Source organism: Arachis ipaensis, chromosome B6 (assembly GCF_059453495.1).
Source record: "Arachis ipaensis isolate K30076 ecotype BB chromosome B6, ASM5945349v1, whole genome shotgun sequence".
Lineage (NCBI taxonomy): Eukaryota > Viridiplantae > Streptophyta > Magnoliopsida > Fabales > Fabaceae > Arachis > Arachis ipaensis.
Genome location: NC_142441.1, coordinates 106,238,635 through 106,310,723, shown reverse-complemented (window position 1 = coordinate 106,310,723; position 72,089 = coordinate 106,238,635). Strand labels below are relative to the sequence as shown.

Genomic DNA, 72,089 nt, shown 5'->3' with positions numbered 1-72,089 from the left:
TTGCCTTGCAGCTATTTATTTATTTTAATTACCATTTAATTTACCCGCCATTAAGTTACTTATTCCTTATTCTTGAAACCCCAATTTACAATCTTCATAACCAATAATAAGAACATACTTCCCTGCAGTTCCTTGAGAAGACGACCCGAGGTTTAAATACTTGGTTATCAATTTTAAGAGGTTTGTTACTTGTGACAACCAAAACCTTTGTAAGAAAGGTTGATTGCTTGGTTTAGTAACTATACTTGCAACGAGTATTTACCATAACTTCTAAACCATCAATCTTCCGCTCTTTCAAAATGGCGCCTGATGAGCGGATAATTTATACGCTTTTTGGCACTGTTTTTAGTATGTTTCTAGTAGGATCTAGTTACTTTTAGGGATGTTTTCATTAGTTTTTATGTTAAATTCACATTTCTGGACTTTACTATGAATTTGTGTGTTTTTCTGTGATTTCAGGTATTTTCTGGCTGAAATTGAGGAACTTGAGCAAAAATCAGATTCAGAGGTTGAAGAAGGACTGCTGATGTTGTTGGATTCTGACCTTCCTGCACTCAAAGAGAATTTTCTGGAGCTACAGAACCCGAAATGGCGCGCTTCCAATTGCGTTCGAACGTAGACATCCAGGGCTTTCCAGAAATATATAATAGTCCATACTTTGGCCAAGAATAGATGACGCAAACTGGCGTTCAACGCCAGCTTTCTGCCCAAATTTGGCGTCCAGCGCCAGAAAAGGAGCCAAAACCAGAGTTGAACGCCCAAACTGGCACAAAAGCTGGCGTTCAACTCCAAGAAGGACCTCTACACGTGCAACACTAAAGCTCAGCCCAAACACACGCCAAGTGGGCCCCGGAAGTGGATTTATGCATCAATTACTTACTCATGTAAACCCTAGTAGCTAGTTTATTATAAATAGGACCTTTTACTATTATCTTTGGATTATCTTTTGATCCTTTGATCATCTGGGAACGTATTGTTCTTACACCATGGGGGCTGGCCACACGGCCATGCCTGGACCTTCACTTATATATTTTCATACGGTAGAGTTTCTACACTCCATAGATTAAGGTGTGGAGCTCTGCTGTTCCTCAAAGATTAATGCAAAGTACTACTGTTTTCTATTCAATTCATCTTATTTCGCTTCTAAGATATCCATTCGCACCCAAGAACGTGATGAAGGTGATGATTATGTGTGACGCTCATCACCATTCTCCCCTATGAACACGTGCCTGACAAACACTTCCGTTCTACATGAAATAAGCTAGAATGAATATCTTTTAGATCTCTTAACCGGAATCTTCGTGGCGTAAGCTAGAATGATGGCGGCATTCAAGAGAATCCGGAAAGTCTAAACCTTGTCTGTGGTATTCCGAGTAGGATTCAATGATTGAATGACTGTGACGAGCTTCAAACCCGCGATTGTTGGGCGTTAGTGACAGACGCAAAAGGAGGGTGAATCCTATTCCAGCATGATCGAGAACCGACAGATGATTAGCCGTGCTGTGACAGAGCATGTGAGCATATTTTTCACTGAGAGGAGGGGATGTAGCCACTAACAACGGTGATGCCCTTGCATAAAGCCAGCCATGGAAAGGAGTAAGATTGATTGGATGAAGATAGCAGGAAAGCAGAGGTTTAGAGGAATGAGAAGCATCTCTATTCGCTTATCTGAAATTCTCACCAGTGATTTACATAAGTATTTCTATCCCTATTCTATTATTTATTATTCGAAAACATCATTATCAATTTATATCTGCCTGACTGAGATTTGCAAGGTGACCATAGCTTGCTTCATACCAACAATCTCCGTGGGATTCGACCCTTACTCACGTAAGGTATTACTTGGACGACCCAGTGCACTTGCTGGTTAGTTGTATCGAAGTTGTGAACCATGGTATTGGCACCATGTTCTTGGCGCCATTGCCAGGAAAAGAAAGAGCCATGAATTTTACATGATCAAAGTGTAATCGCGATTGCGCGTACCAAGTTGCTCACGTTGCCAGGGATTGTTTGAGCCTGGACATCACAATTTCGTGCACCAAGTTTTTGGCGCCGTTTCCGGGGATTGTTCGTGTTTGGACAACTGACGGTTCATCTTGTTGCTCAGATTAGGTAATTTTCTTTTTGTTTTCTTTTCAAAAATTTTTCAAAAATATTTCTAAAATTTTCTCATCTGTTTTCGAAAAAAAAAATTAAATAAAATATATTTTTATTCAAAATTTTTAAGAATGAATTCTAGTGTTTCATGAAGCATGTTGAAGCCTGGCTGGCTGTAAAGCCATGTCTAAATTCTTGGACTGAGGCTTCCAAACCATCAGCATAGAGGCAAGTTACTTTGATAAGTAATGAGCAGTATATTCTCTTATGTTGCATGCTGAAGCTTGGCTGGCCATTGGCCATGTCTAGTGTTTTGGACTGGAGCTTTCATTGAAAGCTTAGCTGGCTAGTAAGCCATGTCTAATTCCTGGACTGAAGCTTTAGACTAAGAATGCAAGATTCCTGAAATTCATGTTAAAAATTTTGGAATCCTTATTTTTTCTTTTTCATATAATTTTCGAAAAAAAAATCCAAAAAAATTAGAAAATCATAAAAATCAAAAACATTTTTTGTGTTTTTTGAGTCATGTGTCATGTTATAAGTTTGGTGTCAATTGCATGTGCATCTTGCATTTTTCGAAAATTTCATGCATTCATAGTGTTCTTCATGATCTTCAAGTTGTTCTTGGTAAGTCTTCTTGTTTGATCTTGATGATTTTTTGTTTTGTGTTGTATGGTGTTTTTCATATGCATTCTTGAATTCTTAGTGTCTAAGCATTAAAGAATTCTAAGTTTAGTGTCTTGCATATTTTCTTTGCATTAAAAGTTTTTCAAAATATGTTCTTGATGTTCATCATGATCTTCATAGTGTTCTTGGTGTTCATCTTGACATTCATAGCATTCTTGCATGCATTCATTGTTTTGATCTAAAAATTTCATGCATTACATAATTTTTAGTGTTTTTCTCTCTCATCATAAAAATTCAAAAATAAAAAAAAAATATCTTTCCCTCTTTTCTCTCATCAAATTCGAAAATTTGAGTTGACTTTTTCAAAAATTTTTAAAATCAAGTTGTTTCTTATGAGTCAAATCAAATTTTCAATTTGAAAATCTCATCTTTTTCAAAATCTTTTTCAAAAATCAAATCTTTTTCAAAATTCTTAGTTATTTTCGAAAATTTAAAAAATATTTTTCAAAAATCCTTTTCTTATTTTTATACCAAATTTTCGAAAATAACAATAATCAATTAATGTTTTGATTCAAAAAAATTTCAAGTTTGTTACTTGCTTGTTAAGAAAGATTCAAACTTTAAGTTCTAGAATCATATCTTGTGATTTCTTGTGAATCAAGTCATTAATTGTGATTTTAAAAATCAAATCTTTTTCAAAAACTAATTTCTAAAATATCTTCTTATCTTACCTTTTTCAAAAAGTTGGTTTCAAAATATCTTTTCTAACCTCCTAACTTCTTATCTTTTCAAAATTTGTTTCAACTAACTAACTAACTTTTTGTTTGTTTCTTAACTTTTTCAAAACTACCTAACTAACTCTCTCTCTCTAATTTTCGAAAATATCTTCCCTCTTTTTCAAAAATTTCTTTTTAATTAACTAATTATTCTTATTTTTATTTTTGATTTTAAAAATTTTCGAAAAATACTAACATTTTTCAAAAACCATTTTCAAAAATCACTAACTCTTTTTCAAAAATTATTTTCGAAAATTCCTTCTCTCTCATCTTATTCTATTTAGTTATTCATCTACTAACATCTCATCTCACATCTCAACCCTCCTCACAGTTGTGTTTCTTCCATTATATTACATTCTTTGTCTCCCCCTCTTCTTCTACTCACACAGAGATCCCTATACTGTGGTATAAAAGATCTCTATTATTATTATTATTTTTCTGTGCCCTCTTCTTTGTCATATGAGCAGGAGCAAGGATAAGAACATTCTTGTGGAAGCAGATCTAGAACCTGAAAGGACTCTGAAGAGAAAATTAAGAGAATCTAAAATACAACAATCCAGAGATAACCTTTCAGAAATTTTCGAACAGGAAGAGGAGATGGCAGCCGAAAATAATAATAATGTAAGGAAGATGCTTGGTGACTTTACTGCACCTAATTCCAATTTACATGGAAGAAGCATCTCCATTCCTGCCATTGGAGCAAATAACTTTGAGCTGAAACCTCAATTAGTTTCTCTGATGCAGCAGAACTGCAAGGTTCATGGACTTCCATCTGAAGATCCTTTTCAGTTCTTAACTGAATTCTTGCAGATATGTGATACTGTTAAGACTAATGGAGTAGATCCTGAAGTCTACAGGCTCATGCTTTTCCCTTTTGCTGTAAGAGACAGAGCTAGATTATGGTTGGATTCTCAACCCAAAGACAGCCTGAACTCTTGGGATAAGCTGGTCACGGCTTTCTTAGCCAAGTACTTTCCTCCTCAAAAGCTGAGCAAGCTTAGAGCTGATGTTCAAACCTTCAGACAGAAAGAAGGTGAATCCCTCTATGAAGCTTGGGAAAGATACAAACAGTTGACCAAAAAGTGTCCTTCTAACATGCTTTCAGAATGGACCATCCTGGATATATTCTATGATGGTTTATCTGAGCTATCAAAGATGTCACTGGACACTTCTGCAGGTGGATCCATTCACCTAAAGAAAACGCCTGCAGAAGCTCAAGAACTCATTGACATGGTTGCAAATAACCAGTTCATGTACACTTCTGAAAGGAATCCTGTGAATAATGGGACGCCTATGAAGAAGGGAGTTCTTGAAGTTGATACTCTGAATGCCATATTAGCTCAGAACAAAATATTGACTCAGCAAGTCAATATGATTTCTCAGAGTCTGAATGGAATGCAAGCTGCATCCAACAGTACTCAAGAGGCTTCTTATGAAGAAGAAGCTTATGATCTTGAAAACCCTGCAATAGCAGAGGTGAATTACTTAGGTGAACCTTATGGAAACACCTATAACTCATCATGGAGAAATCATCCAAATTTCTCATGGAAGGATCAAAAGCCTCAACAAGGCTTTAATAATGGTGGAAGAAACAAGTTTAACAATAATAAACCTTTTCCATCATCCACTCAGCAACAGACAGAGAACTCTGAACAAAATACTTCTAATTTAACAAACTTAGTCTCTGATATATCCAAGGCCACTGTAAGTTTCATGAATGAAACAAGGTCTTCCATTAGAAATCTGGAAGCACAAGTGGGCCAGCTGAGTAAAAGGATCACTGAAATCCCTCCTAGTACTCTCCCAAGCAATACAGAAGAGAATCCAAAAGGAGAGTGCAAGGCCATTGACATAAGCACCATGGCCGAACCTACAAGGGGAGTGGAGGACATGAATCCCAAGGAGGAAGACCTCCTGGGACGTCCAGTGACCAATAAGGAGCTTCCCTCTGAGGAACCAAAGGAATCTGAGACTCATCTAGAGACCATAGAGATTCCATTGAACCTCCTTATGCCCTTCATGAGCTCTGATGAGTATTCCTCTTCTGAAGAGAATGAGGATGTTACTGAAGAGCAAACAGCCAAGTTTCTTGGTGCAATCATGAAGCTAAATGCCAAATTATTTGGCATTGATACTTGGGAAGTTGAACCTCCCTTGTTCATCACTGAACTAAGTGATCTGGATCAACTGACATTGCCTCAGAAGAGACAGGATCCTAGAAAGTTCATAATACCCTGCACCATAGGCACCATGATCTTTAAGGCTCTGTGTGACCTTGGTTCAGGAATAAACCTCATGCCCCTCTCTGTAATAGAGAAACTGGGAATCTATGGGGTGCAAGCTGCTAAAATCTCATTAGAGATGGCAGACAGTTCAAGAAAAAAGGCTTATGGACAAGTAGAGGACGTGTTAGTAAAGGTTGAAGGCCTTTACATCCCTGCTGATTTCATAGTCCTGGATACTGGAAAGGAAGAGGATGAATCCATCATCCTAGGAAGACCTTTCCTGGCCACAGCAAGAGCTGTGATTGATGTTGACAGAGGTGAACTAGTCCTTCAATGGAATGAGGACTCCCTTGTATTTAAAACTCAAGGATCTCCCTCTGCAACCATGGAGAGGAAGCATGAAAAGCTTCTCTCAAAGCAGAGTCAACCAGAGCCCCCACAGTCAAACTCTAAGTTTGGTGTTGGGAGGCCACAACCAAACTCTAAGTTTGGTGTTGAACTCCCATATCCAAACTCTAAGTTTGGTGTTGGAGAGTTTCAACAATGCTCTGAACATCTGTGAGGCTCCATGAGAGCTCACTGTCAAGCTATTGACATTAAAGAAGCGCTTGTTGGGAGGCAACCCAATTTTTATTTATCTAACTATATTTTTCTTAGTTATATGTCTTTGTAGGTTCATGATCATGTGGAGTCACAAAATAAATATAAAAAAATTGAAAACGGAATAAAAAACAGCAGAAGAAAAATCACACCCTGGAGGAGCATCTGTCTGGCGTTCAACGCCAGAACAGAGTATGGTTCTGGCGTTGAACGCCCAAAATGGGCAGCTTCTGGGCGCTGAACGCCAGAACAGGCATGGTTCTGGCGTTCAACACTAGAAATGGCACACAAATGGGCATTGAACGTCCAGAGTTGTGTGCAAGGGCATTTTACATGCCTAAATTGGTGCAGGGATGTAAATGCCTTGACACCTCAGGATCTGTGGACCCCACAGGATCCCCACCTACCTCCACTCACTTCTTCTCACCCCTCTTTCATACAATCCTATAAACACTCTTCCCCAAAACCCTTCACCTATCACCATCATCTCTCTTTCCATTCATGATCATCCTTTCTGTTTTCCATTTACCACTCACATCCATACACCCACTACCTTCAAAATTCAACATCTCTCTCCCACCCAATGCCACCCATATGGCCGAATACACACTCCCATCCATCTCCTCCATATCTTCTTCGTATTCTTCTATTCTTTCTTCTTTTGCTCGAGGGCGAGCAACATTCTAAGTTTGGTGTGGTAAAAGCATAGCTTTTTTGTTTTTTCCATAACCATTGATGGCACCTAAGGTTAGAGAAACCTCTAGAAAGAGGAAAGGGAAGACAAAAGCTTCCATCAAGGGTCTATAGCTCAGTGGTAGAACACTTGACTGCAAATCAAGAGATCCCTGAGATACCTCAGGGGATACATTTTCTTCCACACAATCATTGGAAGCAACTAAGGGTGGAACATCAAGAGCACTCCATCATCCTTCATGAAATCAGAGAAGATCTAAAAGCAATGAAGGAGGAGTAACAAAGACAAGGAAGAGACATAGAAGAGCTCAAGGACATCATTGGTTCCTCAAGAAGGAAACGCCACCATCACTAAGGTGGATTCATTCCTTGTTCTTGTTTCTTCTGTTTTTCGTTTCTATGTTATGTGCTTATCTGTGTTTGTGTCTTCATTACATGATCATTAGTAGTTAGTAACTGTGTCTTAAAGTTATAAATTTCCTATGAATCCATCACCTCTCTTAAATGAAAAATGTTTTAATTCAAAAGAACAAGAAGTACATGAGTTTCGAATTTATCCTTGAACTTAGTTTAATTATATTGATGTGGTGACAATGCTTCTTATTTTCTGAATGAATGCTTGAACAGTGCATATGTCTTTTGAAATTGTTGTTTAAGAATGTTAAATATGTTGGCTCTTGAAAGAATGATGACTAGGAAATATGTTATTTGATAATCTGAAAAATCATAAAAATGATTCTTGAAGCAAGAAAAAGCAGCAAATAAACAAAGCTTGCAGAAAAAAAAATATAGGCGAAAAAAAAATAGAAAGAAAAAGCAAGCAGAAAAAGCCAAAAGCTCTTAAAACCAAGAGGCAAGAGCAAAAAGCCAATAACCCTTAAAACCAAAAGGCAAGGGCAAATAAAAAGGATCCCAAGGCTTTGAGCATTAGTGGATAGGAGGGCCTAAAAGGAATAAAATCCTGGTCTAAGCGGCTAAACCAAGCTGTCCTTAACCATGTGCTTGTGGCGTGAAGGTGTCAAGTGAAAACTTGAGACTGAGCGGTTAAAGTCAAGGTCCAAAGCAAAAAAAAGAGTGTGCTTAAGAACCCTGGACACCTCTAATTGGGGACTCTAGCAAAGCTGAGTCATAATCTGAAAAGGTTTACCCAATTATGTGTCTGTGGCATTTATGTATCCGGTGGTAATACTGGAAAACAAAGTGCTTAGGGCCACGACCAAGACTCATAAAGAAGCTGTGATCAAGAATCATCATACTGAACTAGGAGAATCAATAACACTATCTGAACTCTGAGTTCCTATAGATGCCAATCATTCTGAACCTCAATGGATAGAGTGAGATGCCAAAACTATTCAAGAGGCAAAAAGCTATAAGTCCCGCTCATTTGATTGGAGCTATGTTTCATTGATAGTTTGGAATTTATAGTATATTCTCTTCTTTTTATCCTATTTGATTTTCAGTTGCTTGGGGACAAGCAACAATTTAAGTTTGGTGTTGTGATGAGCGGATAATTTATACGCTTTTTGACATTGTTTTTAGTATGTTTTTAGTAGTATCTAGTTACTTTTAGGGATGTTTTCATTAGTTTTTATGTTAAATTCATATTTCTGGACTTTACTATGAGTTTGTGTGTTTTTCTGTGATTTCAGGTATTTTCTGGCTGAAATTGAGGGACTTGAGCAAAAATCAGATTCAGAGGTTGAAGAAGGACTGCTGATGCTGTTGGATTCTGACCTCCCTGCACTCAAAGTGGATTTTCTGGAGCTAAAAAACTTGAAATGGCGCGCTTCCAGTTGCGTTGGAAATTAGACATCTAGGGCTTTCCAGAAATGTATAATAGTTCATACTTTGGCCAAGAATAGACAACGTAAACTGGCGTTCAACGCCAGCTTTCTGCCCAAATCTGGCGTCCAGCGCCAGAAAATGAGCCAAAACCAGAGTTGAACGCCCAAACTGGCACAAAAGCTGGCGTTCAACTCCAAGAAGGACCACTACACGTGCAACACTCAAGCTCAGCCCAAGCACACACCAAGTGGGCCCCGGAAGTGGATTTATGCATCAATTACTTACTTCTGTAAACCCTAGTAGCTAGTTTATTCTAAATAGGACCTTTTACTATTATCTTTGGAATATCTTTTGATCCTTTGATCATCTGGGAACGCATTGTTCTTAGACCATGGAGGCTGGCCACACGGCCATGCCTGGACCTTCACTTATGTATTTTCATACGGTAGAGTTTCTACACTCCATAGATTAAGGTGTGGAGCTCTGCTGTTCCTCAAAGATTAATGCAAAGTACTACTGTTTTCTATTCAATTCATCTTATTTCGCTTCTAAGATATCCATTCACACCCAAGAACGTGATGAAGGTGATGATTATGTGTGACGCTCATCACCATTCTCCCCTATGAACACGTGCCTGACAAACACTTCCGTTCTACATGAAATAAGCTAGAATGAATATCTCTTAGATCTCTTAACCGGAATCTTCGTGGCGTAAGCTAGAATGATGGCGGCATTCAAGAGAATCCGGAAAGTCTAAACTTTGTCTGTGGTATTCCGAGTAGGATTCAATGATTGAATGACTGTGACGAGCTTCAAACTCGCGATTGTTGGGCGTTAGTGACAGACGCAAAAGGAGGGTGAATCCTATTCCAGCATGATCGAGAACCGACAGATGATTAGCCGTGCTGTGACAGAGCATGTGAGCATATTTTTCACTGAGAGGAGGGGATGTAGCCACTGACAACGGTGATGCCCTTGCATAAAGCCAGCCATGGAAAGGAGTAAGATTGATTGGATGAAGATAGCAGGAAAGCGAGGTTTAGAGGAATGAGAAGCATCTCTATTCGCTTATCTGAAATTCTCACCAGTGATTTACATAAGTATTTCTATCCCTATTCTATTATTTATTATTCGAAAATATCATTATCAATTTATATCTGCCTGACTGAGATTTGCAAGGTGACCATAGCTTGCTTCATACCAACAATCTCCGTGGGATTCGACCCTTACTCACGTAAGGTATTACTTGGACGACCCAGTGCACTTGCTGGTTAGTTGTATCGAAGTTGTGAACCATGGTATTGGCACCATGTTCTTGGCGCCATTGCCAGGGAAAGAAAGAGCCATGAATTTTACATGATCAAAGTATAATCGCGATTGCGCGTACCAAGTTGCTCACGTTGCCAGGGATTGTTTGAGCCTGGACATCACAATTTCGTGCACCAGCGCCGTTGCCGGGGAACTGCTAACGTGTGCCTTATTATTGGTTATTGTAAATATTTTTCTTTTGCTTGCTTATTTATTTTTGTTTTTCTTTTTTATTTTTATTTGCTACCATGAATTCTCACCCCCCCTCGCTTTGAGTTTGGTTCTAATTTTGTTGAAGGAAATAGAAGTTACAGCAGGAATATGGGATCGCATCAAGGTCACACCAATCAAGGATGGATGGAGCCAAGAGGATCTAATCACCCCTTTAGGCAACAACACCCTCCAAGATATCATGGACAAAGACCATTCTACAATACATATCCAGCTGATAGATATGGTGGACAACCTTGTAACTACCGACAAGCCCCACCCCGCGCCTGTAGACCATCCTCTCAACATAACCCCGAACCACCACAGTCACAAGCTTCTCTTCACCATTCGCCACCACATGATCCCTATTTACCCCAGTTCCAATCCAGTCATTCCCAAGCACCACCACTTTCCTATGTATCATGTCCAAATCCATCACCCCGAGAATCAGAGGTTCGCCTCAAGGAAACAGTAAATAAGCTTCAAGCAACCATTCGACAACTGGAGCAAGCAGTAATTTAATTAGCTTCTAGACGCTCAAACATTCAAGGACCAACCACAACCCCATGTGGACAATCTAATGAAGAGCGCAGCATGAAGGAGATATTAGAAACTCTAGTGGACAAGACAAAGCATGAATTCGTACTCGAACAAGTAAAAGAAGCTGTCATTGTACAAGAAGAAGAGTTGGTTGAAGATCTAGGAGACGCAGAACCTCCATGGGAATCCAGAGCTGAGGAGAAATCCGTCAAGGACATTATAGTTAATGCTAAGGAGGATAGCGCACAATCCCCAAGGCAATTCGTTTATGAAGAATCAGACGGAATAATCCAAGAAGTAAATTCTCTTGATGATGATAGTCACAAGTCAAGTTCTCTTAGTAATGAACTTGCATCTGCAAGTGAGTTCTCTGAGATCGACGAATCTTCCCCAAATGAATATGAGGATGATGCAGAGGTAGATTTCTCTCAACCTCCAATCTATGACTCAAGTGATGAGGAAGACATAGAAGACTTTGACCAGGGTGATGATGTATTTGAAGATCCTTGCAAAGAAGTGGAGGAATTCACAGAAGAGCACAAGGGAGAAGAACTTACAGAACCACCAGAAACACCTACCCCAAGGCCATTACCACCTAATACAAGCTTCAAGTGGGTACAATCCTTAACTTTTAACTTTACTTATTCACTTAAATATGGTTTACTTGAAACAGATGGCCATCTTAGAGCTCTCTGTGGCTTTAAGAGTAAGAGGGAAATGGCCCGTGCTCAGAGCTGGTGCACAAGGTTCAATAAGGTTCCACGCTTCAACTCGAAGTGCATGGATTGGTTTCAAAATCAATCGAATGGATCTCGGAAAACGTTTGGTTACCATGGTGAGAATTTACTTTTTAAACCGCCCGGATGGAAACATGGAGATCAAGACGGAGGCGGATTTAAATACAAGGCTTGGGATCCTGGAATCTATTCTGACATTCGTCACCCCGGGAGCCTGAAAATCTGTTTGAAGCTGCTCAGAAGCTTTACATGCCTAGTTTGGGACCCCGGAGGCTATTGGCATTCCAAGCAATGGTGGAGATTTCTGGATGAATTTAAACACAAGCCACCATAACAGGAAGCACTTCAAATGTCCAACTTAAGGACTTTAACTAAAAGTGCTAGGTGGGAGACAACCCACCATGGTATGATCGTTTCTTTTGTAATTTTAATTTTATTTAGTATTGTTTGTTTTTGAGTTTTATTTTATTTTATTATTAAACCTGGAATCATGCATAGCATTCACATTAAGCATTGCATTCTGCATTCAATTCACAAAAAAAAGGGGTGCGCGATGCGACCGCATGCCCCATGCGATCGTGTCAAATGGCGAACTACACTTCCCACGCAACCGCGTCATTCGCGCAGCCGCGTGACCTAGAGATTGGCGTAAAGATCCAACGTCCAGAAAGTTGGGCTGGAATCGTGCGGCCATTGTGCGTCTAGCACAAAATGGCCCACGCGATCGCATGCCCCATGCGATCGCGTCGCATGGATTGCACAAATCCCAAAAAGGAGACAGAGAGTTGCGCTGGAACGACGCTGGATTCGTGCGTTTAGCACAATTTTTAGCGACACGATCGCATGCCCCATGCGATCGCGTCATCCCTTCTTTTACCCCCTCCATGCGATCGCGCGCCCCACGCGATTGCGTCACCCCCATTTTCACCCCAACCACGCGACCGCGTCCACGCGGCCGCGTGGATTCAAATTTATAATCCCCCCAGCCACGCGAACCCTACATTCGCGCAGCCCCCCTGAAACCTTCTCCTCCCTCTCTTCTTCTCCGATCACAACAACCTTCCCAACCACCATCTCCGACCACCGCCGTCCCCCGTCAACCACCCAGACCCCACCGCTGCACCACCCCTCCCCCATTCTTCTCTTCTTTCTTCTTTCTTCCCTTCCCCCCCCTCTCCGCCACTGCCCACCACCCACCGCCGCCGTCCGTACCCACCGCGCCCCACCAGCACCACCAACCCCTTTCCCAACTCCCTTCCCCTCTTACCCCATTAACCACCCCCTCTTCTCCCTTCCCTGTCTCTGAACCGCAACCCCACCGCAGCACCACCGCTAGCTGCCATGCTGAACGCCACTTCCACCACCCCCCAGCCACCTCTCTACCCCAACCTCCTTCTTACGCCTACCAGGTTTCGCAACACGCAATCCCTTTTATCCGTTCGTAGTTTATTCTTATTTTTCCATTTAGTTCATGTTAGGATAGTTAGATATGCATGTTGTAGTGGATTTTAGGTTGTTAGGTAGCCTAGGATGTGGTTAGTGGATTTAGGTCTGTTTATTTGCACTTTTCTTGTTTCTGTTTTATCAAATCTGCAATTCTGTTGTTGCTGTGTTCATGTTCATATGCTGTACTTTCCTGCATTTGCTGCTCTTTACATTGAACTTTCATGTTTATATTCCGTATATGTAATTGCAAGCTTTAATTCGGATTCATATGAACTGCTTGATTGCTGTTTATTTTCCGGGAAAGTCCTATTTTAGCCGGAATACTGCCCAAATTTCTGTAAAATATTTCTGTTCATGTCTTGGTTTTGGCATTTTCAACTGTGCTTTCCTATAATTTCACCAAACCAATTCATGAATGCTTAGGCACACATTCTTATTTTCTTTGATCTCCTGGTTCATAAATCGCAATTTTGATGTTTGATTCCTATTTTTGCTTTCTTTATCTCTATTTGAATCATCATCAAACTGTTTTACTTGTTTGAATATGAGTTACCTATAGCTTCTACCTGTGATTACTTGTTACTTGGACTATTTTCATTATGCTTCTTACTTTAACCCATTTTTCACTAACTCACTAATTTTAACTCTAACCAACCTAACCTTTTCAAAACTTCTTTTTTTTTGTTTTTCTTTCACTTTCTTTTAACATTCTAACCGAGGCATGATGTTAATTTTTCTATTTAACTTGCATTCAATTACATTTTGGATTGTGATTTCTTCTTTTCAGACTTTTCACTCCTATACAAATCCTAAATGCACATTTTACTTAACTCATATTCATTATCCTATTGCTCCTTTGCCACTTTGTGTTTTCTTTGATTATTTGCCTATTTGCCTTCCTATTTTTATTATATCCTGATTTTTTGTTTTTCAGGATGTCAGATTCCCAGAGAAAAGGAAAAGGCAAGGCCACTTCTGGCAAAAGGAAAAGAGGAGAAGCCTCCGTGTCTATCATCGACCTCATGCATGATGCCTCCTCACGAGAGAAAGCCTTTACCCCGCAGGAGAAGGCCGACCAGCTACTTCCCGCCAATGACTCAGTAAAGTTTGCAAACAGATACTGTGAGCTGAAGTATCCGGTGTTTGCAAACTCTAGGAACGTATACCTGGAGCGGACTTTGAAGATCCCAGAAGAACTCCAGCAATACACCTCTGATCAGATCAAACAAAGAGGCTGGTTCTTTCTGGAGAGACCTCTGACTGAGGTTAGTGCTTCTTGGGTTAGGGAATTCTACTGCAACTACTTCAAAACTTCCCTAGATGCAGTGAACCTCAGAGGGAAGCAGATTCTGGTTACTGAGGAGGCAATAGAAGAGGTTCTGAAACTTCTGCCTAAGACTGATCAGACAGATGGCTATCAGAAAGCTGAGGAGGATATGCGCTATATGCGATTTAACTGGGATGCAGTCAAGGCCCGGATTGCCCTTGACCCGTCAGTTCCTTGGATCATGGGTCAGAACACCACCATGCCGAAAGGGATCAAGCGGATTTACCTGAACGATGAGGCTCGGCTATGGCATTAGATATTCAGCAACTACATTATGCCGAGTACTCACGAGACTGAGATACCAGCCGCTATGATCACCCTCCTTTGGTGTGTGATGGAGGGCAAGGACCTGTACCTGCCACGCTTTATCCGGCACTATATGGCCAGGGTCAACGTCCGAGGAACTCTTCCCTTTCCCTATCTGGTTACACAGCTGGGCCATCGAGCTGACGTGCCATGGGAGGATGCTGATGAGAGGCCACCTGCTGCGGAATGCAAGAAGATTATCGCGCACAGCAGGAACTTTCTGGCCTTGGGCTACAGACTCCATTCCTGACTGCCACCGCTAATGATACAGCTACACCATCTGCCGGTCCCTCTTCCTCCACTGCTGCACCACCTACCCCTGCCACCACCACTGCACCTCCACCTGCCACAGAGCCTGTCTATCATCTAGTGCACCGCTTGTTTTGATGACTTGACCAGATGGAGCGTCGCAACAAGCGACGCTATGAGCACCTGAAGCTGATGATACGATCCGGCGACATCCCCTCCGAGCCTGACACACCATCCGAGGCATCTGAGGAGGAGGCGGATGCGCCTGAGGCAGAGACCCATCCCCAGAGAGAGGCCGAGCAGGCTGCACCATAGGCAGAGGTCCCACATCAGATCCAGGCTGTAGATCCTGAGATCCCCATTCAGACAGCCCCTCCTCTCTAGCAGCCGGACATTCAGCCAGCTACCACAGAGACCCCAGCTACCATCCCTTCCAGTGATGACACCCCTTCACACCCGGCCGAGTGAGCATCGGGGACGATGCTACATTTTAAGTGTAGGGAGGTCGCCATCTCTGGCGTATTATTTTGGTGAACCACTACAGACTCTTTTTCTTTTATTTTGGATATTTTTCTGTATTTTTCTCTTTTTTTATTTTTTTATTTTCTTAGTACTTATACATTGCTACTTTCATGTATTTTTACTCTATTTCTGCATTTTGCATTCTTTTTTTAAGTTCATATTTTAGCCACTTAGTTGCAATTCTAACTTATTAGTTATAGAAATTGTGGATTGATTAGTATAGTTTACCCTTTTTAGCATAAGATAACTCAGAATAGATTGAAAAGAAAAAGGAAGTAAACTAGAGACTTTAACAGAATCAAAACAACCCACACCTTGTATATATAGCATTACATGTTAGTTAACAACACTTCATCAAGAAGAAACACTAGAACTTTAAAGCCATTCAATATAAGTTTTACATTGAGAATAATGAGAATTTTTAACTAAACCTGCATGACATACATAAGTGATAAATGATTTTTAAGCTAGAGAACACATAGCCTGTGAGTTTTGAGCTTAATTGTATGGTTACATTCAAACCATAATTTTTTATTCCTGTGTGTTCCGCCCTTCTTTTATATTCTGATGTTCTTTACTTTGCTTTAATCTATATGTCCAATTATAGAATATAGAATATAGAATATAGATACATATCAAAAGAGTGATTGAGGCCATTATTTGATTTTAGCTCACTTATCCCAAAATAGCCTATCTTTTACATCACCCTTGTTAGCCCCCTTGAACCTTTAAATTCCTTTTTTATTCTATTAGCCACATCACTAGCCTTAAGCTGAAAAACAAATAAAATCCCAAGTTGAATCCTTGGTTAGCTTAAGATAGAAAATTATGAATAGTTTAAAATGTGGGAAACCTATTGGGAACATGGATGATAAAAATAAAAGGTAGAAAAGTTGAAAGGAATAAAATAACTCAAAATAAGAAATTTTGGGAAGCATGCTCATGAAAAAAAAATCAAATTAATTAAATTACCATGTGCATTTAAAAAAAAAAGTTATTTTTCAGTATTTAATAAAGGGGATACAAAAGAATTCCCCAAATGCAAAATAAAAGCAATGCACATGGAATAAGAACAAAAGTTGAAACATGAGCATGTAACATCAAGTGGAAAAATATGGAAAAATAGGTAAAGAAGTTTTGTTTTACTAAGTATGTAAGTTAGGTGAGATCTTAGTCTAATTAAGGATTCACTTATTAGCTCACTTAGCCTTATACATATATCATTACCTTTACCTTGGCCCCATTACAACCTTAATTAAAGACCTCATGATTTTTGGTATGACTGTATTCTATAATTGTTGATTGGTTAGATGAAGAACAAAGTTATAAAAAGGAAGAATAAAAAGAGGAATAGAGTGATTAACCCAATAAACACTGAGTGACTAGAGAGTAAACACAAATCCAGTGAGGGTTCAATAGCTAATTAACATTTATCTCTGTTTGAATTATCTAATTGTCTTGCAAGTTCATAAAATGCTTTTTCTCCCATCTCAATTGTATAAGTGCTTATTGATTATCTAAGGCTTGGCTATATATACATATATGACTCTTTGAGAATGTGAATTAATTTAACTACCTATAAGCTTTATATATGAGTGAATAAATTAGAATTGCATGATGCATTTAGGTAGTTGCATTTAGATTAGATTGCATTGCATGACATTCTATCAATTTAACCTTACTTATTACCTTGGATTTAGCATGAGGACATGCTATTGTTTAAGTGTGGGGAGGTGGATAAACTCATATTTTGTGATGTATTTTGTGCTTAGTTTGAGTGATTTATTCAATCCTTCATCTACTTATTCATATTAATTACATGGTTTTACTTTCCCTTCCTTATTATGTGATGTATGTGAAAAACATGTTTCCTATGCTTTAAAATTAATTATTTTAATTACCTTTATTTCCATTCGATGCTGTGATTAGTGTGTTGAGTAGTTTCAGATCTTCTAAGGCAGAATGACTTAAAGGATGAAAAAGGAAACATACAAAAATGGAAGGAAAGTGCAGAACGGAGTTTTGCAGAACTGGCACCCACGCGATCGCATGAATGACGCAATCGCGTGCCAAGAGCGAAGAAGCAGCGACACGGCCGCATGACTGACGCGACTGCGCGACTTGAGCAAATCACATACGACGCGGCCGCATGACTTACGTGACCGCGTGACAAGAAAAGCTCCGAATGACGCGACAGCGTGACCCACGCGGACGCGTGACAGAGGCCACGCACCAGAAATTGCAAAAAATGCTTCCAGCGATTTTTGAAGCCCTTTTTGGCCCAATCCAAGTCCAGAAGGCATAGACCAGAGGTTATAAAGTGTGGGAATGCATCCATTCAGAGAGAGCTCGCCAATTTAGTTATTTCCCATGTTTTAGATCTAGTTTTGAGAGAGGTTCTCTCCTCTCTCTCTCTCTCGTAGGATTTAGTACTTCTCTTAGTTTTAGGAGTAACTCTCAATCCCAGGTTCTTTATTTTTATTTATTCTTTCAATTTAGTTTATGAACTCTTCATGTTAGATTATAATTTCCCTTATTAATGTTATTTGAGGTAATTCAATTCATGATTGCTTTCTTTAATTTATGTTATTGTTGCTTTACATCTGAAGGCATTTTTATTCCAGCAAATTTCCTTTTTCTTCTTTTGGTCTTGGTTAAGAAAGCAGTAACTTAGGAGTTATCTTATCTCAACATAATCGATAACTGTTATCTTTGCTAATTGAATTGAGCTTCAATAATCGCAACCTTTTCTCAGGAAATAAATAGGATTCGAAGATCAAACTAATTAGTCCCTTGACTTTCCTTTACTTTAGTAAAGGTTGACTAAGTGGAATTAAGATTCAACTTTCATTGTTATTGATAAGAATAACTAAATCTGGACTTCCAATTTCTCATACCTTGCCAAAAGTTTTCCTTGCAGCTATTTATTTATTTTAATTGCCATTTAATTTAGGTTTAATTACTCTGCAGGTCCCTATAGTTTCACCGAATTTTCAATTAGGTCCCTATACTTTTTTTTTCCATTGGGTCCCTGTACCTTATTTTTTTTTCAATTAAGTCCCTATTAACGTTTGACGTTAAAAAAAACGTTAGTGAGCTGTGAAATGACTTATTTACCCCTGTCTTCTCCCTATAAACACTCTCGTTGCAATATTTGAGGTTTCTCTTCTTCTCCCTTTTCCATTTTCAGTTTTCATATTCTCCAACTTTATAGCTCATAGTCAAGGAACCTCATTCATTCTCTCTTCGGGAAGCTGTGTGATGAGCGGATAATTTATACGCTTTTTGGCATTGTTTTTAGTATGTTTTTAGTAGGATCTAGTTACTTTTAGGGATGTTTTCATTAGTTTTTATGTTAAATTCACATTTCTGGACTTTACTATGAGTTTATGTGTTTTTCTGTGATTTCAGGTATTTTCTAGCTGAAATTGAGGGACTTGAGCAGAAATCAGATTCAGAGGTTGAAGAAGGACTGCTGATGCTGTTAGATTCTGACCTCCCTGCACTCAAAGTGGATTTTCTGGAGCTACAGAATTCGAAATGGCGTGCTTCCAATTGCGTTGGAACGTAGACATCCAGGGCTTTCCATCAATGTATAATAGTCCATACTTTGGCCAAGAATAGACGACGTAAACTGGCGTTCAACGCCAGCTCTCTGACCAAATCTGGCGTCCAGCGCCAGAAAAGGATCCAAAACCAGAGTTGAACGCCCAAACTGGCACAAATACTGGCGTTCAACTCCACAAATGGCCTCTGCACGTGCAACACTTAGGCTCAGCCCAAACACACACCAAGTGGGCCCCGGAAGTAGATTTATTCATCAATTACTTACTCATGTAAACCCTAGTGACTAGTTTATTATAGATAGGACCTCTTACTATTGTATTAGACGTCTTTTAGACCATCTTTGGATTATCTTATGATCCTTTGATCATGTTTTAGGGGGCTGGCCATCTCGGCCATGCCTGGACCTTCACTTATGTATTTTCATACGGTAGAGTTTCTACACTCCATAGATTAAGGTGTGGAGCTCTGCTGTTCCTCAAAGATTAATGCAAAGTACTACTGTTTTCTATTCAATTCTTCTTATTTCGCTTCTAAGATATCCATTCGCACCCAAGAACGTGATGAAGGTGATGATTATGTGTGACGCTCATCATCCTTCCCCCTTATGAACGCGTGCCTAACAAACACTTCTGTTCTACATGAATTAAGCTAGAATGAGTATCTCTTAGATCTCCTAACCAGAATCTTCGTGGCGTAAGCTAGAATGATGGCGGCATTCAAGAGAATCCGGAAAGTCTAAACCTTGTCTGTGGTATTCCGAGTAGGATTCAATGATTGAATGACTGTGACGAGCTTCAAACTCGCGATTGTTGGGCGTTAGTGACAGACGCAAAAGGAGGGTGAATCCTATTCCAGCATGATTGGGAACCGACAGATGAATAGCCGTGCCGTGACAGGGTGCGTGAGCATATTATTCACTGAGAGGAGGGGATGTAGCCACTGACAACGGTGATGCCCTTGCATAAAGCCAGCCATGGAAAGGAGTAAGACTGATTGGATGAAGATAGCAGGAAAGCAGAGGTTCAGAGGAACGAAAAGCATCTCCATTCGCTTATCTGAAATTCCTACCAATGATTTACATAAGTATCTCTATCCCTATTTTATTATATAATATTCGAAAACACCATTATCACTTTATATCTGCCTGACTGAGATTTACATGGTGACCATAGCTTGCTTCATACCAACAATCTCCGTGGGATTCGACCCTTACTCACGTAAGGTATTACTTGGACGACCCAGTGCACTTGCTGGTTAGTTGTATCGAAGTTGTGACAATTATGTATTGAGATCAGAGCACCAAGTTGCTCACGTTGTCGGGGATTGTTTGAGCCTGGACATCACAATTTCGTGCACCAAGTTTTTGGCGCCGTTGCCGGGGATTGTTCGAGTTTGGACAACTGACGGTTCATCTTGTTGCTCAGATCGAGTAACTTTCTTTTCGTTTTCTTTTCAAAAATTTTTCAAAAATATTTCAAAACTTTTCTCATCTGTTTTCGAAAAAAAAATGTTTTCAAAATTTTATTCAGAATTTTTAAGAATGAATTCTAGTGTTTCATGAAGCACGTGAAGCCTGGCTGGTTGTAAAGCCATGTCTAAATTTTTTTGGACTGAGGCAGCAATTTGTTATCAAGAGCAAATTAGTTGTTGCTCATCCACCTGCTGCTGATCCATGATCACCTGCTGAAGCTTGGCTGGCCATTGGCCATGTCTAGTGTTTTGGACTGGAGCTTTCTTTGAAAGCTTGGCTGGCTAGTGAGCCATGTCTAATTCCTGGACTGAAGCTTTAGACTAACATGGCAAGATTCCTGGAATTCATATTAAAAATTTTTGGAATCCTTATTTTTCCTTTTAATATGCGAAAAATATAAAATAAAAATCCAAAAAAATTAGAAAATCATAAAAATAAAAAATATTTTGTGTTTCTTGTTTGAGTCTTGAGTCATATCATAAGTTTGGTGTCAATTGCATGTGCATCTTGCATATTTCGAAAATTCATGCATTCATAGTGTTCTTCATGATCTTCAAGTTGTTCTTGGTAAGTCTTCTTGTTTGATCTTGATGATTTTTTGTTTTGTGTCTTTTCATGTTTATCATATGCATTCTTGAATTCTTAGTGTCTAAGCATTAAAGAATTCTAAGTTTGGTGTCTTGCATGTTTTCTTTGCATTAAAAATTTTTCAAAAATATGTTCTTGATGTTCATCATGTTCTTCATAGTGTTCTTGGTGTTCATCTTGACATTCATAGCATTCATGCATGCATTCATTATTTTGATCTAAAAATTTCATGCATTGCATCCTTTTAGTGTTTTTCTCTTGCATCATAAAAATTCAAAAATCAAAAAAATATCTTTCCCTTTTTCTCTCATCAAATTCAAAAATTTGGATTGACTTTTTCAAAAATTTTTAAAATCAAATTGTTTCTTATGAGTCAAATCAAATTTTCAATTTGAAAATCTTATCTTTTTCAAAATCTTTTTCAAAAATCAAATCTTTTTCAAAATTCTTAGTTATTTTCGAAAATTTCAAAAATATTTTTCAAAAAATCTTTTTCTTATTTTTAGACCAAATTTTTGAAAATAACATAATCAATTAATGTTTTGATTCAAAAATTTGAAGTTTGTTACTTGCTTGTTAAGAAAGATTCAAACTTTAAGTTCTAGAATCATATCTTGTGATTTCTTATGAATCAAGTCATTAATTGTGATTTTAAAAATCAAATCTTTTTCAAAACTAATTTTATCATATCTTTTCAAAAATATCTTCTTATCTTATCTTTTTCTTAAAAATATCTTTTCAAATATCTTTTCTAACTTCCTAACTTCTTATCTTTTCAAAATTTGTTTCAACTAACTAACTAACTTTTTGTTTGTTTCTTAACTTTTTCAAAACCACCTAACTAACTCTCTCTCTCTCATTTTCGAAAATATCTTCCCTCTTTTTCAAAAAAATTTCTCTTTAATTAACTAATTATTTTTATTTTTTTATTTTTAATTTCAAAAATTTTCGAAAAAAATACTAACATTTTTCAAAAACCAATTTTCAAAAATCACTAACTCCTTTTCAAAAATAATTTTTGAAAATTCCCTCCTTCTCTCTCATCCTATTCTATTTATTCATTCATATCCTAACATCTCATCTCACCTCTCTTCCATCCTCACAGTTGTATTTCTTCCATTATATTACATTCTTTGTCTCCCCATCTTCTTCCACTCACACAGGAATCCCTATACTGTGGTATAAAGGATCTCCATTATTATTATTATTTTTCTGTGCCCTCTTCTTTGTCATATGAGCAGGAGCAAGGATAAGAACATTCTTGTGGAAGCAGATCCAGAACCTGAAAGGACTCTGAAGAAAAAATTAAGAGAAGCTAAATTACAACAATCCAGAGATAATCTTTCAGAAATTTTCGAACAGGAGAAGGAGATGGCAGCCGAAAATAATAATAATGCAAGGAAGATGCTTGGTGACTTTATTGCACCTAATTCCAATTTACATGGAAGAAGCATCTCCATTCCTGCCATTGGAGCAAACAACTTTGAGCTTAAACCTCAATTAGTTTCTCTAATGCAGTAGAACTGCAAGTTTCCTGGACTTCCATATGAAGATCCTTTTCAGTTCTTAACTGAATTCTTGCAGATATGTGATACTGTTAAGACTAATGGAGTAGATCCTGAAGTCTACAGGCTCATGCTTTTCCCCTTTGCTGTAAGAGACAGAGCTAGATTATGGTTGGACTCTCAACCTAAAGATAGCCTGAACTCGTGGGATAAGCTGGTCACGACTTTCTTAGCCAAGTACTTTCCTCCTCAAAAGCTGAGCAAGCTTAGAGCTGATGTTCAAACCTTCAGACAGAAAGAAGGTGAATCCCTCTATGAAGCTTGGGAAAGATACAAACAGTTGACCAAAAAGTGTCCTTCTGACATGCTTTCAGAATGGACCATCCTGGATATATTCTATGATGGTTTATCTGAGCTATCAAAGATGTCACTGGACACTTCTGCAGGTGGATCCATTCACCTAAAGAAAACGCCTGCAGAAGCTCAAGAACTCATTGACATGGTTGCTAATAACCAGTTCATGTACACTTCTGAAAGGAATCCTGTGAGTAATGGGACGCCTATGAAGAAGGGAGTTCTTGAGGTTGATACTCTAAATGCCATATTGGATCAGAACAAAATATTGACTCAGCAAGTCAATATGATTTCTCAGAGTCTGCATGGAATGCAAGCTGCATCCAACAGTACTCAAGAGGCATCTTCTGAAGAAGAAGCCTATGATCCTGAGAACCCTGCAATAGCAGAGGTAAATTACTTAGGTGAACCTTATGGAAACACCTATAACTCAACATGGAGAAATCATCCAAATTTCTCATGGAAGGATCAAAAGCCCCAACAAGGCTTTAATAATGGTGGAAGAAACAGGTTTAGCAATAGCAAGCCTTTTCCATCATCAACTCAGCAACAGACAGAGAACTCTGAACAAAATACTTCTAATTTAGCAAATTTAGTCTCTGATCTGTCCAAGGCCACTGTAAGTTTCATGAATAAAACAAGGTCTTCCATTAGAAATCTGGAAGCACAAGTGGGCCAGCTGAGTAAAAGGATCACTGAAATCCCTCCTAGTACTCTCCCAAGCAATACAGAAGAGAACCCAAAAGGAGAGTGCAAGGCCATTGACATAAGCGCCATGGCCGAACCTGTGAGGAGAGGAGAGGACGTGAATCCCAAGGAGGAAGACCCCCTGGGACATCCAGTGGTCAATAAGGAGCTTCCCTCTGAGGAACCAAAGAAATCTGAGACTCATCTAGAGACCATAGAGATTCCATTGAACCTCCTTATGCCCTTCATGAGCTCTGATGAGTATTCCTCTTCTGAAGAGAATGAGGATGTCACTAAAGAGCAAACTGCCAAGTTTCTTGGTGCAATCATGAAGCTGAATGCCAAATTATTTGGCATTGATACTTGGGAAGTTGAACCTCCCTTGTTCATCAATGAACTAAGTGATCTGGATCAACTGACATTGCCTCAGAAGAGACAGGATCCTGGAAAGTTCATAATACCCTGTACCATAGGCACCATGATCTTTAAGGCTCTGTGTGACCTTGGTTCAGGAATAAACCTCATGCCCCTCTCTGTAATAGAGAAACTGGGAATCTTTGGGGTGCAAGCTGCTAAAATCTCACTAGAGATGGCAGATAGCTCAAGAAAACAGGCTTATGGACAAGTAGAAGATGTATTAGTAAAGGTTGAGGGCCTTTACATACCTACTGATTTCATAGTCCTGGATACTGGAAAGGAAGAGGATGAATCCATCATCCTGGGAAGACCTTTCCTGGCCACAGCAAGAGCTGTAATTGATGTTGACAGAGGTGAAATATTCCTTCAATGGAATGAGGACTCTCTTGTGTTTAAAACTCAAGGATCTCCCTCTGCAACCATGGAGAGGAAGCAGAAAAAGCTTCTCTCCAAGCAGAGTCAACCAGAGCCCCCACAGTCAAACTCTAAGTTTGGTGTTGGGAGGCCACAACCAAACTCTAAGTTTGGTGTTGAACTCCCATATCCAAACTCTAAGTTTGGTGTTGGAGAGTCTCAACAAAGCTCTGCACATCTGTGAGGCTCCATGAGAGCCCACTGTCAAGCTATTGACATTAAAGAAGCGCTTGTTGGGAGGCAACCCAATTTTTATTTATCTAACTATGTTTTTCTTAGTTATATGTCTTTATAGGTTCATGATCATGTGGAGTCACAAAATAAATAAAAAATTGAAAACGGAATCAAAAACAGCAGAAGAAAAATCACACCCTAGAGGAGCATCTGTCTGGCGCTGAACGCCCAGAATGGGCAGCATCCTGGCGCTGAACGCCCAGAACAAGCATGGTTCTGGCGTTCAACGCCAGAAATGGCAGCAAATGGGCATTGAACGCCCAAAATGGGCACCAACCTGGCGCTGAACGCCCAGAGTTGGGTACAAAGGCATTTTTACATGCCTAATGGGTGCAGGGATGTAAATCCTTGAACACCTCAGGATCTGTGGACCCCACAGGATCCACTCAGGATCTGTGGACCCCACAGGATCCACTCAGGATCTGTGGATCCCACAGGATCCACTCAGGATCTGTGGACCCCACAGGATCCACTCAGGATCTGTGGATCCCACAGGATCCACTCAGGATCTGTGGACCCCACAGGATCCCCACCTACCTCCACTCACTTCTTCTCACCACTCTCTTTCACACAACCCCATAAACACTCTTCCCTAAAAGCCCTTCACCAATCACCTCAATCTCTCTTCCCCATTAAACCTTCACCACTCACATCCATCCACTCTTCCCCATAAACCTACCTCATAAACTCCACCTACCTTCAAAAATTCAAAACCAATTTCCCACCCAAACCTACCCATATGGCCGAACCTTAACCCCCCTCCCTTCCCTATATAAAGACCTCCATTCTTCATCAAATTCACACAACACACCCCTCTACACTCCTCTTGGCCGAAACCACATCTCTCTCTCCCTCTCCATATTTCTTCTTCTTCTTCTTCTATTCTTTTGTTTATTGCTCGAGGGCGAGCAATATTCTAAGTTTGGTGTGGTAAAAGCATAGCTTTTTTGTTTTTCCATTACCATTGATGGCCCCCAAGACCGGAGAATCCTCTAGAAGAGGGAAAGGGAAAACAAAAGCTTCCACATCCGAGTCATGGGAGATGGAAAGGTTCATCTCCAAAGCCCATCAAGACCACTTCTATGATGTTGTGGCCAAGAAGAAGGTGATCCCTGAGGTCCCTTTTAAACTCAAAAGAAATGAGTATTCGGAGATCCGACATGAAATTCAAAGAAGAGGTTGGGAAGTTCTAACAAATCCCATCCAACAAGTCAGCATCCTAATGGTTCAAGAGTTCTATGCCAATGCATGGATCACCAAGAACCATGATCAAAGTAAGAACCCGGATCCAAAGAACTATGTTACAATGGTTCGGGGGAAATACTTAGATTTTAGTCCGGAGAATGTGAGGTTGGCGTTCAACTTGCCATACATGGAAGAGAACGCACGCCCCTACACAAGGAGAGTCAACTTTGATCAAAGGTTGGACCAAGTCCTTATGGACATATGTGTAGAAGGAGCTCAATGGAAGGTTGACTCCAAAGGCAACCCGGTTCAACTAAGAAGATTGGACCTCAAGCCTGTAGCTAGAGGATGGTTGGAGTTTATTCAATGCTCAATCATTCCCACTAGCAACCGGTCTGAAGTTACTATAGACCGGGCCATCATGATCCATAGCATCATGATTGGAGAAGAGGTGGAAGTTCATGAGATTATACCTCAAGAACTCTACAAGGTGGCTGACAAGTCCTCCACCATGGCAAGGTTAGCCTTTCCTCACCTCATCTGCCACCTATGCAATTCGGCTGGGATTGACATAGAGGGAGATATCCTCATCAAAGAGGACAAGCCCATCACTAAGAAAAAGATGGAGCAAGCAAGAGAGCCCAGTCATGGAGCTCAAGAGGCGCAAGAAGCTCATTTCCATGAGATCCCTGAGATGCCTCAAATGCACTTTCCTCCACAAAATTATTGGGAGCAAATCAACACCTCCCTGGGAAAATTAAGTTCCAATATGGAACAACTAAGGGTGGAACATCAAGAGCACTCCATCATGCTCCATGAAATAAGAGAAGATCAAAAAGCAATGAGGGAGGAGCAACAAAGACAAGGAAGAGACATAGAAGAGCTCAAGGACATCATTGGTTCTTCAAGAAGGAAACGCCACCATCACTAAGGTGGATTCATTCCTTGTTCTTATTTCTTCTGTTTTTCGTTCTCTATGTTATGTGCTTATCTATGTTTTGTGTCTTCATTACATGATCATTAGTAGTTAGTAACTATGTCTTAAAGTTATGAATGTCCTATGAATCCATCACCTCTCTTAAATGAAAAATGTTTTAATTCAAAAGAACAAGAAGTACCTGAGTTTCAAATTTATCCTTGAACTTAGTTTAATTATATTGATGTGGTGACAATGCTTCTTGTTTTCTGAATGTATGCTTGAACAGTGCATATGTCTTTTGAAGTTGTGGTTTAAGAATGTTAAATATGTTGGCTCTTGAAAGAATGATGACTAGGAGACATGTTATTTGATAATCTGAAAATTCATAAAAATGATTCTTGAAGCAAGAAAAAGCAGCAAAGAACAAAGCTTGCAGAAGAAAAAAAAAAGAAAAAAAAAGGGGGCGAAAAAAAAATAGAAAGAAAAAGAAAAAGCAAGGAGAAAAAGCCAATAACCCTTAAAACCAAAAGGTAAGGGCAAATAAAAAGGATCCCAAGGCTTTGAGCATCAGTGGATAGGAGGGCCTAAAGGAATAAAATCCTGGTCTAAGCGGCTAAACCAAGCTGTCCCTAACCATGTGCTTGTGGCGTGTAGGTGTCAAGTGAAAACTTGAGACTGAGCGGTTAAAGTCAAGGTCCAAAGCAAAAGAAGAGTGTTCTTAAGAACCCTGGACACCTCTAATTGGGGACTTTAGCAAAGCTGAGTCACAATCTGAAAAGGTTCACCCAATTATGTGTCTGTGGCATTTATGTATCCGGTGGTAATACTGGAAAACAAAGTGCTTAGGGCCACGGCCAAGACTCATAAAATAGCTGTGTTCAAGAATCATCATACTGAACTAGGAGAATCAATAACACTATTCGAAATCTGAAGTTCCTATAGATGCCAATCATTCTGAACCTCAATGAATAAAGTGAGATGCCAAAACTATTCAAGAGGCAAAAAGCTATAAGTCTCGCTCATATGATTGAAGCTCTGTTTCATTGATAGTTTGGAATTTATAGTATATTCTCTTCTTTTTATCCTATTTGATTTTCAGTTGCTTGGGGACAAGCAACAGTTTAAGTTTGGTGTTGTGATGAGCGGATAATTTATACGCTTTTTGGCATTGTTTTTAGTATGTTTTTAGTAGGATCTAGTTACTTTTAGGGATGTTTTCATTAGTTTTTATGTTAAATTCACATTTCTGGACTTTACTATGAGTTTGTGTGTTTTTCTGTGACTTCAGGTATTTTCTGGCTGAAATTGAGGGACTTGAGCAGAAATCAGATTCAGAGGTTGAAGAAGGACTGCTGATGCTGTTGGATTCTGACCTCCCTGCACTCAAAGTGGATTTTCTGGAGCTACAAAACTCGAAATGGTGTGCTTCCAATTGCGTTGGAAAGTAGACATCCAGGGATTTCCAGCAATGTATAATAGTCCATACTTTGGCCAAGAATAGACGACGTAAACTGGCGTTCAACGCCATCTCTCTGACCAAATCTGGCGTCCAGCGCCAGAAAAGGATCCAAAACCAGAGTTGAACGCCCAAACTGGCACAAATACTGGCGTTCAACTCCACAAATGGCCTCTGCATGTGCAACACTTAGGCTCAGCCCAAACACACACCAAGTGGGCCCCGGAAGTGGATTTATTCATCAATTACTTACTCATGTAAACCCTAGTGACTAGTTTATTATAGATAGGACCTCTTACTATTGTATTAGACGTCTTTTAGACCATCTTTGGATTATCTTATGATCCTTTGATCATGTTTTAGGGGGCTGGCCATCTCGGCCATGTCTGGACCTTCACTTATGTATTTTCATACGGTAGAGTTTCTACACTCCATAGATTAAGGTGTGGAGCTCTGCTGTTCCTCAAAGATTAATGCAAAGTACTACTGTTTTCTATTCAATTCTTCTTATTTCGCTTCTAAGATATCCATTCGCACCCAAGAACGTGATGAAGGTGATGATTATGTGTGACGCTCATCATCCTTCCCCCTTATGAACGCGTGCCTGACAAACACTTCTGTTCTACATGAATTAAGCTAGAATGAGTATCTCTTAGATCTCCTAACCAGAATCTTCGTGGCGTAAGCTAGAATGATGGCGGCATTCAAGAGAATCCGGAAAGTCTAAACCTTGTCTGTGGTATTCCGAGTAGGATTCAATGATTGAATGACTGTGATGAGCTTCAAACTCGCGATTGTTGGGCGTTAGTGACAGACGCAAAAGGAGGGTGAATCCTATTCCAGCATGATCGGGAACCGACAGATGAATAGCCGTGCCGTGACAGGGTGCATGAGCATATTATTCACTGAGAGGAGGGGATGTAGCCACTGACAACGGTGATGCCCTTGCATAAAGCCAGCCATGGAAAGGAGTAAGACTGATTGGATGAAGATAGCAGGAAAGCAGAGGTTCAGAGGAACGAAAAGCATCTCCATTCGCTTATCTGAAATTCCTACCAATGATTTACATAAGTATCTCTATCCCTATTCTATTATTTATTATTCGAAAACACCATTATCACTTTATATCTGCCTGACTGAGATTTACAAGGTGACAATAGCTTGCTTCATACCAACAATCTCCGTGGGATTCGACCCTTACTCACGTAAGGTATTACTTGGACGACCCAGTGCACTTGCTGGTTAGTTGTATCGAAGTTGTGACAATTATGTATTGAGATCAGAGCACCAAGTTGCTCACGTTGCCGGGGATTGTTTGAGCCTGAACATCACAATTTCGTGCACCACTGTGTTTCCAGGAGCTCGTACTCGAAGGAAAGAAGACACATGTGTTTCTGTGGAGAGGCAGTAACCGTCCGCCGTTCTTCAGCCATTTCTGACCATGGTAGGAGGTATGTTACTTGTGGGAAGATACCAAAATACAACTTTTTTGAGTGGATTGATGATTTTGATTGGATTGAGGTTGATGACGGTGCAAAGAATGGGTGGCCAAAGGAAAAGGAAAGGCGGGTTCACTGTTTGTGTGGTGACACTCTGAGTCTTCAAATTTCAGGAACAACAAAGAATCCTAATAGAAGATTTATTTCTTGCCCTAACAGAAGATGCAAATTTTTTGAGTGGGTTGATGAAGTTGGTGCAAGAAGTAATGTGTCTGCTGCTGCTGTTGGAGTTGTTGGAACACAAAATTCTGCTAAGTTGGAAGTTGAAATGTAGAAATTGGATGCACAAGAAAGAAAGATAGAGAGGCTAAACGTGGAGATGGAGAGAGTAATTGTTGAAGCCAAAGAAATAGATGCTTGTGTTGGTAGATTATGTGATGAGTTGAATATTCTCCAAGAACAAGTTGGGAGGTTGGATGACAACAACTTGCAGCAAGAAGTGGCCAGAAAATATGCCACATATATTTTCATTAAGTGATCCTGTAAACCATACTTACACAAAATATCAAACATAAGTGGTCATATAATATGCCACATATAGCTAAGCCAAAATAAAGATCCAAGAAGTGCAACAACTAAAAGTGGTCCAACCTGATTACAAAATATCAAAATAGTGGTCCTATCCACCTAATAAACAGTGGCCACATAGACACAATTCATCACAAGATAAACTATTTAACACCAAACCCAACAACCCTAACTATAAATATAAAGAGACTTCAGTCATCACTTAGGTCTATATGTAGACTAGGTGCTCCTTTTTGCTTCATCACTCCTAACTTCAGCCGCCCACTTCTCCTCACACCAAACACCTTTGTCTTTGGTAAAGGTTGAGAAGATGCTTTAGGTGCTTGGTGAAATTTTGCACTTGCCACAGCTAGGAGAGGCTGGGAGGCTGGCCCTTCAAGAGGTAAGGCTTGTTGTGAGGTGGCTGTGGTTGGAGCCACTGCACCGGTGGATGTGTTTGGAGCCTGAGAAACTGTAGTTGCAAGTATGGGAGGTGGTTGAGTGGAGGCAGCAATAGCAGGTGTGGCGGGTAGCTGTTGGGAAGATGCAGGTGTGGTGGGGAGTGGTTGTGAAGATGCAGCTCTACCCCTTCCTCTACCCCTTCCCCTGTCCCTTCCTCTTCCCCTGCCTACCCCTGTTTGCCTTATTCGCTCAGATCTGCGGATATTCACACCGGATCTGTTGTCGGCAGTAGGATCAGTGTCAACAGCAGCTGCAGGATTAGCAGCAGCAGCAGCAGTAGGCACAGTGTCAGCAGCATTCGGATCTTCTCCGTTGGCGGCAGCAGCAACACCAGGTTCTGAAATCAGGTAAACAGCAGATTGCAACATGAATATTCAGCTCTTTTTTCAATGACTTTATAATCCATTTACAATTTATTTATAACACAGCATAATCAATTGATAATCATCTTATAGTCTATTTATAAGGAAGTATAATCTGTTTGCAATCCAAATCAATTCACAACAATTTATAACACAGCATAATAAATTTTTATACACCTCAAATACCCTATAATTTCGAATTTAAAACAGTAAAACAACAGTTTGTAGGTTCAGATTTGCATGATACCTGACACTATTGGATTGGGACAATGCCTTCTATTATGTCCATATTGGCCGCAGTTGCTACATGTAACAGATGAACCCGTCCTCCTTAGCTTTGTCTGAGAACGGTTCTCATCAGGTTCTCTGATCCTCACCATCCGTGGTCTTCCTGGCTTCACCCTAAAGATGGGAGGTATGATGGTGTCACACTCAACCTTCGGCCACATATTTTCTCCATTGATTGGAGAAACTAAGTTACCATAAGTTGCAATATAGGCTGCTGGGCTATAGAAGTTGTTGCAATAATCTTCTGGACTGTCCCCTTTCTCGAATATAGCACAACAAGCATGCGGGCAGGGCATTCCACATAACCCCCAAAATCTGCAGCTACACGTTCCAGCCAACAAGTCAACCACAAACCTCTCAACAATCATCCGGTTCTTATGAGAAACTTTGTATTTCAGTCCTCCAGCCCATCTTGCTTGCCACTCCATAGCTCGCATAGCAATGACATCAAGCCTCTTTTTGGGTTTAGGCATGATTGTACCCTCATATTTTTCGGCCTTCTTCTTTTTTTTAGCAAACCGAGACATCCAGTAACACCGAATCCACTCGAACATAGTAAGTATGGGCTTGTCTCTTGCCTCCAATATCCTACCATTGAAAGCTTCAGATATGTTATTCATCAACATGTCGCTCTTAGCAAGAAACGTGAAATGGCTCTTGCACCAGAGCTTTGGATCCAATGATGATAACTTTTCATAGCATTGACGGTTGATGTTCATTAGTTGAGTCATCCTCCTCTCCCATTCCTCGACATATGTAGCTTTAGCTATTGATAGAATAAGATCCCGCAAAACAGTCCCACCTCCATATGCTTTCTTGCAATTCGCATACAGATGTCTCAAGCATAGTCGATGCTCTAACGCCGGCATCATCTCTTGAAAAACTTGCATCAAACCCTGCAGCACAGCATATATAAATATATAATTCAGATTCATATAGCTGCATCATATCATATATAATAACTTTTTATAGAGCTGCAACATAGCATATATAATTCACTTATAAAACGCAGCAATATATGAGCTAAATTTCAATTTTCAGCAGCTGCAACATATCATATTAAAAGTAAATAAATTAATAAATAAATTAAAAAAGGTAAATTCTTATATCACTGTTTTTGTTTTTCCCCATAATAATAACTTTTCAAATTTAGTCATAATCAAATGATGAATCGATCCAAAAGAGATGAGACTTGTGCATCTATGATTTAAGGGTCCACCATGATTACTGACAGAACATTTCAATAATCTCAAAAATCAAATAAAGAAACTTGATAAGAAAAGTGACATGCATTATTCTAGTGCCTAATGAGGTCTACACTATAGATATATTTTAATAGCAATATTTATTGTGTGGCCAATGATAATTTTTGAAAAATAAAAAACTGTTCTAATAAGTCATCCACTTGCAACTTGCAAGACCAAAATCCAAACCAAAAGCCACTTGTTAACACTATACAATCATGTTGGGGTCAAAGAAGATTTCCATTCTGGCTATAGATATGAATATTCTTCTGTGTTTCATTCTTTCATTAACTACTACTATTACTACATCTTTCATTAAAGAAGTAACCATACCACAACTATTAGACTATACACTTCATTTGTGGTTCAATTTTGTTAGCATTCATTCTATACACACAATTCTCTAAAAATAATAATATGAAAAGGCATCAATTCTCTAGCAATATACTATAGCATTCTGCATAGTTTAGTCTTGATGACAGTAAATTATTTGATTCAATTACAACACTAATTCTCATTTGATTGAACATAACAAAGAAGTAATGAGACCTCTTTCTTAGTTCATCACAATTAGTTAGTGGAACAACAATGCTAAAATATAAACCATGGGGAGGGGGCAAATAAGATAAAATTTTCAAGATATGACCCAATATAAATAGATTTCAAGAACATAAATCATACACATGCTACATTGCAGCTTTTATAAGCCTATTAAAAACTGCAGCTACATTTTCACTAAGATGATAAAACAAGAGACAATTTTACAAGAGAGATCGCCATAGTAAAAGTTCAATCTTACAAGATAAGTGCTACATATTTACTAAATTACTTGGTTTATGAGCTCCTGAAGTTCTAATGGATTGCTTAACCATTTACACAGCATGTTAATATAGATTTAAATAGCAAATGCTAACCTTTTGTTGGTCGGACATGAATACCCACTTCCTTCTACTGACATCTCCAATATCATCCAATAACATGTTTATAAACCAACTCCAACTGTCTCTAGTCTTAGCCTCTACAGTAGCAACAGCAATTGGAAAATAGTTATCGTTTGGATCTCTTCCGACAGCCACCAACAGTTGTTGACCATGATCACCCTTCAAGTGGCAGCCATCTACTCCTATGATAGGCCTGCAACCAGCCAAAAAGCCTTGCTTGACAGAATTTAGACACATGTACATCCTCATAAACCTTGGCTGGTGTGTAATTGAAGGCCTGTCAACCAAAATCTGAGTAGTAGACCCGGAATTTGTCCTCATAATCTCTGCACAGTAATCTCTGAGCTTGCCATATTGTAGAATAGCCCTGCCATATATTTCTTCCCTCGCCTTTCTCCTCGCCCAATAAGCCTTTGTGACTGAAATATTAGCCATGTATTTATCCTGAATGGTCTGAATTACTGTTGCAATCTTCATCTCCTCCCCCCTACTAATATTGGTAACAATCTTCTGAGACACCCAACTACTTGATGCAAGCCTACCGCTGTAATCTCGTCCACAAGTGTGCTTTCCGTTAAGGGTCTTCAGCCGAAAGCAATCGGAACCACCAACTTTAGATGCAAATGCCATCCACCTACACTTCCCTTTCTTTCCTCTATAGCCCACTCTACATCTAACCTTATCACTCTTGATATACCTAATATCCCTTCCATTCAACAGAGCATGCTCCTTAATAGCATCCTTAAACTGACTAAGTGACTTGAACTCCAATCCCACCTTAAACACATATTCCCTACTCATCTCAGCCTCATTGTATTTAGGATATCTTCTCTTCTTAATCATATCATCCGAATCTCCCTCATAGCTATCAATATCTTCAGTTTCATAACCCTCGGAAATCTCTCCAACCTCAACATCATCCCTAACGGCGGCATCATTCACAGCAGCATCAACACCACTAGTTTGAGCATTGTTATGTTCATTTAAAGGGCCATCAAATCCCCCAAAAGCATTTCCAACTCCACCATCATTTCCATCTTCAACGTCAAATCCAAAATGATCCTCGTGGTCTCCATCGTCTGCACTGTCATCAAATCTATCCTCCTCACTAGACGCTTCTGATTCACATTCAACCTCTACTTCTATGAAACCACTCTCATTGTACTCAGCTTCAGTTGGCACATAGTCCTTATCATTCGAACATATCTCAACACCGTTACCTTCCCTACAGCCATCAACAACATACACCGAGCAATGCTTAACAGTTTGTGACACTAATAACCTACCCATTCTCATGGCATCTCCATCACTCATCAACTCTCTGAGACCCGAGCTCAATTGATAGCCTGGTTCACAGTACCAGATCCTGGCATTCCCTTTGTACCCTAACTTTTGCAACTCACTAACTATTTCTTGCAAACTCCATTCATCGAGCTCATAATGCATATCTTCCAACACCTTTCCCCCCAAATATTCTAGCCCGTTCCCTAAATCATGAAACTTGCCACCATGGTGTATGTCTATGGTAAAATCTGAGTCCCCCATCCCTACAGGTATTAAAAATAGAAACATAATCCATTTAAAGCAACATCGGCACAACCACAATAATCAACATTCAAGAATAAACAAAATTCATCATCCAATGCCATAGTAGCTCCATTCAATCACATAATTTGAAAAAAAGGTTGAGACTTTCATAAGCTGAAACCATCAGCATACATTACACTTTCACAAATCTCCCATTGAAAGCAAAATCTATTTAATAAAAATAGAAGTAGAATCCATTTAAAGCACCACCATCACAGCAACAATAGTCAAACAATGCCATATTTTTTTTTGAAAAAAATTAACATAAATATCAACTTTTAACACTGAAAAAATTTGGGTTTTTTCTTTGTCACTTACTTGCAGAAACTTTGACTGCAGGGAGATGGAGTAGAGGCGTGGTCGGAGGCTCGGCAACGTGCGGCACGGTGACTCCAGGCGAGGGCCTTCACCGCGACGGAAGGAAGATGCCTTGGTCGGACAAATCGTGGAGAAGACCTCAGAGAAGAACAACGAACAAGGGCCTAGCGTAGAGAGAAGGCAACGGAGGGGACTCCAACAACTGTCTATTGCAGTCGATGGCAGACACACACGCCGTTGACGGAGGCAAGAGACGGAGAAGACAGGAGAAACTTAGGGTTTCTTTTTTTCTTAGGAATGAAATGTGAGTGGTTATTTGGGTATTAGGAAAAAATTCAGATTACTTCACCAAGCCTCTACAGCTAATTTTCAAGAATATTCCTTTTTTATGAAGAATATTCTGTTATCTCAAACGGTACACTGACGACAGGGACTTAATTGAAAAAAAAAGGTACAGGGACCCAATTGAAAAGAAAAAAAGTATAAGGACCTAATTGAAAATTCGGTGAAACTATAGGGACCTTCAGAGTAATTAAACCTTTAATTTACCCGCCATTAAGTTACTTATTCCTTATTCTTGAAACCCCAATTTACAATCTTCATAACCAATAATAAGAACATACTTCCCTGCAGTTCCTTGAGAAGACGACCCGAGGTTTAAATAATCGGTTATCAATTTTAAGGGGTTTGTTACTTGTGACAACCAAAACCTTTGTAAGAAAGGTTGATTGCTTGCTTTAGTAACTATACTTGCAATGAGTATTTACCATAACTTCTAAACCATCAATCTTCTGCTCTTTCAAAATGGCGCCGTTGCCGGGGAACTGCTAACGTGTGCCTTATTATTGGTTATTGTAAATATTTTTCTTTTGCTTGTTTATTTATTTTTATTTTTCCTTTTTATTTTTATTTGCTACCATGAATTCTCACCCCCTCGCTTTGAGTTTGGTTCTAATTTTGTTGAAGGAAATAGAAGTTACAGCAGGAATATGGGATCGCATCAAGGTCAGACCAATCAAGGATGGATGGAGCCAAGATGATCTAATCACCCCTTTAGGCAACAACACCCTCCAAGATATCATGGACAAAGACTATTCTACAATGCATATCCAGCTGATAGATATGGTGGACAACCTTGTAACTACCGACAAGCCCCACCCCGCGCCTGTAGACCATCCTCTCAACATAACCCCGAACCACCACACTCACAAGCTTCTCTTCACCATTCGCCACCACATGATCCCTATTTACCCCAGTTCCAATCCAGTCACTCCCAAGCACCACCACTTTCCTATGTATCATGTCCAAATCCATCACCCCGAGAATCAGAGGTTCACCTCAAGGAAACAGTAAATAAGCTTCAAGCAACCATTCGACAACTGGAGCAAGCAGTAATTCAATTAGCTTCTAGACACTCGAACATTCAAGGACCAACCACAGCCCCATGTGGACAATCTAATGAAGAGCGTAGCATGAAGGAGATATTAGAAACTCCAGTGGACAAGACAGAGCATAAATTCATACTCGAACAAGTAGAAGAAGCTGTCATTATACAAGAAGAAGAGTTGGTTGAAGATCTAGGAGACGCAGAACCTCCATGGGAATCCAGAGCTGAGGAGAAATCCGTCAAGGACATTATAGTTAATGCTAAGGAGGATAGCGCACAATCCCCAAGGCAAGTTGTTTATAAAGAATCAGACGGAATAATCCAAGAAGAAAATTCTCTTGATGATGATAGTCACAAGTCAAGTTCTCTTAGTAATGAACTTGCATCTGCAAGTGAGTTCTCTGAGATCGACGAAGCTTCCCCAAATGAATACGAGGATGATGCAGAGGTAGATTTCTCTCAACCTCCAATCTATGACTCAAGTGATGAGGAAGACATAGAAGACTTTGACCAGGGTGATGATGCATTTGAAGATCCTTGCAAAGAAGTGGAGGAATTCACAGAAGAGCACAAGGGAGAAGAACTTACAGAACCACTAGAAACACCTACCCCAAGGCCATTACCACCTAATACAAGCTTCAAGTGGGTACAATCCTTAACTTTACTTATTCAAGCTTCAAGTGCTTTACATCTGAAGGCATTTTTATTCCAGCAAATTTACTTTTTCTTCTTTTAGTCTTGGTTAAGAAAGCAGTAACTCAGGAGTTATCTTATCTCAACATAATCGATAACTGTTATCTTTGCTAATTGAACTGAGCTTCAATAATCCCAACCTTTTCTCAGGAAATAAATAGGATTCGAAGATCAAACTAATTAGTCCCTTGACTTTCCTTTACTTTAGTAAAGGTTGACTAAGTGGAATTAAGATTCAACTTTCATTGTTATTGATAAGAATAACAAAGTCTGGACTTCCAATTTCTCATACCTTTCCAAAAGTTTGCCTTGCAGCTATTTATTTATTTTAATTGCCATTTAATTTACCCGCCATTAAGTTACTTATTCCTTATTCTTGAAACCCCAATTTACAATATTCATAACCAATAATAAGAACATACTTCCCTGCAGTTCCTTGAGAAGACGACCCGAGGTTTAAATACTCGGTTATCAATTTTAAGGGGTTTGTTACTTGTGACAACCAAAACCTTTGTAAGAAAGGTTGATTGCTTGGTTTAGTAACTATACTTACAACGAGTATTTACCATAACTTCTAAACCATCAATCTTCCGCTCTTTCAGGGATCCTGTGGGGTCCACAGATACTGAGGGGTCAAGGACTTAGCATCCCTACTCCATTTAGGCGTGTAGATGCCCTTAGAGTGCAATTCTGGAGTTTAACGCCAGACTGCTGCTTGTTTTTGGCGTCAAATGCCAGCTTTTCTCCCTTTATTGGCGTTTAATGCTAAGTTGGTGCTTGTTTCTGGTGTTTAACGCTAGATTGTAGCTTGTTTCTGGCGTTTAACGCCAGCTTGATGCTTCTTTTTGGCGTTAAACACCAGTCTGATGCTTCTTACTGGCGTTTAAACGCCAGTAAGCTTATCCTCCAGGGTGTGCTGTTTTTAATGCTATTTTTCATTCTGTTTTGATTTTTCAGTTGTTTTTGTGACTTCACATGATCATCAACCTACAAAAACCATAAAATAACAATGAAAAATAAATAGATATAGTTTAAATAACATTGGGTTGCCTCCCAATAAGCACTTCTTTAATGTCAATAGCTTGACAGTGAGCTCTCATGGAGCCTCACAGATAATCAGAGCAGGGTTAGGGCCTCTCAACACCAAACTTAGAGTTTGGTTATGGCCTCCCAACACCAAACTTAGAGTTTGAATGTAGGGGTTTTATTTGACTCTGTATTGAGAGAAGCTTTTCATGCTTCCTCTCCATGGTTACAGAAGGAGAACCTTGAGTCTTGAATACAAGATAGTCCTCATTCAACTGAAGGACCAACTCTCCTCTGTCAACATCAATCACAGCTTTTTCTGTGGCTAGGATTATGAAGTCAGCAGGGATGTAGTGGCCTTCAACCTTCACTAGCACGTCCTCCACTAGTCCATAAGCCTGTTTCATTGATTTGTCTGCCATCTCTAGTGAGATTCTTGCAGCTTGTACCTAAAAAATTCCCAGTTTCTCCATTACAGAGAGTGGCATGAGGTTTATCCCTGACCCCAGGTCACACAGAGCCTTCTCAAAGGTCATGGTGCCTATGGTACAAGGTATGAAGAATTTTTCGGGATCCGGTTTCTTCTGAGGTAATGTCTACCTCATTAATGCATTCAGTTCATTGGCGAACAAGGGGGGTTCATCCTCCCAAATCTCATTACCAAATAACTTAGCATTCAGCTTCATGATTGCTCCAAGATACTTAGCAACTTGCTCTTTAGTGATGTCTTCATCCTCTTCAGAGGAAGAATATTCATCAGAGCTCATGAATGGCAGAAGGAGGTTCAATGGAATCTCTATGGTCTCTGTATGAGCCTCAGATTCCTTTGGTTCCTCTAAAGGAAACTCCTTTCTGTCCAGAGGACGTCCCATGAGGCTTTTCTCACTTGGACTCATGTCCTCCTCACTCTCTCCAGATTCGGCCATGTTGGTCATGGTTATGGCCTTGCACTCTCTCTTGGGATTTTCTTCTGTATTGCTTGGGAGAGTACTGGGAGGAGTTTCAGTAATCTTCTTACTCAGCTGACCCATCTGTGCCTCCAAATTTCTAATGGAGGACCTTGTTTCATTCATGAAACTTAGTGTGGTCTTGGATAGATCAGAGACTATGGTTGCCAGGCAGAATGGCTCTGTTCATAATTTTCTGTCTGTTGCTAAGAAGATGATGGAAAAGGCTTGCTATTGCTAAACCTATTTCTTCTACCATTATTATTGAAGCCTTGTTGAGGCTTCTGTTAGTCCTTCCATGAGAAATTTGGATGATTTCTCCATGAAGGATTATAGGTGTTTCCATAGGGTTCTCCCATGTAATTCACCTCTGCCATTGCAGGATTCTTAAGATCATAAGCTTCTTCTTCAGAAGATGCTTCTTTAATATTGTTGGATGTAGCTTGCAATCCATTCAGACTCTGAGAAATCATATTGACTTGCTGGGTCAATATTTTGTTCTGAGCCAATATGGCATTCAGAGTATCAATTTTAAGAACTCCCTTCTTCTGAGGTGTCCCATTGTTCACAAGATTCCTCTCAGAGGTGTACATGAACTGGTTATTTGCAACCATTTCAATGAGTTCCTGAGCTTCTGCAGGGGTTTTCAGATGAAGAGATCCTCCTACAGAATGGTCTAATGACATTTTTGACAACTCAGACAGACCATCATAGAATATACATATGATGCTCCATTTTGGAAGCATGCCAGTAGGACACCTTTTGATCAATTTCTTATATCTTTCCCAAGCTTCATAGAGGGACTCACTTTTCTTCTGTCTGAAGGTTTGGATTTCCACTCTAAGCTTGCTCATCTTTTGAGGTGGAAAGAATTTGGCCAGGAAAGCACTGACCAGCTTTTCCCAAGAGTTCAGGCTTTTCTTAGGTTGTGAATCCAACCATGTTCTAGCTTTGTCTCTTACAGCAAAAGGAAAAAGCATAAGCCTGTAGACCTCGGGATCAACTCCATTGGTCTTGACAATGTCACAGATTTACAAGAATTCAGCTAAAAACTGATGAGGATCCTCCAATGGAAGTCCATGAAACTTGCAATTCTGTTGCATTAGAGAAACTAATTGAGGTTTAAGCTCAAAGTTGTTTGCTCCAATGGCAGGAATTGAGATGCTTCTTCTATAGAAGTTAGAAGAGGATGCAATAAAGTCACCAAGCATCTTCCTTGCATCTCCACCATTGTTATTAGGTTCGGCCATCTCCTCTTTTTCAAAAATTTCTGTCAGATCCTCTCCAGAGGGTTGTGCTTTAGCTTCTCTTAGTTTTCTCTTAAGAGTCCTTTCAGGTTCAGGATCAGCTTCAATAAGAATGTCTTTATCCCTGTTCCTGCTCATATGAAAAAGAAAAGAACAGAAAAGAAGAGGAATCCTCTAAGTCACAGTATAGAGATTCCTTTATGTGAGTAGAAGAAGAGAAGAATAGAAGAAGGAGAAGAGAAAAATTCGAAAATTAAAACTTGGTGCATGAAATTGTGATCTCAACGGCGCCAAAAACTTGGTACGCACTTTCATAATCTCAATTCTTTTTCACAACTCCGCACAACTAACCAGCAAGTGCACTGGGTCGTCCATGTAATAAACCTTACGTGAGTAAGGGTCGATCCCACGGAGATTGTCGGCTTGAAGCAAGCTATGGTCATCTTGTAAATCTCAGTCAGGCAGATTCAAATGGTTATGGGATTTTGATAATTAAAAATATAAATAAAATATAAAATAAGATAGAAATACTTATGTAATTCATTGGTGGGATTTCAGATAAACGTATGGAGATGCTTTGCTCCTTCTGAATCTCTGCTTTCCTACTGCCTTTATTCAATCATTCATACTCCTTTCCATGGCAAGCTGTATGTTGGGGGATCACCGTTGTCAATGGCTACCGTCTGTCCTCTCAGTGAAAATGGTCCAAATGCACTGTCACCGCACGGCTAATCATCTGTCAGTTCTCACTCATGTTGGAATAGGATCCATTGATCCTTTTGTGTCTGTCACTACGCCCAACACTCGCGAGTTGAAGCTCGTCACAGTTATCCCATCCTAGATCCCACTCGGAATACCACAGACAAGGTTTAGACTTTCTGGTTGTCAAGAATGCTGCCAATTGATTCTAGCTTATACCACAAAGACTCCAATCTTTTGGAATGGAGGCTAAGAGATACACACTCAAGCTATTGCAGATAGAACGGAAGTGGTTGTCAGGCACGCGTTCATAGGTGAGAATGATGATGAGTGTCACGGATCATCATATTCATCAGGTTAAAGTGCGAGTAAATATCTTGGAATAAGAATAAGCTTGAATTGAATAGAAAAACAATAGTACTTTGCATTAATTCATGAGGAACAGCAGAGCTCCACACCTTAATCTATGGTGTGTAGAAACTCCACCGTTGAAAATACATAAGTGATAATGATGTTCATTGGCTTCGGCCCCAGAGGGGGAACCAGAATTACCAAGACCTCTAATACAATAGTAAAAAGTCCTATTTATACTAAACTAGTTACTAGGGTTTACAGAGATAAGTAAATGATGCAGAAATCCACTTCCGGGGCCCACTTGGTGTGCGCTTGGGCTGAGCATTGAGCTTTACACCTGTAGAGACTTCTCTTGGAGTTAAACGCCAGGTTGCAGCCTGTTTGTGGCGTTTAACTCCGGTTTGTAACATGCTTCTGGCGTATAACTTCAGAATAGGACAGGAAGTTGGCATTTGAATGCCAGTTTGCGTCGTCAAAACTCGGACAAAGTATAGACTATTATATATTGCTGAAAAGCCCTGGATGTCTACTTTCCAACGCAATTGAGAGCGCGCCATTTGGGTTTCTGTAGCTCCAGAAAATTTATTTCGAGTGCAGAGAGGTCAGAATCCAACAGCATCTGCAGTTCTTTTTCAGCCTCTGAATCAGATTTTTGCTCAGGTCCCTCAATTTCAGCCAGAAAATACTTGAAATCACAGAAAAATACACAAACTCATAGTAAAGTCCAGAAATGTAAATTTTTCATAAAAACTAATAAAAACATAGTAAAAACTAACTAAATCATACTAAAAACTACCTAAAAACAATGCCAAAAAGTGTATAAATTATCCGCTCATCACGGCATAAGACCACTCTTTAAAGCACTCTCTTTTTATCTTTAGCTTTTCTTGTATACTCGCATTCTACCACCAGAACTCCTTGTCTCTTGGTCCTATTCCTTTAGATTCACCAAAACTTTCTTTTGCTGTTCTTCTAATAACTTCTGCCATCTCCCTCCACATCTCTTCCGCGCTTCCATTCCCATCCCACTTTTCCTCTTCTCCTACCCGTCTTAGGAAGCTTCTTTGTTCCTCACCTTTCATCCGCCACCACCTCGTCGTTGGGTTCTTCGTATGATGTCTTTTCCTCAACTTTTGCTCAACGCAAAAATCCATGACGAGCACCCTATGTTGTGTTGTCAAACTCTCTCCCGGGATAGTTTTACAGTTAATGCAAAATTTTCGGTCGACTCTCCTCAACAACAAGAAGTCGATTTGAGAGCTTGTCAAGTCACTCTTATAGGTTATAAGATGTTCGTCTCTCTTTTTAAAACATGTATTTGCAATGAGAAGATCAAAGGTTGAGGAAAAGTCCAAAATAATTTTACCCTCGGCATTGATCACTCCGAAACCATGGCCTCCATGAATACTCCCATATCCAGTCCCTTCTCTCCCAACATGGCCATTTAAATCTCCTCCAAATAAAATCTTATCTCCCAAAGGTATGCCTTGAACCAAACTCTCTAGATCCTCCCGAAACCTTATCTTGTGTTGTTCGCCCGAACCCACTTGCGGTGTATAGGTGCTAATCACATGGAAAGCACCTCCCTCCACCACCAGTTTGATAGAGATGATCTGATCTCCTACCCTCTTGATATCTACTACGTTCTTCTTCCACTGCTTATCCACAATTATTCCAACTCCATTCCTATTCTTCACCTTTCCTGTATACCAAAGTTTGAAATCAGAAGTATCCAACTCCCTAGCCTTTGCACCAACCCATTTTGTTTCTTGTAGGCACATAATGTTAATCTTCCTCCTTGTCATAGTGTCCACCACCTCCATGGACTTTCTTGTTAGAGTGCCTATGTTCCATATCCCAAATCTCAACCTTCTGTCGCTTCGACTTTTACCTTTTACTTTGTGAACTAGCTTATTTACCCTCGTCCGTTCACGAAAACGGGAGAACCCTTGCTCATTTAACACTACATCCGGGCACCGATGCAGCGACTCTTGCTCATTTGACACCGTACTCGAGCCATACAGCGCGTTGCTTCCGGGCAACGACCTAGCTTTAGCGCAATAATGTCTTTGATTCATGTCATGGGGTTCGACTATATTTTTATGTTGGTTGTCGAAGACCTAACACAACCCTCCTCCTTTATCCGGGTTTGGGACCGGCTATGTACCACAAGTGTAACATAGGCGGAGTTAGTGAGTCTAAAGAATAAAAGAATATATATCAATCCTATATCAGTCACTATTACATACACACATATAATACATATACTTAGTTGATACATATTATTTATTTAGTTTTTCTAAAAAAATAATATTTTCATATATTATATATAATTTAAATAAACTATATTTTGAAAAATATTTGATAAAAAATTATATTATATGATAATATTTTTAACAAAATTAATTAGTTAATAAGTATTGAATATAATAATCTAATTATTTGTCAAGTAATATAAAATAAAATTTTAATTATTTTATATTTTTTTGTTACAGTTTAAAATAATATTTTAATATTATAAAATTTTTTGCATAATAATTAATCTTAATGAATAAAAAATACTGATATATTTTGTATTTATATATTTTATATTTAATTATTTAAAAATAAAAAATGTTGTTACCATTTATAGTATTGTATATTAAAATATTGTCATTTAAAACATTTATTTATGTAATAGAATATTCTATATTTATTAGAGTCCATCAATCCTCTTCCTTTATATTAGCCTTTAATTTTTATCTAATAAAATCTAGTAGTCTATATACATGTGGTACATCCAATAAACACATAATTATTATGCTCATTTTAGACATACCCACTAAGATTTATTCATATATCTTATAACAATTTTATTTTAATAAATCAAGTCCTTTAATATTCAAACAAAACTCATTCTCTAAAAATCATGTTTGATGCAAAATATCTAAATACAGATCATATTGACACCACATTTACAAATAGTAAATCAAATCAAACACAGGAGTATTGAGCTTGTGGCCTAGTTCTTGAATTCTGATGAGGAGTGACGATTGATACATTATTAAAAGAAATGATGCTTGTACAAAAAAAGAAAAAAGAGAATGGTGTTAATACTTAATAGTTAATACTACCTGTGATGAGGCACATACATGAGGATGATCAGTTTACTAATTATTTACATTCGATCAGCATCACATCAAATCCAATATTTGCTTCCAAATTATCCTAGCTTGGGTAACAGCAAAATAGTAATGCATAGAAGATTAACTCAAAGAACTAAAGTTATTCAGTTGATCAAACATCTTCATTCAACAAGAGACAACAGCATTGCACCTTAATACAAAAAGAAGTGATCACTTATTCTAAATGTTGTTGAAATTGAGATTTAATATAAAATAAAAGAGTAAACTAAATGTAAAACATGAACTTATAACACAATTTGAGTCATAAATTCGTCTGACCTAATAAAATAATTTAACATTAAAATTGATTTAAAGTCCTAAATTAAGATTCTAACTACTTGCTTTGCTTGTCCCTTTTCCTTGTGTTTCAACAGGCAAAACTAGTGACCAATTATAAGTAGCTCAAACTGTAGAGGAAATTTACAACAAAGTGGAAGAAAAGTTGGAGCCATAACAAAACAAACATATTCATACAATCAGTCAACCAAAAGACCGGCACTGATTCCTTCCTGATAACACAACATTTAGAGTGCCATGTATAAGTAGTTTCTACTGCATAAAATAAGAGGCTAAAACTAGCTAGTTGCGAAACCACCTTTTACATTATTGAAATCTCAAACTGGGACTACTTGGAAACACTACAATACTCTGCCAAATGAAGGTGATGTTTCAAAGATTTATCTCTTTAAGGAATTCTCATACAATTATACAATACATTATTAAAGGGTTGTTTGTGAGCCTCTTCTCCGAAACCAAACTTACAAACAAATTTCCATAAAGAATAAGCAAAATAAAAAGAGTGTGATAGCTGCGTGCAAAACCTCAAAAGTTCTCCGGACTGTCATCCAATTGTTTCTCGTCTTCTATATCAACCTCCAAAATCTCCTGAAAATCCAAATAGGGAACATGTTTCGCTCTTGTTCTAGGCTTTTGCATTTGGATTGAACGAAGTAAAGCAATAGAGAATTAGTTATTGTTTAGTCACTTAATAAGAAAACAATCAGGACAGTGATTCTAAGTTGTGACCAGATACCAATTTTGAAAGAACATAGAGTTTATACTTTATAGTGTTTAATAGTGATTATGGAAAAGGAAGAGAAGAGAGAGAGTTACAGGGATCCTCTGTTTGAGATAATTAGCGACTCTGGCTACGACATCGGAACGCTTGTGCCAAAAGCGACCCTTGAGGCTGATCTTCACGAAAGGTCCATCTAACTCTGCCAATTCAACCGTTCCTGAGAGAAGAAGCATATTCATGAAGAACATATATAATATATATCTATCCTTTACATATTTCATTGAACAACAAAAACAACAACCAGTGATGCCAACTGAAGTGTCAAAGATCTGTCCCAGCTCCGCGCGAGCATCAACCAACACCTGTCTCACATTGTCTTCTGTGAGGTCGAGTGGCGGCGGAGCCGGGACAGATGCTGAAAGAGGTCTCAGCCTCAACCTCCTCTTCCTCCTCCTGCTCCATGGTTTTTCTTTGCCACGTGTTGTTAGGTGGTCCACTTGTTGAAATGGAGATTTGTGGATAAGTGGGGCAGGGTTATGGTAATAAGTGGAGGTGCATACAGCAGGTGCAGGAGGAGGAGGAAGAGGAGATAATGATGAGAGTGTGAGTGAGGCTACATTGCAACAGAGGCACTTTGAAGGCAGTGACATGATCCTTAAAGGGTTGAGTTATTCTGAGAAAGAGTGGATGTTGGATACGGATAAACACACTGAAACAGTGAAACCAATTAACCAATATTCCTCAAAAAGCCAACATTATAAAAGTAAAAAAAATTAAAATAAGTAAGAGCTCTGCATCTGAAACTAAAAGCCCACATAGTTAGCCCGTATTTGGAGACGCTAATCAAAATTTCATCGTGGAAAAGTCTAGGGCACAGCATTTAACCATAAAAAAAAAATTGAATGATCCTACACCATTGGATTTAATCTCACACCATTAAAAATACTATTGATAACCAATTAATGGTTACAAAACATAAAAGTTATTAGTCACTAGCACTCCTCTTTCATTTGCGTTTTTTTAGCAATATTCTTCAGAAATTAGAGAATAAATTATTTATTTATATATTATCAAAAATAAATTTAATTATATATTTATTTGCATATAGAGTATCACGTTTGAATTAAGCTATAGATAATTAATTTATCGCATCATTTTCATTCTCATGAAATTATAAAATTTGAGAAATATTTGTATAATTTTAGAATATATTTAATGTGTGTTTTAAAAACTTAATTTTATCCAAAATTTAATTATGTATTGAATTGGTTAAATGTATAATCATCTTATGTAGTAAAAATGTGCAAAACCAATTTATATAATAATAATAATAATAATAATAATAATAATAATAATAATAATAATTTTTTTTAATTTCAAAAGTGTACCAGAATAATTGCAATTTTTTGAGGGTATGTTTAAAAAAGTTGACATTTTAATTTACAAGTTTAGTTAGTATCAGATGTTGTATGCCTACACACAACTAGTCTGTTACTAAAATCTTAGATAAGAGGCAAGGTAGGAATAGAGAGTAAAATACATTGTGATTGATAGATATCTCTCTGTTCATTATCAATTACCTTCGCATATTATTTGATCTACATTCTTTCACACATCACCCTGATGAAATTGTGGTCTAGATCTGATTTTAGTAAAGAAAATAAGATTGAAGTGGAAGAAGAATACCTAGAGAAAGTAAATTTGTCATATGAACAAATATAAAACCTAAAATCATAGTTATCAGAATCGAACCGGTGATCAAATCGGTCAAGTTACTGGTTTACTGATTTATTGGTTCAACCGATAAATTACTGGTTGAACTGATAAAACCGGTCACACGTAAATAAAAAATATAAAATAATCAAAAACTTAAAATTAAAATTTGAAATACATATCTACACTAATATTTTATGAAAAATTAAGTCTCAAATTCTAAAAATAACTAATAGAAAACATAGAATTTATCAGTACTACTACAATAGTATCTTAATTTGACACAATAAGAGTAATAATTCATTCATAAAGCCTGTCATCTAAGTAGATTTTAACATTAGCATCAAAAGTCAAAACAAATAATCTTAATCACAATACTAGCATTTAAATAGATCAAGCAAATTAATAAATTTTTAGTGAACTTTATATTTATATTAATAATGGCACATAATTAAAATATAATTAATTCGAAAAATAAAAAATAAAAAATAAATTAAATTAGATATTTATAATATTATGTAATTGAATGTATACTATATAATTATTATTTGACATATGCAATAGTAAGAAGCATGGTGGCTTAGTGGCAAGGGAAAGAGGTTGCATTCCTAAGGTCCTAGGTTCAAACCTTAGCTTTGGCATTTTGACAATTTTCACAACAGACCAGTTCGGTTAGACCGGTTTGTACCGGTTCTCACCGATTTCAATCGATTTCTTCGATTCTTACCGGTTTACACCGGTTCTCTTCTTTGAACGGTCCAAAATGTAAATTGAACCGGCTAAGGATCCGGTTCATTAGTTTTTTAGTCAAACCGACTGATTCGGTTCGGTTTTTACAACTATGCTTAAAATTGAAAACGAACCACTGAGTACATCAAAATACCTAATGTTATTCACTATTTATAACTCTTAGAAAAGGGTAATGCTAAGTAACCAATGACTTATTTGAACAACATGAATAACGGGCCTTAAAATTGGCCCATTTCAACTAAAACACACTACACCCTAATTTTCCCCCAAATTCTAATTTTAACCATCCTAATCATCTACCCCCTTTTTATCCTAGCAGTCAAACCGTTTCCCCTACCCCCCAAAATTGAACGTGCATTCACCGAGGAGAGCACTTACCGCCGGCGCTCCGGCTGCAACGTGAACAGCCGTCAGAACCAAACACTTTCTCGCCGCCAGGTTCCAAACACTTTCTCGCCGTCGGAACCAAACACTTATCCTAATTTAAATTACGTTCGGTCTCTCTGCTACTACCGTCATCCGGAGCGCCTCCCTCGTGTAGCCATCAAGCATTCGTCGTCGTGTAGGAGACACCCAGTCGTTGCCCGCGCCGCCCGTGTAGCTGCTGAAGGCCCGTTCTTGCTAGCGTTCTGTGTCCCTGTTCGTAGCCTTCTTAGGTCAGTGAAAGGCTATTTGTTTTTTTACTGATTAAATGTTCACAAAAGTGTTTAGTTGATGGTTTCTTTTGAACGGTTGTGCTGCTTGTGCTCATTGCTAACTCTGTTTGACTTCCAGAAGTGTCGATAAACATAGTGACATGTTAATGTTGTTGAATAGCCTCTTTTTGTCGTCTTGTTTTTTAATGGTTGACTGAATTTGGATATGTTTTGTCTTTGGATATTAGGAAGTCACGAATTGGTTTCAAGCACATTTTTTTGATGAAGTTAATTTCTTGTAGTATGAGTTGTTTATGAAATTTAAAAGGGATGGTTACTTCACTATGTGAATGGATGGTTGAAACTTTTACCAAGAATGTGAAATTTGTTTGAGTCTTGGGACCAAATTTTTGCTTCAGTTAGTTAACCAACCTTTGTGTCACATCTGAATTCTCATTCAACTTTACCGTAACGTATGTTTGATTTTTTATAAATATTGTTGTTTGATATGTTTACTTTCGGAATAATCTGCAAGCCAAATTCTAATGTTGCAACACCTATCTGTATATTCAGTTTTTGAGCTGGGTTGGAGTTGTTTGTTACATTTTTAATCACAGTTAATAGTGTAATATACTTTTTCTACATATGATTACTTGCTTATTTTGTTACTTGCTTGACTTTGGATGTTCTATTTTGAATAAAATATATTAAGATCAGATCATCATTCTTAATAAAAAATTAATTAATATTAATCCATAATAAAATAAATATTAATTACATATATTTTTTATTCAAAATATATTTCAAGAAAATTTCAAAGGTTATGTTTTGATTTTATTTTATATATATAAAAACCTTAGCGCCAACAAAAAATACACTGCATAGTCTTTTTAATTCATTTCTTCCCGTATACTTCTTGTTTAAAATAATGCATCTCTCTTCTTTTTCTTTATCCTTTCACACTCGAACGCACGTACCCCTTCCAAACTATATTTGTACTGTTATTAAAGAAAATGAAGAAAACAAATTTCACATAAATCAAGAGAATATGTATTAATTCAAAGTTTCAAAAGACACTGAATTTCCAAATATTTTGAACGTGTGCCGTTGATATTATTTGGCTTTAGCTGGTGATGATAATGATAATATGATGAATGCATGTATGTCATGGTCATCATCACCTTATATGTTTTTACAAGAAATAGTAGAGAGATGTTCAATTTTGTTACTTGCTTGACCTTGGATGTTCAATTTTGACTGCTTCCGTTACAAAAAGTTTATTATACCGGGTTTTTGGTTGTTTGCCTAATTACTCACATTGATCAATATTGTTGTTATGCCATTTTTGAGTTTCAATTTTTTCCCTTAGAACATGGAAGGTAATAGTACACAGTGCATGGATGCTTGGAATAAAGCCAACTATATGAAATCTGTTTGAGTTTATTCACAATATTTTAGCAGTCTTTAGTTTATGTATTTGTGTTTCATGTGATTTGATTTGAAATGATATCCATTAGGGATGTTTGGTTTTGTAAGACACTTTGATACAAACCTGAGATGGACTTTTGTATTGAAGTAACTCGTGACGTATTATTTCAGTTCTGAATACTATGGAAGCCTAATTATAATGGCAGAAAAAATTTTATGTATATGGTTCTGGAATTCGGTTGGTATTATTCGTTTGTGTTTTTAAACACAAATAAAATTGTAGTATGTTGGTAATACACGTCTTTACGTTGTTAGTATATATGGTACACTCACACTGCGGATGTTCGACCAGGAGTGCTTACTTAGTTGGATGATAATTTCACCTGGTGTCTAGTTGTTTGCTTGTTTGTTCTAGTGGTTGATTCTGTGATTGGTTGACTTGTTTCTAGTGTGATTGATAGTTGGTTTTGTTAACACCACACAACATCAGTTATTCTGCTTATCTGACAAGGAATCCTTCATTATCGTGTACTCATTTTAGTGCCATGATGCTGTGTGTGTTGAGCTCTTGGGGTGGTTAGTTAGGTTTCTAATTCTATTCAAATGATAACGTGCAGTAAGTGGAAACACTAATGATTTACTGGTTCATTACAGGCACAAACGTGTTCTAAGTTTGATTTCCTGAGTACCATTCAGATGGGAAAAAAGGTAATCCGTGTTTCGTCGTTAAGCAGTCTTTATTCTATTTGCTTATAAGTTATATTCTTTTTGTTAATAGAAATTAGTAGAGACGTGCTGTTCTCCATGATATATCAACGAGATGATCACCCACCTGGAAAATATTAATGCTGTTGCGAAGCTATCAGAGATCGACGCAATTGGGTTTGGATTCATGAAGAGGATTCCACAATGGGCAGTGAAGCAGAGTACAATGATACAACTAGCGAAGGCATATGATGTGGACACAAATACACTTATAGTGGATGTCAAAAACATCCGCGTTAATTCTAAGTTGATAGGGAGAGGGTTAGGGATACGCTCCGGTGGTAAGCTATTGCTGTTTCTTTTTTACTGTTTGTCATATATAGCTTGGTTAGTTTCCTTTTTCTGTGCGTAATAATTATTGTACATACTTTGCTGAATTCAAAATGTAGATGTTGCCATACCTGAACTAAAAAAGAAGAATCATGCCCATCTAACCATCAAAGAACAATTTAAGAAAAAAACAACTACGTAGTTGCGCGACTTTGTAAATGCCTGTCCCATGGACACCGAAGTGGAACGGGCAAATTTTAGAAGGCACTTCATCTTGGTGGTCCTGAAGATGTTGGGCAAATTTTAGAAGGCACTTCATCTTGGTGGTCCTGAAGATGTTCCTATACCCAACGAGTCAACAGACCATATCCCCGTGGCACATACCTCCGATTCTCGATGTCTCCGACCCCAGCAAATTCAATTGGGCACATAAGACATTCAAATGATTGGGACTAGCAATAGAAAAATTCCAAACTAAGAAGCATGAAACTTGTGGTGGCTGCATGTTCGCCCTGATGGTATCTTTTAATGTTTAATTGCTTATTTTTCCTACTTGCTTTTATGTTGCACAACATAACCTTTTAACCTTTCCAACCAGCTGTTATACTTTCAACAATTGCAGTATGGTCCACTCAATCGCTGTCGAGAACCAGAGCCATGGGTCACTGCATGGACTGTTGCAGAACTTGACAAGAAGGCCGCTAATGTCCTTGTTGAGGTACTAACCCAGACGATTTATTTGTTGTTATATGCTAATCCACTTAACCATTGAGTGATTTTAAAAAAAAATAATAATGTTCCACTGGGGGAATTTGGATTATTACTTTCTAAACATAATTGACCTTTCCCTAATAGGGTTGCCTCGGAGATAGGGCAAAAGTGACTGAGAAATCCCCATCCAAAAAACAAAGCCGAAAGAGGGAACGCAAGACTAGAGCGGCGTACAAGGTAATATGTTTGTTGGAATTTAAATTACTTACAGCGTTGAAGCTATAGGTGGTTAGATTATATGCATATTTGAATTGTTTATTTGAAATTGCAAAACTGGATGCATAACCCTATTTCCTTTGGACGTTTTGTATCGTTAACGTATGTGTAATTGTATGTCCAACATAGTAAGGGCGGTATATGCATTTATTGATGGATGTACATAGAAAAGCAAGGATGGATCCATTAAAGCGGGCACCGTAAGTCATCAAATAAACCGCCATCTAGGCCAGTTGAAACAAAAGTACCTGAAAGCCATACAACGGCACAAGAGCTGAGTGCATCTTGTTGTAGATATAGGTTGACTTCATAACTTAATTACTCAGATTAAATACCAATTTGGTTGGGGTTGGAGGATGAATATGTTTTGGTGCCATGTTAGTTTTGTTGGATGTTCAAATCTCATTGTATGTGGGTGGATATTGACATAATGATGTATATGTTCATCTTGGAACTTAGCTGGCCTATATTTTTAATTGAATTTCCTCTTTTCCTTATTTTGTGTGTGGAATTTCTAACATTCTAATTTAAAACATAGGAGACCAGAAGAGGGACACGCAAAAAGGTGCCCGTCGTCAAAGACAAATCTTGCAAAGGCCGCACAACAGCAGCTGAAGCCCCGAAGCGCAAGGAGAGACTTGTAACTGCTTCGGACTTCAACAATGACGATAATGAGCCACTTGCTCGAAAAAGGCGCCGCCTGTTTCAAGACAACTGGAACCCACATGGTGAGCATCTAAATAAAGAGGCAAACCCGTCAGCTCCACAGGAAAAGGATCCAGTTACACCATCTACAGCACTTGTGAAAGTTACTGAATACGATTTTGACAAGCAAGTTCTATTGGTTAACATCTGTTGTATATGTCAATTGGCCATATCATTTTTTTTTGTGATTTTAATCCACATACTAATTGTGTTATCTAAGTATATTTGCATTCAATGCAGAGACTTTGACTTGAACTTCGTGCAGTGTCCAGAAGTTGAGGAAATATTGGTAAAGGTTGAACAGGGTAGGAACACAAGGCCAATAAACATGGAACCCATACAAACCGTCATATCTAAGAAGTCACGCTGTCACCTACCTAGCCCTGGAAAGCCTAGCTTTTTTCTTGGATTGACACATCTTAAAAAGTCACCGGCCACACCCCCTATCACAACAGTACATCCGAGGCTTAAGAATGCCAGATTAGGAGAGGATAAGGAGAACAAAGTCCGGGGTTGGATTTTGAACTCTTCCCTCAATAAAGAGGCACCATTGGCAACCTATAAAGGTAGGCCGCATTTTCAGCTGTCAAGGAGGGATCTATAGAATTTGAAGGCACGTGGTTGGGTCAATAGCAACGTAAGTTATTGAACTCCATGTTGTAGTTACACTCATATTGGTCTTCGTATACCTGATGTCATGCTTCTTAATTTTACCACGCAGATCATTCAATGGATGTGCTACACATTTAACGATGCACATGCTACACAATTCACACGTGCTTTCTACTGCGTGTCTCTAGGAATATTGGTATGAAGGCTATAGTTTTTTTGTAATCTTACTATTCCTGTTGCATAACTGACTGCTGCTTTGACAACAGAAAACGGTGACACGACATCATAACCTGGATTCATTCCATAACGGGCCAATTCCGGTGTATGAGGGCTTGGGTCCAAACTTCGGAGAGGATACCAAATTCTTTAACAAAGTGGAGGCAGCCAAGAGAAAACGGGTGAGACATCATTCTATTTTATGTAATGTATGGTTTACCATATTTAGATGAGAACTTATTTGTTCGGTTTATTTATTCTACCTAGTTTGCTAGGTGTTTGTTGAATATGTTAGACATTGCCTCATGTGTTTTCTTCATGGACTTATTGAATCGTACTCATTTCATCTGGAAAGGAATTTGTTTGTTCAAATTCACCATAAATGGAAAAGATTGTTTAACTTGTGGAGGGTATGATATGCTTGTCGTGCATCTTACACCATGCAGTTAATAGTTGAATATGTTATTTGTGAGTTCTTGTTGCAATGGTGTATTCCAATGTATTCGAAAGGACATTGGTGATTGTACGTGTTTGATGTGGCAAGGAAAATGGTGATGGTAATCGATAGTCTGCATGATAAGGCACCCAATGATGAACGGAGGAAACTAGATGCAAATGCGGTAAGCTAAGACACCCCGTGTGCGTTGTTTATGTAGAAACAAATAATAAAAAACAAAAATTGATGAAATATTGCTGAGTATTTTACAGGGGCAAATAATTGAAGACATGACCAAAGTAGCCATCCCGACATACAAATGTAGTATGAATGGTCCAAGTTTTGCATATGCCAAAGTTCCTATGCAACCAAGCGGTTAAGTAGAACCAATCAACACACCCAACAAATTTATCCATTCATAGTTACTGTAACATTGATATCATCCTGATTGGACCATTCTTACTTAATTATGTAGTTGGGATTGTTGCATCTATGCCATTAAATTCATGGAGACATACACTGAAGATTGTAAACTAGATAAATGGGATGATGAAAGTTACCCGATTGCTCTGTTTTAAATTTGTTATTTCCGTTTCATGTTTCTTTGACACTTCAATCATCGCCCTCAGAATGAAAATACCATATAGGATATGCTTCGGACAATGAGAGTGGAGCTCATCGTGGATATTGTCATGGAAGCACACAATGAATCAATTGAACAGGTGCAAACTCTGTTGGAATAAAATGGTGAACGTGTACGCTACAACCGTCCAAGAAACAAGAAAAAGGAGGTTAAATCACCATTCACAACACTAAGCACTAAGACATTGATAAGATGGTGCGCAAAATATAACTTCACCGGCAAGTGCACCGGATCGTCCAAGTAATACCTCAGGTGAGTGAGTGTCGATCCTAAGAGGATTGTTGGATTGAGCAAGTACTAGTTATCTTGCTGGACTTAGTCAGGCAAATAATAAAAAGAGTTGTTGTTAAATTCGCATAAAACAAAATAGTAAAGAAAATAAAGAAAGTAATTAAAGGTTTGGTAAAGAGATAATATATGGAAGCAGTTAAGGCTTTGGAGATGTTTATCTTTCTAGATTAAAACGTCTTACCAACCACTTTAACAATGAATGATTCAATCTATGGCAAACCATAAGTGACTAATGCCTACTCTCGTAGTGAATTAATCTCTTCTAATCTTACTAAAATGCCTGATAAACCACTATTTAATGGTTTATCTTGTATTCAATTGGGTGGATTTTGTCAACCTTACTCACACTTATTCATGTAAATTGCATGTTTTTAAGATTCCTTCCTAATTTTGTGCTATGATTGAAAACATGCTTCCTAGGCCTTAAAATTGCTAATTTTTAATCCTCTCTTATTACCATTCGATGCCGTGATATGTTTATTAAGTGTTTTCAGGTTTATAGGATATGAATGGCATAAAGGATGGAAAGGAAGCATGCAAAAGTGGAAGGAACACAAAGAATTAAAGATTTGAGTAACTGGTTCCGACGCGTATGATAGTGAGAATTTATCATCGATCTAGATTTTCACAAAGTAGAGTTCTATCGTTGAAAGTATAGTCTAGACCAACAATTAATTCCCAAATTAAATAATAAATCCAATACAAAATATAAACCGAGAGTAATGAAACCTCGGGTCGTTCTCCCTAGGATGCAATTGGAAGTGTTTCTCTTTCGGTTGTGAGGGAAAAGGGGTTTTCAAGTAAGAATTGAAAGATTAAAAGAACTAAGTAATAAAAGAACTAAGGAATGCTCAAAATTGTAAATTAATGCAAGTAAAGAGAAAGCAAGGTCAAAACTAGTGAAAATGCTATAAATGTAATAAAGAGCCTTAACTTGGGAATGAGAATCCAAGGAGTCCTATCATCGCCATAACCACAACTATGGTAATTATGATGAGTCAATCTCGCCTAGTCAACCCCAACCATCGAGGAGTAAGTCAAGCAAGCATAATTGACCTTAATCCATAAGTCCTAGCTAACTTACTAAACTAGTTGATAAAAGGCTAGCGTCAATGAAAATAAGAGTCAACTAACTACCCAAGAATTACCACTAAATGTTGGACATTATGACTCTAGTATCCTAAGAACTCAAACCACAAGCCAAGGTGTGACAATCTACTCAAAATCTAAGGTTGGCATTTTCACAAACACCTTGTGTGCATAATTGAAAAACATGGGAAATTGTAAAGGAAAATAGAAAACTATAACCAACTATCAACAAAACCAAATATAAATAAGCAAACAAGCATAAAGAAAGCATGAAACATTAAATTCATTAATCAAAACTTCAAGAACTCAAAATTGCAATTATAAACAAAGTGCTTGAACCAAAGGAAATAAAAATAAAGACAATGTAAATAAAGATGAATTAAAGAGTACTTACAATTAAATATGCAAAATACAAGAGAAAAGCTTCTATAAAATGCTACAATGGAAATGGAAATTAAACCCTAAGAGAGCAAAGCTACACTACTCCTACTCCTACTCTTACTATATGAAACTAAGGAAAAATAAAATCTCAGTCCTAATGAAAGCTAATATGTTGCTTCCCCCTTTATATAGCCCTTCATTTCAGCATTTCAGCCTTCCAAAATGGGCCAAGAGCCCCCAAAATTCATGCAGCACATGTTTCATTAATGCAATCACGTGCAGGGACCTGTGCGGACGCATAGACGTGTGCGTCCACACACTCGGCTGAAAATTGACCTGTGCATGCGCACAAGTGCGTGCGTACGCACACATGGAAATTTTTGCTTGTGCGCGCACGCAGGGTTGTGTGCACGCACACTTTGCTGTGTGTGCTTTTCCTTGTTTTCTTCATGTTTTCTCCCTTGTACATGCTTTCTTCCATTTTTGGCTATCTATTCTTGCCTCCAATGCCTGAAATCACTCACAAACCATATCACGGCATCGAATGGCACAAAGGTGGGATTAAATTGCTCTATTAAAGCACAAAATTGCATGTTTTCACATTTAGGATCAAATTAGGGATCAAACACAAAAGAATGCTATTTTGGTGCTTAAGTGCGAGTTCATATGCTAGAATCCAACCAATATTGAATGAAAATATATTATCAAATATGGACTCATCAACTCCCCCACACTTAAACAATAGCATGTCCTCATGCTAAACTAACAAGGAGAATGATCAAATGGGTAATCAACTTATTAAATGCAACTACCTATATGCATGCAAGTATGTAAACACTATATATTTATCTATCTATCTATCTATAGTATCTATATGAAATTGGTGAAAATAAACAATCAAATTCCCAAGCAAGTATAGATAATTAGGGGAAAGCAAGGAAACAATCCATGGTAACCAAAATCTAAAGAATTGATTCAACTCATAAAAATAAGCAACTTGCAAGAATGTATGATAAGAAGGGTAGAAACATAGAATTGAGTGATCAAACCCTCACTAGGTGTGTATACACTCTAAGCACTCGGTGTTTAGGGTCAATTCACTCAAATCTGCTTCTAATCATGCTTTCAGGGATTTGCTTTTCATCTAACAATCAACAAACAAGTGATGCATGAATGCAATTATCATGAAGACTTATTGGGATTGTAATGGGATTAGGGTAAAGGTGGGATAGATATGGCTAAGTGGACTAAAATGATTGAATCCTTGATTAGTTTAAGTATCCAACTCAAACTATATCAACCAAATCAAAATAAAATGTGATCCTAACCTTCCATCACCTTTTTCACACACATTCATGTATGCTCTTTCACTTACATCACATATGCATTCCTTATTCATTTCTTTTCTCTTTGGGGTAGCTTTTTTCCCCTTTTTATTTATTTATTTTTTTATTTTATTTTTTTTTTTGAAATACAAATGCATATGGTTCAATAGTTCATACATGAATGCACCCATTTTCTAAAATTTTCAAACAATGTCATTCACTACCAATGTTTTTCAAAATTCTTCTATACTTAAATGAAACACGCTCCTCAACCTAAGCTAATCAAGGATACAATCCAAGGTAAATCATAGTTTTTCGCTTAAGGTTATGATGTGCTAGTATAAAGAACAATGGGGTAAATAAAGCTCAAAAGGGGTTAACAATGGTAGATGTAAGGGTAAGGCTATATAGGTAAAGTAAGCTTTTATCAAAGATGGCCTTAATCATGCTCAATGAAATTCAAAACATCAATCATTAGAAATAAAGAATCAAGCAAACCCAAGATTGCAATCATAGAAGAGATATATCACACAATGAACAAAATTAGTGGTTAAAGTGTGTAACCACTCAATATAGCTCAAACACTCACAAGGTATTTGTTCTTTACTCTTCTATGTTCCATAAAAATCATTCAAGCAAATTTGAAAATAATTTTCTCAATCAATTCAATAGAACGCCTTTGGCAAAATTCTTGGAAAATTTGTTGTTTTTCACCAAAGTTATTTTCTATATGTATGTATATTCTGATGGATGCAAAGTTTTTCAAAATTTCCTAGTTCTTTTCCTAATTTTCAACAAACAAAAATTAACATGAACAATTAGGATCAAGATAACTAGGAATATGCTATTCACATCATCCAATCACAACTTCTATCTATAAAATATATACCATGCAAAAGATGCAAAATGCAATAGATGTAAACTATGAAGAAAATGCAATGCAACAATTAAAAACACTCCAAATATCTACAAGAAACATAATAAAAAGAAACAGAAGCAAAGTGCAAAGCGTTTGGAAAAGAGAATTTACGCTCCCGAAATGACGAATCCTCCCCCACACTTAAGCATTGCACGGTCCTCCGTGAACGAACACGATCCGGGGAGAAAGTCTCTCAGAAGCTTCCATATTCGGTTGGTGAATGCGGGAGATCGGGTTGTGTGAAAATTACCAAGTACAGTGCGGGCTTGGCATCTCCATCCTCGGTGTCCTTCTCCTCTCTTGGCTCCTTGCTTTATGTCTCATCCTCGAAAAGAATGACTAAGGTATAATTAGAATTCATAGGCAAGTAGCACAAAAAGGTAAAGGAGGGAGCTATTAAGCATCTAATTGAGGAAGTTGCATAGTAGTGTGGAATACACACAACGGCTGGTTAAAGTGGCATCCACATAATCAGAAAGTAAGAATGAGTTCCTCAATTAAATGGCCTAAGATGCAAGTAAGGGATACGTGTCATTCAAGCACAAGCACTCTTAGGCAAACAACCAGAGTGAATTGAATGTAGGAATTATTGGATATTGAAGTTGTGCAAGTGAAAGCTCAAAATTAATATAAAATAGTACAACAAATAATAACCAATGCAATGATGAAGGGAACAACCTATTCATCCTCAAGAATAATCAAATAATCACATGGGGAGGTGTTTGCGACAAAAAGTGACAAGTCTTGATAAGAATCAAGTCAAGTCAACTCAAACAAATGCAAAGCATTAACAAGGAGCAAATACCTTGTGATGTGATTGTATTGACTTAAAGATAATGATGAACAAGCAATTCCATTCAATTCACTAAATTCAATATGCACTTGTTAAAAATTTCACCAAATAAGAGATAAAAAGTCAATTCTAAGTCAATTTGGTGCTAGCAACTCAAAACATTAAACATCAAGTACATTATTGAAATTAGAACCATCCAACGGTGCACAATTATTAATTAAAATGCCAAACAAGGATATGGTCTAACACATATGGTCGCGACAATACATGCATTAAACAAAAAGTTCATCTAGGCCTTTAAACAAACATATGAAATGTAGTGCACGGATTCATCAATTCAAGCAAAAGTTCAAACATCAATAACCCATAACTGAAAAATTGAACACTTGCAATGCAACAAACAGACAAATGATTAAGCAAACTTAAACTAGATGACCAAAGTTAAATAAAGAAACCAAAAATTAAGCAAGCAACTAAACATAACAAAGAAGATTAAAACAAGAAAAATAAAAAGATGGAGAATAGAAAAGAAAGGGATAGGCAACAGTAGCACTTGTAATAGCCAGTGCGAGGCTCACGGTGACGGAGTTTCGCCGGAGAAGAGAAAAAAAAGGGGAGAAAATGAAGGAATAAAGAAGAAATAAAATAAAGAAGGAAAAGAAGAAATAAAGAAATAGAGAAGAGAGAAGGGACCTGTGCGGACGCACAAGGTCACGTGCGGTCGCACAAAAGGGAGGAAAGGGGTTGGGTTCACATGCACAACCTGTGCATGCGCTGCGACCAGAGGGGTCGCTACAAGCTATGCGGGCGCACAAAGCTATGCGCTCGCACAAGAGTTTTTTTTTTTTTGAGAAAAGTGACGTGTGCGGCCGCACGCATGGTGTGCGGTCACACAGAAGGGAAAAGAAAGTGGTGTGCACACGCACAAGCCGTGCGTGTGCTGCGACCAGAGGGAGCTTTGAGGGTCGTGCGTGCGCACGATACTGTGCGGACACACGGAGATGGGAAAACAGGGGAGCTGTGCAGACGCACAGGTCCCTGTTCCAGCAACAAAAATTTTGCCTCTAAGGCATCAAACTTGACATCCAAAACAGGTTTTTCAAGCCCCAAATCATGACAAAACTCCCAAAAACATATTATTTTCCTAAAATTACCTAACAAACATCAAAATAAACCTAACCAACCAAGCAAGATAGCTAATTATTCATGAAACAAAAGATAAAAGAGAGAAGGTTAGAAGGATATTACCATGGTGGGGGTGTCTCCCACCTAGCACTTTGGTTTATAGTCCTAAGTTGGACTTGGTGAGGAGATCCTTGTTAGGGCGGCTTATGTTTCCACTCATCCTTGAGTTGCCACCCATGTTTGTTCTTCAAGAATCCTCCGGGATCCCAAACGAAGTACATCAAGCTCCTAAGCAACCTCAAGCAAGTAATTGGGATCCATAATTGTTGGTGGTAGATGTGTATGCCCGGATCCCACACTTTGGTTTCACTATCATCCTCTTGTTGACCTTCACTTGTGCCCTTGGATGAACAACCTCTTGAAGCACCGTTGAAGCACCCACCCAAGTGTTGGCCTCCTCCAAATTGGACTTTGCACCACTTGTTCCTTGAATTCCTTTGGCAACCAACACTCAATCCTTCACCATTTAACACTCCAAGAAGCACCCTAAGTTGGTGATCCATTTCCAAAAGAGCATATTGGCATGGGCCTATGAAGCTCATGGAGGAAATTGTTACCCACTCAATTCGTCCTTGGGGTGAAGTTATCCTATCAAGCTCTTGCACAATTGCTTCCACTTCTCGGTTTCTACCTCTTTCTCACCACTCTTTCCTAACTCTTCCATATTCCTCTCGAACTCAAGAGTGGAAGGCTCCTCAAGATCATTGAAGGGGTTGACCAAGGTGGACAAAAAATCATTGATGATGCAATCCACTTCTTGATTAAACTCCCTCAATTCTCCATTTACCTCTTGCAGTTCACAAGTTCTACCTTCCTCTACTTGTGACTCAAGCTTCAATTCCACTTCTTCAAATCGAGAATCCATGTTTTCCTCCTTACTACACTCCTTAGTTGCTCCTCCACCTTCATCAAGGGGGGTGGCTTGAGTGGTTGAGTGTAGCAAGGCCAAGCGGTTCACCGCTTTAGCTATGGTAGCAACGAACTCCCCTTGCGTCCTTCGGAATCTTTTTTGCTCTTGGAAGAATGCTTCAAGGTCTTGTTGTTCTTGGGGCAAGGGTTGGAAAACTTCATGTTGAGGTGGAAAAGAAGGTTCAAAGGTTGGAACTTGGAAGAAATGTCGTATAGTTGGAAGGTGTGTCATGTGGATGAGGGTATTGAGGTGGTGTATAATGGTGTGGTTCATATGGTTGGTAACAAGATGTATAGACATTTTGATTCCATGGAGGTGTATAGGGTGGTGCTTGAAGGTTTGGTGGTTGAGGGTTGTGTATGGGGTATCTCTCATATGTTTGGATTTGGTACTTGATAATGCGAAATTGTTACTCTGAGGTTGTAAAATTTGTTGTTCGTTCTCTCCCTGGCATGGCGCCAATAACTGGTGCACAATACCATGGTCTAGACATAACTTCACAACTTCGCACAACTAACCAGCAAGTGCACTGGGTCGTCCAAGTAATAAAACCTTACGTGAGTAAGGGTCGATCCCACGGAGATTGTTGGTATGAAGCAAGCTATGGTCATCTTGTTAATCTCAGTCAAGCGGATATCAAATGGTTATGGAGTTTTCGAATAATAATAATAATAAATAAACAGAAAATAAAGATAGAAATACTTATGTAATTCATTGGTGAGAATTTCAGATAAGCGTATAGAGATGCATTCGTTCTTCTGAACTTCTGCTTTCCTGCTGTCTTCATCCAATCAGTCCTACTCCTTTCCATGGCAAGCTTTATGTAAGGGCATCACCGTTGTCAATGGCTACATCCCATCCTCTCTGTGAAAATGGTCCAAATACTCTGTCACGGCATAGCTAATCATCTGGAGGTTCTCGATCATATTGGAATAGGATTTACTATCCTTTTGCGTCTGTCACTACGCCCAGCACTCGCGAGTTTGAAGTTCGTCACAGCCATCCCTTCCTAGATCCTACTCGGAATACCACAGACAAGGTTTAGACTTTCCGGATCTCAGGAATGGCCATCCATGGGTTCTAACTTATACCACGAAGATACTAATAACTCGGACTCGGTCCCCTGTATTAGATATCCAAGAGATATTCATTCTAGCTTGGTTGCATGTAGAACGGAAGTGTTTGTCAGGCACGCGTTCATAAGTGAGAATGATGATGAGCGTCACATAATCATCACATTCATCATGTTCTTGGGTGCGAATAGATATCTTAGAAGCGGAATAAGTTGAATTGAATAGAAAACAGTAGTACTTTGCATTAATTCATGAGGAACAGCAGAGCTCCACACCTTAATCTATGGAGTGTAGAAACTCTACCGTTGAAAATACATAAGTGAAAGGTTCAGGCATGGCCGAGAGGCCAGCCCCCAAAACGTGATCACAGGATCAAAAATACAATCCAGGATGTTCCAAAAGATGAAAATACAATAGTAAAAAATCCTATTTATACTAAACTAGTTACTAGGGTTTATAGAAGTAAGTAATTGATGCATAAATCCACTTCCAGGGCCCACTTGGTGTGTGCTTGAGCTGAGCTTGAAGTTTACACGTGGAGAGGTCATTCTTGGAGTTGAACGCCAGTTTGTAACGTGTTTCTGGCGTTCAACTCTGATTCGTGACGTGTTTCTGGCGTTTAACTCCAGACTGCAGCGTGGAACTGACGTTCAACGCCCTTTTTCATCATCTAAACTCGGCCAAAGTATGAACTATTATATATTGATGGAAAGCCCTGGATGTCTACTTTCCAACGCAATTATAAGCGCGCCATTTTGAGTTCTATAGCTCCAGAAAATCCACTTTGAGTACAGGGAGGTCAGAATCCAACAACATCAGCAGTCCTTCTTCTACCTCTGAATCTGATTTTTGCTCAAGTCCCTCAATTTCAGCCAGAAAATACCTGAAATCACAGAAAAACACACAAACTCATAGTAAAGTCCAGAAATGTGAATTTAACATAAAAACTAATGAAAACATCCCTAAAAGTAACTAGATCCTACTAAAAATATACTAAAAACAATGCCAAAAAGCGTATAAATTATCCGCTCATCACAACACCAAACTTAAATTGTTGCTTGTCCCCAAGCAAATGAAAATTAAATAGGATAAAAAGAAGAGAATATACTATAAATTCCAAACTATCGATGAAACATAGCTCCAATCAGATGAGTGGGACTTGTAGCTTTTTGCCTCTTGAATAGTTTTGGCATCTCACTTTATCCATTGAGGTTCAGAATGATTGGCATCTATAGGAACTCAGAGTTCAGATAGTGTTATTGATTCTCCTAGTTCAGTATGTTGATTCTTGAACACAGCTACTTTATGAGTCTTGGCCGTGGCCCTAAGCACTTTGTTTTCCAGTATTACCACTGGATACATAAATGCCACAAACACATAATTGGGTGAACCTTTTCAGATTGTGACTCAGCTTTGCTAAAGTCTCCAATTAGAGGTGTCCAGGGTTCTTAAGCACACTCTTCTTTTACTTTGGACCTTGACTTTAACCGCTCAGTCTCAAGTTTTCACTTGACACCTTCACGCCACAAGCACATGGTTAGGGACAGCTTGGTTTAGCCGCTTAGGCCAGGATTTTGTTCCTTTAGGCCCTCCTATCCACTGATGCTCAAAGCCTTGGGATCCTTTTTATTTACCCTTGCCTTTTGGTTTTAGGGGTTATTGGCTTTTTGCTCTTGCCTTTTGGTTTTAAGAGCTTTTGGCTTTTTCTGCTTGTTTTTTCTTTTTCTTTCTTTTTTTTTCTGCAAGCTTTGTATTCACTGCTTTTTCTTGCTTCAAGAATCATTTTTATAATTTTTCAGATTATCAAATAACATGTCTCCTTGTCATCATTCTTTCAAGAGCCAATATATTTAACATTCTTAAACAACAACTTCAAGAGACATATGCACTGTTCAGGCATTCATTCAGAAAATAAGAAGCATTGTCACCACATCAATATAATTAAACTAAGTTTAAGGATAAATTTGAAACTCATGTACTTCTTGTTCTTTTGAATTAAAACATTTTTCATTTAAGAGAGGTGATGGATTCATAGGACATTCATAACTTTAAGACAGAGTTACTAAATACTAATGATCATGTAATAAGACACAAACATGGATAAGCACTTAACATAAAAAAAACGAAAAACAGAGAATTTAAGAACAAGGAATGAGTCCACCTTAGTGATGGTGGTGTTTCCTTCTTGAGGAACCAATGATGTCCTTGACCTCTTCTATGTCTCTTCCTTGTCTTTGTTGCTCCTCCCTCATTGCTTTTTGATCTTCTCTAATTTCATGAAGGATGATGGAGTGCTCTTGATGTTCCACCCTTAATTGTCCCATGTTGGAACTTAATTCTCCTAGGGAGGTGTTGATTTGCTCCCAAAAATTCTATGGAGGAAAGTGCATCCCTTGAGGTATCTCAGGGATTTCTTGATGATGAGCTTCCTCACGTGTTTCTTGAGCTCCATGAGTGGGCTCTCTTGTTTGCTCCATCCTTTTCTTAGTGATGGGCTTCTCTTCCTCAATGGAAATGTCTCCTTCTATGAAAGCTCCAGCTGAGTAACATAGATGGCAAATAAGATGAGGAAAAGCTAGCCTTGCCAAGGGAGAGGACTTTTCGGCTATTTTGTAGAATTCAAGGGAGATGACTTCATGAACTTCTACTTCCTCACCAATCATGATGCTATGAATCATGATGGCCTGATCCACAGTAACTTCAGATCGGTTGCTAGTGGGGATGATGGAGCGTTGGATGAACTCCAACCATCCTCTAGCCACAGGCTTAAGGTCCAGTCTTCTAAGTTGAACCGGTTTGTCTTTTGAGTCAATCTTCCATTGAGCTCCTTCCACACATATGTCCATGAGGACTTGGTCCAACCTTTGATCAAAGTTGACCCTTCTAGTGTAGAGGCGTGCATCTCCTTGCATCATAGGCAAGTTAAACGCCAACCTCACATTTTCCGGACTAAAATCTAAGTATTTTCCCCGAACCATGGTGAGATAATTCTTTGGGTTCGGGTTCTTACTTTGATCATGGTTCTTAGTGATCCATGCATTGGCATAGAACTCTTGAACCATTAGGATGCCGACTTGTTGGATGGGGTTTGTTAGAACTTCCCAACCTCTTCTTTGTATTTCATGTCGGATCTCCGGATACTCATTTCTCTTGAGCTTGAAAGGGACCTCGAGGATCACCTTCTTCTTGGCCACAACATCATAGAAGTGGTCTTGATGAGCTTTGGAGATGAATCTTTCCATCTCCCATGACTCGAAGGTGGAAGCTTTTGTCTTCCCTTTCCCTTTTCTAGAGGATTCTCCGGTCTTGGGTGCCATCAATGGTAATGGAAAAACAAAAAGATTATGCTTTTATCACACCAAACTTAGAATATTGCTCGCCCTTGAGCAAGAGAAGAAAGAATAAATAAAGAAGAAGAAGAAAATATGGAGGAGATGAGGGAGAGGTGTATTCGGCCAAGAAGGGAAAGAGAGGGTTGTGATGTGTGAAAATGAGGAAGAATAGAGGGCTTTATATAGGGAGGGGAGGGAGGGTTTAGTTTCGGCCATATAGGGTGGGTTTGGGTGGGAAATTGGTTTTGAATTTTGAAGGTAGGTGGAGTTTATGAGGTAGGTTTATGGGGAAGAGTGGATGGATGTGAGTGGTGAAGTGGTGATAGGGAAGAGAGATTGAGGTGATTGGTGAAGAGTTTTTATTGGGAAGAGAGGATGAACATTGAGAAGAGGGAAGAGAATGAGTGGTGGTAGGTGGGGATCCTGTGGGGTCCACAGATGCTGAGTTGATCCTGTGGGGTCCACAGATCCTGAGGTGTCAAGGAATTACATCCCTACACTAATTAGGCATGTAAAATGCCTTTGCATGCAATTCTGGCGTTTAAACGCCAAATTGATGCTTGTTCTGGGCGTTCAGCGCCCAGATGCTGCATATTTCTGGCATTGAACGCCAGCCAGATGCATGTTTCTGGCGTTCAGCACCAGCTCTTCCTCAGTGTGCATTTCTGGCGTCTGAACGCCAGGATGCTGCTTGTTTCTGGCGTTCAACGCCAGATCCATGCTCTGTTCTGGCATTGAACGCCAGCCAGATGCTCCTTACTGGCGTTTAAACACCAGTAAGATCCTTCTCCAGGGTGTGATTTTTCTTCTGCTGTTTTTGATTCCGTTTTCAATTTTTAGATTTATTTTGTGACTCCACATGATCATGAACCTAATAAAACATGAAATAACAATAAAAATAAATTAAAATTAGATAAATAAAAATTGGGTTGCCTCCCAATAAGCACTTCTTTAATGTCAATAGCTTGACAGTGGGCTCTCATGGAGCCTCACAGATGTTCAGAGCATTGTTGAGACTTCCCAACACCAAACTTAGAGTTTGGATATGGAGTTCAACACCAAACTTAGAGTTTGGTTGTGGCCTCCCAACACCAAACTTAGAGTTTGACTGTGGGGGCTTTGGTTTTAAATACAAGGTTGTCCATGGGTACAGAGAGAGATCCTTGACTTTTAAATACAAGGTTGTCCTCATTTAATTGAAGGATCAATTCTCCTCTGTTAACATCAATTACAGCTCTTGCTGTGGCTAGGAAGGGTCTTCCAAGGATGATGAATTCATCCTCATCCTTCCCAGTATCTAGGATTATGAAATCAACAGGGATGTAAAGGCCTTCAACCTTTACTAACATGTCCTCTACTTGTCCATAAGCATGTTTTCTGGAATTGTCTGCCATCTCTAATGAGATTCTGGCAGCTTGCACCTCAAAGATTCCCAGTTTCTCCATTACAGAGAGTGGCATGAGATTTATTCCTGACCCAAGGTCACATAGAGCCTTCTCAAAGGTCATGGTGCCTATGGTACAAGGTATTAGGAACTTTCCAGGATCCTGTTTCTTCTGAGGCAATCTCAGTTGATCCAATGCATTTAGTTCATTGGTGAACAGGGGAGGTTCATCTCCCCAAGTCTCATTACCAAATAAATTGGCATTCAGCTTCATAATTGTACCAAGGAACTTGGTAACTTGCTCTTCAGTAACATCTTCATTCTCTTTAGAAGAAGAATACTCATTAGAGCTCATGAATGACATAAGGAGGTTCAATGGAATCTCTATGGTCTCTAGATGAGTCTCAGATTCCTTTGGTTCCTCAGAGGGAAACTCCTTATTGATCATTGGACGTCCCAGGAGGTCTTCCTCCTTGGGATTCACGTCCTTCTCCTCTCTTGTGGGTTCGGCCATGATGGTCAATTCAATGGCCTTGCACTCTCCTTTTGGATTCTCTTTTGTATTGCTTGGGAGAGCATTAGGAGGGGTTTCAGTGATCTTCTTACTCAGCTGGCCCACTTGTGCCTCCAAATTTCTATTGGAGGACCTTGTTTCATTCATGAAACTCAGAGTGGCCTTAGATAGATCAGAGACTAAGTTTGCTAAATTAGAGGTATTTTGTTCAGAGTTCTCTGTCTATTGCTGAGTGGATGATGGAAAAGGCTTGCTATTACTAAACCTGTTTCTTCCACCATTATTAAAGCCTTGTTGAGGCTTTTGTTGATCATTCCATGCGAAATTTGGGTGATTTATCCATGAGGGGTTATAGGTGTTCCCATAAGGTTCACCCATATAATTTACCTCTGCTATTGAAGGGTTCTCAGGATGATAAGCTTCTTCTTCAGAAGATGCCTCTTGAGTACTGTTGGATGCAGCTTGCATTCCATTTAGACTTTGAGAAATCATATTGACTTGCTGAGTCAATATTTTATTCTGGGCCAATATGGCATTTAGAGTATGAATTTCAAAAACTCCCTTCTTCTGAGGCGTCCCATTACTTACAGGATTCCTCTCAGAAGTGTACATAAACTGGTTGTTAGCAACCATGTCAATAAGTTCTTGAGCTTCTGCAGGCATTTTCTTTAGGTGAATGGATCCACCTGCAGAAGTATCCAATGATATCTTAGCTAATTCAGACAGACCATCATAGAATATATCCAGGATGGTCCATTCTGAAAGCATGTCAGAAGGACACTTTTTGGTCAGTGATGAGCGGATAATTTATACGCTTTTTGACATTGTTTTTAGTATGTTTTTAGTAGTATCTAGTTACTTTTAGGGATGTTTTCATTAGTTTTTATGTTAAATTCACATTTCTGGACTTTACTATGAGTTTGTGTGTTTTTCTGTGATTTCAGGTATTTTCTGGCTGAAATTGAGGGACTTGAGCAAAAATCAGATTCAGAGGTTGAAGAAGGACTGCTGATGCTGTTGGATTCTGACCTCCCTGCACTCAAAGTGGATTTTATGGAGCTACAGAACTCTAAATGGCGCGCTTCCAATTGAGTTGAAAAGTAGATATCCAGGGCTTTCCAGAAATGTATAATAGTCCATACTTTGGCCAAGAATAGACGACGTAAACTGGCGTTCAACGCCAGCTTTCTGCCCAAATCTGGCGTCCAGCGCCAGAAAAGGAGCCAAAACCAGAGTTGAACGCCCAAACTGGCACAAAAGCTGGCGTTCAACTCCAAGAAGGACCTCTACACGTGCAACACTCAAGCTCAGCCCAAGCACACACCAAGTGGGCCCCGGAAGTGGATTTATGCATCAATTACTTACTTCTGTAAACCCTAGTAGCTAGTTTATTATAAATAGGACCTTTTACTATTGTATTAGACATCTTTGGATTATCTTTTGATCTATTGATCACGTTTTGGGGGCTGGCCATCTCGGCCATGCCTGGACCTTTCACTTATGTATTTTCACGGTAGAGTTTCTACACTCCATAGATTAAGGTGTGGAGCTCTGCTGTTCCTCAAAGATTAATGCAAAGTACTACTGTTTTCTATTCAATTCATCTTATTTCGCTTCTAAGATATTCATTCGTACTTCAATCTGAATGTGATGAACGTGACAATCATCATCATTCCCTATGAACGCGTGCCTGACAACCACTTCCGTTCTACCTTCGACTGAATGAGTATCTCTTAGATCTCTTAATCAGGATCTTCGTGGCATAAGCTAGAATGATGGCGGCATTCAAGAGAATCCAGAAAGTCTAAACCTTGTCTGTGGTATTCCGAGTAGGATTCAATGAATGAATGACTGTGACGAGCTCCAAACTCGCGATTGTGGGGCGTTAGTGACAGACGCAAAAGGATAGTAAATCCTATTCCAGCATGATCGAGAACCGACAGATGAATAGCCGTGCCGTGACAGGGTGCGTTGACCATTTTCACTGAGAGGATAAGATGAAGCCATTGACAAGGGTGATGCCTCCAGACGATTAGCCGTGCCGTGACAGGGCATTGGATCATTTTCCCGGGAGATGACCGAAAGTAGCCATTGACAGTGGTGATGTATCACATAAAGCCAGCCATGGAAAGGAGTAAGACTGATTGGATGAAGATAACAGGAAAACAGAGGTTCAGAGGAGCGAAAGCATCTCTATTCGCTTATCTGAAATTCTCACCAATGAATTACATAAGTACCTCTATCTCTATTCTATTAATTATTATTCGAAAACACCATTATCAATTTATATCTGCCTAACTGAGATTTGCAAGGTGACCATAGCTTGCTTCATACCAACAATCTCCGTGGGATTCGACCCTTACTCACGTAAGGTATTACTTGGACGACCTAGTGCACTTGCTGGTCAGTTACACGGAGTTGTGAACCGTGGTTTTGGCATCATGTTTTTGGTGCCATTTTTGGGGAAAGAAAGAGCAATGAACTTTACATAATTAAAGTGTGATCACGATTCTGCGTACCAAGTTTTTGGTGCCGTTGCCGGGGATTGTTTGAGTTTTCGGCAAGCTTTTGGTCCGGTAACATCAGTGCCAAGTTTGATCCGGCAACAACACCAAGTTTTTGGCGCCGTTGCCGGGGATTGTTCGAGTTTGGACAACTGACGGTTCATCTTGTTGCTCAGATTAGGTAATTTTCTTTTTGTTTTCCTTTCAAAAAAATTTTTCAAAAATATTTCAAAATTTTCTCCCTTGTTTTCGAAAAAAAAAATATAAAAATGTTTTCAAAAATTTTATTCAAAATTTTTTAAGAATGAATTCTAGTGTTTCATGAAGCATGTGAAGCCCGGCTGGCTGTAAAGCCATGTCGAAATTTATTTGGACTGAGGCAGAAATTTGTTATCAAGAGCAAGCTAGTTGTTGCTAATCCACCTGCTGCTGTTCCTGATTCGCCTGCTGAAGCTTGGTTGGCCATTGGCCATGTCTAGTGTTTTGGACCGGAGCTTTCATTGAAAGCTTGGCTGGCTAGTGAGCCATGTCTAATTCCTGGACTGAAGCTTTAGACTAAGAATGCAAGATTCCTGGAATTCATGTTAAAAATTTTGGAATCCTTATTTTTTTCTTTTTCATATAATTTTCGAAAAAAAAAATCCAAAAAAAATTAGAAAATCATAAAAATCAAAAACATTTTTTGTGTTTCTTGTTTGAGTCATGAGTCATGTCATAAGTTTGGTGTCAATTGCATGTGCATCTTGCATTTTTCGAAAATTTCATGCATTCATAGTGTTCTTCATGATCTTCAAGTTGTTCTTGGTAAGTCTTCTTGTTTGATCTTGATGATTTTTTGTTTTGTGTTGTATGGTGTTTTTCATATGCATTCTTGAATTCTTAGTGCGTAAGCATTAAAGAATTCTAAGTTTGGTGTCTTGCATGTTTTCTTTGCATTAAAAATTTCTCAAAATTGTGTCTATGATGTTCATCTTGACATTCATAGCATTCTTGCATGCATTCATTGTTTTGATCCATAACTTTCATGCATTGCATCATTTTTCCTGTTTTCCTCTCTCATCATAAAAATTCAAAAAACAAAAAAATATCTTTCCCTTTTTCTCTCATCAAATTCGAAAATTTGAGTTGACTTTTTCAAAAATTTTTAAAATCAAGTTGTTTCTTATGAGTCAAATCAAATTTTCAATTTGAAAATCTTATCTTTTTCAAAATCTTTTTCAAAAATCAAATCTTTTTCAAAA

The 72,089-nt window shown here is 38.6% G+C and overlaps 2 protein-coding genes and 3 non-coding genes across 6 annotated transcripts; 1 reads left to right on the top strand and 4 right to left on the bottom strand.

The window, feature by feature from the left end:
• Nucleotides 1-4,493: 4,493 nt before the first annotated feature.
• Nucleotides 4,494-4,601, bottom strand: LOC148562187 (small nucleolar RNA R71). Its single transcript, XR_015887082.1, has one exon. It is a non-coding gene; the product is annotated as a small nucleolar RNA R71 (small nucleolar RNA).
• An 18,240-nt stretch (nucleotides 4,602-22,841) lies between these two features.
• On the bottom strand, nucleotides 22,842-22,949 carry LOC148562186 (small nucleolar RNA R71). The gene has a single exon (XR_015887384.1). It is a non-coding gene; the product is annotated as a small nucleolar RNA R71 (small nucleolar RNA).
• A 7,514-nt stretch (nucleotides 22,950-30,463) lies between these two features.
• On the bottom strand, nucleotides 30,464-35,093 carry LOC148562185 (uncharacterized). Its single transcript, XM_088490826.1, has 3 exons — nucleotides 33,522-35,093; nucleotides 31,323-32,259; nucleotides 30,464-31,050 (listed from the first exon to the last, which is right to left on the bottom strand). The coding sequence occupies exons 1-3, from the start codon at nucleotides 35,091-35,093 to the stop codon at nucleotides 30,464-30,466; spliced, it is 3,096 nt and encodes a 1,031-aa protein (XP_088346952.1).
• A 5,157-nt stretch (nucleotides 35,094-40,250) lies between these two features.
• LOC148562184 (small nucleolar RNA R71) lies at nucleotides 40,251-40,354 on the top strand. Its single transcript, XR_015887423.1, has one exon. It is a non-coding gene; the product is annotated as a small nucleolar RNA R71 (small nucleolar RNA).
• Nucleotides 40,355-45,412: 5,058 nt separating this feature from the next.
• Nucleotides 45,413-46,803, bottom strand: LOC107648292 (uncharacterized). Of its 2 annotated transcripts, none has more exons than XM_016352219.3 (3): nucleotides 46,290-46,803; nucleotides 46,084-46,205; nucleotides 45,413-45,855 (listed from the first exon to the last, which is right to left on the bottom strand). In XM_016352219.3, exons 1-3 carry the CDS (start codon nucleotides 46,636-46,638, stop codon nucleotides 45,793-45,795), a joined length of 534 nt encoding a protein of 177 aa, XP_016207705.1. In that variant the 5' UTR covers nucleotides 46,639-46,803; the 3' UTR covers nucleotides 45,413-45,792. The 2 variants fall into 2 exon arrangements, with proteins under 2 accessions (XP_016207705.1, XP_016207704.1); XM_016352218.3 differs by having other exon boundaries at nucleotides 45,551-45,897; nucleotides 46,290-46,758.
• Nucleotides 46,804-72,089: the final 25,286 nt, after the last annotated feature.

Coding starts and splice junctions, on each gene's coding strand:
- LOC148562185 (XM_088490826.1), bottom strand. CDS start 35,093: ATGGGGGACTCAGATTTTACCATAGACATACACCATGGTGGCAAGTTT. Junction 32,260..33,521: donor TCATGTCCGACCAACAAAAG/GTTAGCATTTGC, acceptor GCTGTGCTGCAG/GGTTTGATGCAAGTTTTTCA. Junction 31,051..31,322: donor TCCCAATCCAATAGTGTCAG/GTATCATGCAAA, acceptor ACCTGATTTCAG/AACCTGGTGTTGCTGCTGCC.
- LOC107648292 (XM_016352218.3), bottom strand. CDS start 46,638: ATGTCACTGCCTTCAAAGTGCCTCTGTTGCAATGTAGCCTCACTCACA. Junction 46,206..46,289: donor CACTTCAGTTGGCATCACTG/GTTGTTGTTTTT, acceptor TTCTTCTCTCAG/GAACGGTTGAATTGGCAGAG. Junction 45,898..46,083: donor ATCTCAAACAGAGGATCCCT/GTAACTCTCTCT, acceptor CAAATGCAAAAG/CCTAGAACAAGAGCGAAACA.